General features: G+C 37.4%; 3 protein-coding genes across 3 annotated transcripts; 1 reads left to right on the top strand and 2 right to left on the bottom strand.

Moving 5' to 3' along the window:
• Positions 1-13,632: 13,632 nt before the first annotated feature.
• Positions 13,633-17,615, bottom strand: LOC139943920 (uncharacterized). Its single transcript, XM_071940812.1, has 5 exons — positions 17,037-17,615; positions 16,891-16,934; positions 16,667-16,735; positions 16,457-16,532; positions 13,633-16,317 (listed from the first exon to the last, which is right to left on the bottom strand). Exons 1-5 carry the CDS (start codon positions 17,103-17,105, stop codon positions 15,415-15,417), a joined length of 1,161 nt encoding a protein of 386 aa, XP_071796913.1. The 5' UTR covers positions 17,106-17,615; the 3' UTR covers positions 13,633-15,414.
• A 2,807-nt stretch (positions 17,616-20,422) lies between these two features.
• LOC139943919 (uncharacterized) lies at positions 20,423-22,974 on the top strand. The gene is made up of 2 exons (XM_071940810.1): positions 20,423-21,471; positions 22,385-22,974. The coding sequence occupies exons 1-2, from the start codon at positions 20,573-20,575 to the stop codon at positions 22,863-22,865; spliced, it is 1,380 nt and encodes a 459-aa protein (XP_071796911.1). The 5' UTR covers positions 20,423-20,572; the 3' UTR covers positions 22,866-22,974.
• Positions 22,975-43,172: 20,198 nt separating this feature from the next.
• Positions 43,173-71,648, bottom strand: LOC139944281 (poly(A)-specific ribonuclease PARN-like). The gene is made up of 19 exons (XM_071941266.1): positions 71,553-71,648; positions 70,194-70,339; positions 69,107-69,174; positions 67,241-67,322; positions 66,412-66,472; positions 65,634-65,811; positions 64,255-64,320; positions 63,813-63,851; positions 63,103-63,148; positions 61,362-61,442; positions 60,705-60,839; positions 59,351-59,437; positions 57,925-58,000; positions 56,947-57,127; positions 55,550-55,605; positions 54,225-54,386; positions 49,747-50,029; positions 47,667-47,791; positions 43,173-47,191 (listed from the first exon to the last, which is right to left on the bottom strand). Exons 1-19 carry the CDS (start codon positions 71,569-71,571, stop codon positions 47,139-47,141), a joined length of 1,944 nt encoding a protein of 647 aa, XP_071797367.1. The 5' UTR covers positions 71,572-71,648; the 3' UTR covers positions 43,173-47,138.
• Between the last annotated feature and the right edge of the window lie 441 nt (positions 71,649-72,089).

Here is a 72,089-nt window from a genome sequence, read left to right as displayed (position 1 = left end):
TAGAAGAGGAATACAACTGCCATGATTATAACCATTGTAAACAATGACTGCTGTCAGGCTATACAAAAGCTTTGATCAATTATAATGACATTGGAGTCTCAATGCATCAGGCGAGGCGTGAAAAGCTGTGAAATACTCCGGGTCTCCAAGCAGCAATTACCGGGAAGATACGTGATGAAAAACACGCTAAATATAGAAATGTTTCTCGGAGTTATACGAGCAGATTAGTTTTCAAGGCAAATGGATTATCAAGTCTGTTTTTATTATAATAAGATAAAATGGAATCAACATTGTCCGAAATGACCGGCGTTGAATTGACTGTCAAAAAGGAAATATTTGTATTCCAAAAAAGTGTCATCCCAGAAAATAACATAAGGAACACACAGTTTTCCTAAAACATTATAATGGTGAAATATTAAACTTAAAAAAAGATTGGGTTTATTTGAAGCAAATGATAGCAATTTGTCACATTTACTTAATTCATTGCTAAGGTTATGATGATGTGGCATTTACTCAGAAAGGGGCAGTACTTTCTCTTCCAATCTGATTACACCAAATGGTTTTTAAAAACGTCTTCATACGATTGAGTCCATTAGTTTACCGTGTAACCCCCCCCCCCCCCCCCCCCCCATGGGTTGCGGCTATATTTTTTATTTTATTTTTGGCAGCGTTGTTATTGTTTAAAACCATTATACACTTTCGGTACAGAAAAGAAGAACAAAAGTTCACAGATTTACAAATAACTTACAGTGTTTACAGAAGGTAATGGTGAAAGACTCCTCTAGAAATATTAGTCCATGAATGCTTTACTTTTTGAAAAAACTTTAAAACAATATCAATTCTCGATAGCGAGAATTACGGATTTATTTAAACACATGTCATGAAACGGCGAAACGTGCGGAAACAAGAGTGGGTTTTCCCGTTATTTTCTCCCGACTCCGATGACCGATTGAGCCTAAATGTTCACAGGTTTGTTATTTATATATAAGTTGTGATACACGAAGTGTGGTACTTGGACAATACTGTTTACCGAAAGTGTATAATGGCTTTAACTACAAAATGCTAAGTATGTAGTATACATGAACATAAAAAATGTTGCTATTTGTGTACATAATGATGTGGAGTATTCAATAGTTTTAATTTTCAAAGCTGATAAGGTAGTACATTTAGAAAAACATATGGAGGAAGACATTAGTGTCCCTTTAAATAATTGCCTTGCCGTCCTAACCAGCTCATGGTACAAGTTCCTGGGAGTGCAAGGTCGCTGAATTGCCTGAAAGTGATGTTGTGGTTTCCAAGTTTGACCTCATTGAGGCTTTAACATGATTTAGGTTTTCTGGTGAGCGAGATCAATTGTGGTGAGTAGGGTGGTTTAATTCGGATCATTCGAAAGTAATACTCCCATGTACCAGTCAGTGCATACACTAATCTATTGCAAGGTAGTCGTGTAAAAGGGAAAAGCTCTTAAAGGCACAGGACACTATTGGTAATTGTCAAAAAACCAATATTCTCACTTGGTGTATCCCAACATATTATGCGTAAAATTACAAATCTGTGACTCATTGGTCATCGAAGTAGGAAATGAATAATGACAGAAAAAAACACCTTTGTTTCACTTTGTGTGTTTTCGAATGCGTAGTAAAACGCTTCTGTGGGAAATTACTTCTTTCTCGAAAACTACGTCACTTCAGAGGGAGCCGTTTCTCACAATGTTTTATACTATCAACAGCTCTCCGTTGCTCGTTACCAAGAAAGTCGTTATGCGAACATTTATTTTTAGTAATTTACCAAATAGTGCCCAGTGCCTTTATTCCATACTGGAATGCATGTGGCATGTACAAGTGCGTCTGGCCTCTCAAGGAAGACCCCCCCCCCCCCCGATGGTTAAATCTGCAATTTGGCGGTTTTCCGAGAAACCGCACTACGTCCTCAACCGTCATTAAAGGAACACGTTGCCTTGGATCGGTCGAGTTGGTCTTTGAAAAGCGTTTGTAACCATTTTCTATAAAATGCATATGGGTAGAAAGATGTTGTAAAAGTAGAATACAATGATCCACACAAACATGCCTCGAAATTGCGTGGTTTTCCTTTTACCTCGTCGACTAACACGTCGGCCATTTATGGGGGTCAAAATTTTGACTCCCATAAATGGCCGACCATGTTAGTTCGCACAGTAGAAGGAAAACCACGCAATTTCGAGACAAACTTGTGTGGATCATTGTATTCTACTTTTAAAACATCTTTCCAACCATATGCATTTTATAAAAAACGGTTACAAACGCTTTTGTTTTGACCAACTCGTCCGATCCAAGGCAACGTTTCCTTTAACGTGTGAAATTTTCTCCAGTGCATGGAAAAACAAGCTATCACGTGTGAATCGTGAATTTAAACCCTCGTAAAAGTTTTAAGGCATTGGACACTATTGGTAGTTACTCAAAATAAATTCTAGCATTTAAACTTACTTGGTAAACAGCAACAGAGTGCTGTTGATAGTTTAAAACATTGTGAGAAACAGCTCCCTCTGAAGTATAGCGTTGTTTTTGTTTAAGAGGAAGCCTTTTTTGAGCATCTGTAAGTACACACATTCGTGCAACAAGGGTGTTTTTTTTTCTCTGTCATTATTCTCTGGCAACTTCGATGGCCAATTGAGTCAAAACTTTTACACATTTGTTATTTTATGCATATACTGTCATACACCAAGTAAGACTACTGATCTTTGACAGTACCAAAGGTGTCTATGCCTTTAAACCCTCGTAAAAGTGAAAACCGCAGGCATTGTTTATTGGATTTATGTATGTCTGTCTCTTGTTTGCGCTATAAAACAAAAAAAATCCACCCGTGTTATCATACAATTCATGCAAGCATGCCAGAGGAAATACATCCTATTTAAATTGTTAAATCTGTGTGTGAACGAAATAAACGAGAGATATAATGGTACATATCCTTCCTCTTGGAGGACATTGAGGTTACACGATTTAGTTTTTATTGTGTGGTATCATTGATCAGTCCAATTCCTTGGAAGGGATACAAGGTGAGGTGGCACATCATGATACCTACACCATATACCCGGGTAAACCCCTTCTCTTAACGGTAAAATGTACTGGGTTCGTTTTCGATCATTACACAACATACTGGACCGACGGTTTAACGTCCCATCCGAAGAACGACAAAAAAAACGACGCCAACGTTTCTCACACAAGTGTCAATACAAAGACTCAAACTAACACTCTGCATGCTGATGAAAATGAATAGAATGTGAGCTTCATAGAGACGTAGGACACAGATATGTGTGCTACATATTATGTACTCGCATATTTGTACTAGCCCCCCCCCCCCCCCCCACATCTCCCATCCACTCAGGTATCCAAAGTGTTATGCCATATTTGGAAGAAATGTTTTTTTTAGCTTGCTATTTATGAATGGAGGGATGAAGGGTCTACTTGATTTTGAAACTCCTTTCAAACACCATAGTCACTTCTATACAGGTTGGACATTGACGTATCGTCTTGTCAATAACTGCACAAACCGCCGCCATTGGGTTCTCGTATACGTATCTATAGAGCCATTCTAAGAATTGTACATTTTCAAGGAGCGACTTTAACATCATTGGTATAACAACATTCCAAGCCAATTCAATACGATTTATGCTGATTTTAAATTACAAACAATAATATCTGAAATTTCCTATCAAGTTTTTTGGTTAAATTGGTTTTTTTTTTAACTGAAATTCATTGCTTGAATATTTCGACTGCGGCCATAAAAATAAGCAACGACACAATTAATATGAAGGCCTTCAGAATACTAGTTTTTAGACTATGACATCACAGTCCATGCTTTTAGATTGGAATTAGTCAATCCTCAAGTCTCAATTAAACCCTACTATAAAAATGTTGGCTTTAATCACGCCAATCCGATCGTGCGTTTACAAATCACAGCAACTTCATCAACAATCCCGGAAGCACAATTTTCATCCAAGGAAAAACGTGTTAATTAGGCCCTGCTGACTCCCATGAAGAGGTCATCCAGTCTGGAAGGCCACTTTAAATAGTGTCCAGCAATTTCAGCTGTCTTAAAGGCACTGGATGGACACTATTGGTAATTACTCAAAATAATTGTTAATAATAACCAATTCTTATAAAGCGCATTTCACAATAACCGTATCAATGGACATAGGGCCAATAACATCCCTTTTTTAATGTTAGCATAAAAACGTACTTGGTAACGAGCAATGGTACGGAAGCGTATTGCCGCCACATGAATAATTTTTCTACTCTCTCTTATCATCTACATACACGATAACTTATCGTGTACGCACACTATAAATCCAAACTTATCGTATACATACACGATAAATCCAAACTTATCATTTGGATTTATTGTGTACATAGGCCTACATGATAATGTAAATTTTCCGTAATTCCTTTTTTCTACTTGGTTGTAAGACACTTATATGATGGACTTTAGCGTGTACGTACACAATAATTTATCGTGTACGTACATGATAATTTATCGTGTACGTACACGAACATTTATCGTGTACGTACATGATAATTGATTGTGTACGTACATGATAATTTATCGTGTACGTACACGAACATTTATAGTGTACATACATGATAATTTATCGTGTACGTACATGATAATTTATCGTGTATGTACACAATAAGTTTAGACTTATCGGGTACGTACACGATAATTTTGGATTTATCGTGTACATACATGATCAGTTATCGTGTACGTACATAATAATTGTGGATTTATCGTGTAAGTACATGATAAGTTATATAGAGAGAATTTATCATGTACATACACGATAAATTATCGTGTACGTACACGATAAGAGAGAATTTTTTTATTCATATGGCGGCAACACGCTTCCGTACAATGGAGAGCTGTTGATAACTTTGTGAGAAACAGCTCCCTCTGAAAAACGTAGATTTTGAGAAAGAGGTAATTTCTCACCAAAATAGTTAAAGGACTTCAGGCCTTAAGCCTTTTATTAGGCGTCTGGCCTAAACACAAATCAAGTGCCACAATGGGGTTTTTCTTTCATTATTCTCTTGCAACTTCGATGACCAATTGAGTCAAAATATTCACAGGTTTCTTATTATGCATATGTTGGAATACACCAAGAGGGAATAAAGATATTTGACAATTAAGTTTTTACCAAAGGTCTCCAGCCGTCGATTTCACCAAACTCTTTTTAACTTAGGATAAATCTTAGGACTTAGGATGAGTTCAGTTCCGAAACCATAGACGTTAGGACGCATTGGAACCTTACTCGAGATGGGTTTAATCCTAGCCTTTCGTAAAGTCGGCTACAGTGCCTTTAACTTTATAATTGGTCTATCCCCTTGAAATACACCTGACGCTAATTGAAGATAGCAGTTCCCCTTGGCTCACACCATAGCGCGGTGGGATCGTGCTTGTACGTGAATCATGCCATGGGCTGCCACGGGCTCACGGTCAAGTATGTTTTATTTCCAGGAACGGACGTCTTTGTGTTTGTCCCGCTGAGAGCTTGTGCAGACAGGGTAGCAATCAATAATAATACGGCTTAACAGTTTAAAGATAAACATGTGCAACTTTAAAGGTATTAAGCAAACTTGTAGCAGCCGAAAGGGTTTTTGTTATTCTACGAAAAAACACGCATGTTTTGAATGTCATGGGGTTTTAACCTGACCCGGGTCAGACTCAAGAGAATTTGGGTAAAGCCTGCCCTTGACTCGAATTCTTACCGGGGTGGGAGGGGGGGGGGTGGCAGTAAATTCTTAGGATACTTAGGTTGACAAAACTTACTTGAAATGAAGTCACATTTTGGGCTATTATTTATTTATTTTTATTTATTGTTTTATTTAAAAACATCCAAACTTGGCAGCCCAGAGGATGAGTTGCGTTTAAAATAACAGAGCATAAGAAAATTACAGACAAAAATAAAAAAATAAAAATAGTTATTTAAGTACAGATACAAAATACAAAGCGACAATGGTGTTATGATAATCTGCTCCAATAGCTGGTTCTATATCTCACACAGCTCTAAAGACTCACATGTTAAGTAGATGCATTGTCAGTATCGCCATTGCTGACATGTTGTGACATTACACTGTGCTTATCATTTAAGATTTGGTCAATATTTTAAAGTCAATATCTTAGCGAAATCGATGTGGTCATTTGTTGTGCAGGAGCTACACCTTTAAGCTTGGCTCACTCGATTTAATTAGAAGACCAATTTTGTTACTCTTCCCAAAATTCCCCATGAGGCAAATTACGTGGAACATTATTTCGGCAAATCACTGTAACAAAAACAAGAGGCTGACGGGGAACCAGTCATAATATAATGTAATGTTGGTTCAATCCAACGAAGAATACACGAATAAAAACATAACATTGCGAAATAGAGTAGCCTAGCAGAGTACAGTACAGATGCTGCACAAGGTACCGACCGTACCGTAATCATTTTCTAAAAATTGTGGAACCTCCCTATTTCAGCAATACATGAATACAACCTCAAAACAGGGATATAACTTTACTTTACCTGAGCTGTGAAACTCAGCGACTTTTACATTAACAAGTGTCACTGCCGGTGCAGGGGGGGGGGGGGGGGGCTCCCCCACTTGCTAAGCAAAATTATTTGCCCCATTAGAGTGTGTAGTTTTTCAATTAAAAAGCTTCAAAGGCATAATGTGTTTGTGTTTGTGAGTAAAACATGTCCTATTTCGGCCTCTTTTTACACTAATGTATCCCTGCATGTATTTGTTTTGCTCAAAATATTTCAATTAGGCTGTTCCAGGCATGGAATTACAATTCTTTGGGATGTGCCCTTTGAGAATGAATGCCAAATTGTTAAGGGCACCACGGCTATGGCACCAATGCCATCAATGTTAAAATAGAAAAGGCAGAAGGTAACGAGTTGTGACCCAAAATAAAGCCATAGTGTATGCCTTTTTCTATGTTAAAAATAAAACGTTACTATATGTTTATTAAACATGTATGTTACCGTTTTGGCTATGATTCTTCTGCCTGAAATCAACGTGGTGATCCATTTTAGTATGTCGAGTGAAGAAGCATTTGGTTCAACGGTGTTTGTATTGGGTTGCACGAATGATCCAAACACATAACGGAAACCCGATCAGACAAACACAGGGTCGTTTTTCGGAGAAATGTTTTTGAAAACACCATGGTACGAATCGATGAGTTACAGAACACTCACTTTCCTGCAACAGTGACGATAACTAATGTAAATTATTTTTGTAAATTATATTCGTGTTTTTTTGTAAAGCTAAATCTATTAAATAGCCTTTGTTTAAATCTTGCTTTTGTGATTATGCTACCTAATGGATAGTTCCATGTGGCTTTTTGTGGTAGAATCTGATGAATTTCGAATAAATAGAGTCGTACAAATCCACATCAAAATAAAACAAAATAAAAAATGGGCTTGATAGTTCTATAACTTGGTACGTTATTCCTGAAGTCATTGGTTCAAGTGCCACTGGCCAGTCTTTTTTTCTCTGTACCCTATAGAAAGTTAAATCTGACAGTAAATATGAGTGTGCCGTCTGAAATCCGACCTAGAAAATGCTAACCTGCGGAAACGCCCTGAGTACTTCAAGGCAAATCATATACCTATGTTTTTGAAATCATTTGATTGGAACGCATATAACTTAAAATATATTACATCATAAAACAGACCTGTGAAAATTTCATTTCGAAAAGGGTTAAGGTTGTTGAGATAATTGCCAAAAATCTGGAGCGGCAATGTCCACGCACGAACTTCAAATATCCGTGATTGGACTACACATTTTGAGAAATGTTTCTTAAATTGAAACTATTTGTAATATCTCTCAATCTAAAACCATCCCTTTAAAGCCATTGGACACTTTCGGATCAGAACAAAAATAAAAGTTCACAGATTTACAAATAACTTACAGGGTTTACAGAAGGTAATGGTGAAAGACTTCTCTTGAAATATTATTCCATGAAATGCTTTACTTTTTGAGAAAATATTAAAACAATATCAATTCTCGATATCGAGAATTACGGATTTATTTTAAACACATGTCATGACACGGCGAAACGTGCAGAAACAAGGATGGGTTTTCCCGTTATTTTCTCCCGACTCCGATGACCAATTGAGCCTAAACTTTCACAGTTTTGTTATTTTATATATAAGTGTTGATACACGAAGTATGGGCCTTGGACAATACTGTTTACCGAAAGTGTCCAATGGCTTTAAAAGGCATATTTAACTTAACAATACATAACCAGTTGTGCGTGCAAGCAACGCCCCCTCCCACCCTTGGTCAGAAACCTACCACATAAATCCATACAAACTTGTGGGCGTAAACCCCCTTCATCACAGCCACCCAGAAAACAACTCAATATTGTGACGTCGGCATACGTTGGTGGCGGTATACCACACCATGTACAGTCAGCCAACCCATTTGTTACCGCGGTAAAGCTCTTTAATTTCAAATTTATTGGGATAAAAAGTGTTATATTTCTTCATAATTTTAGTGCTTCGAAGTGAGATGTCTCTATGAAAGAAAAAACATTTGCATATCCAAAGCTGCTGTAATTTCGTAAAGTCATTTGTTGCCAGTGTCATTACCGAACGTGCCATTACACTTTTCAGAGCCAACACTCACCATAAGAGATTTACACACGGTTGTACCCGCTCGTTTACTATTTACTATTTATTTATAGTTTCTTCTTATTACACTTCAAGTTGCACCTGCGTTCATCTCCCAAAGCTAGTGGCTCGATTACAATAGTTTGGTCACGAGATGAGAAAGTACACGGTGTATATATTGTGTTCTGCAAAACAATTTGAACTATGAGGGCGGTACAACACATTAGCGACTGCCGAAATCGTCAAACTATTACCATCATGCTTACTATGCAAACAACAACAAACAATGTGTAACATTTTCTGGAGAAATATATTGCGTTACTAAAAAATAAATGCTCTCTAATTTTAATGTAAAAGAGTGAAAAACCACTCGTTTTGTCCGCCATAGAGTCAGTCTTGCAAAGAGTCACATGACGGACAAATCTTGTACGAGTGAAGCTTATTCCAATTTCATTCAAACAGAGTGACACAGATTGACTTTCACTCTCAAAAGCGTGAAACCGACACCACTCGGACAAGAGAGTGAAATGTTCAATCTTTATAGGGTATAGGCCGGTTGTATTGCCTTTGTCATGATAATGATGATACATTATTTGGGTTTTTACGTCATTGTCAAGAAAGTTGAACTCTATGAAAGAGAGGTAGTAATAGAACTCGGACTGGCTGCCATGCTATAAAACATACGGTTGAACTGTACACCAAATTTGCAAGAATGGGCAGACAAGACATTGTATCTTCGACTTAAATTAATGTATGTATCCAATTATTTGATAATATTAAATACACTTTTCTCTTTTCGGTCAGTTGATTACTAATTCTTTTACTATTTTGTGTGCATTAATGTGATTGATATTGATTAATTTAGTTTTAGTTGTTCATTTATGTAATCTTTATTTATTTTGTGGTCAATCATGTCTATACATTTTTTTTGGGGGGGGGGGGGTGGAGGTAGGCCCACTTTGAGTTAACCTCAATTTATAGAACGGCATATTATAACAACATAAAGCCAAGCTTCACACCGATTTGGTAAACTAAATTGGTTCGCTTTTTATTAGATTTAGACAAACGATAGGCGAATTTCTGTTTCCATTTATAATAAGTAAGCATTTTAATATAACACGACAATGTCGTTTTAGAACTACTATGTGACTTTATATACGTCAGCATTGTTTATCTGTTACATTATTATTATAAGTATGCATGTACATGAACATTTTACTTTAGCTTTCTATGTTGTATACATTTTGAAAGGGGAAGATGAATTTAACACTATACAGTTATTAAACATGACCACTTTCAAGACTTTAATGACGAGCACATGGAAAATGTGACTTGAAAAACCCCAAGATTCAATAACAACCAAATGAGAGACTGGAACGGTACAGTTAATGTATACTAATGACGTAACAACCGAAGCCAGAGTCAAAGCAAAAACCAGAGCAAAAACTGTAGCCAAAGCCAGGGCCAAAACCAAAGCCTAAATGAAGCCAGAACCGGAGCCAAAAAGCACCTAGGCAAAAACATGAGCTGCTACGAGAAGCGAGACCCGAAGCCTCAGTCAGAGCTGAGACTTGGTGCAAAAAAAGAGCCGAAGACGAGATCCGGAGCCACAGAAAGACCTGGGACCTAGAGCCGCAGCCAAAGCTGGAATCAATGCTGAGACCGGAGCCGCCGCCGGAGCAAGACCTAGAGCGGCAGCACAAGATGAGACCCAGTGCCTTAGTCAGACCCGAAACCCAGAGTCGCAGCCTGAGCTGAGACCTGAAGACATAGCCATAGCTGAGAACTATAGCTGCAGCCAGAGCCAAAGATAATACACAGAGCCGCAGCCAGAGCTGAGACCAGAAGCCGCAGCCACAGCTGAGACCAGAATCTGCAGCCAAAAATGAAACCCAGAGCTGCAACCAAAGCTGAGACCCAAAGCCACAGCCAGAGCTGAGACCAAGAACCACAAAAAAACCAGAGCCCCCAATAATACCGATACTTTGCCGAAAGATAATTATGACGTCAAAATCTACACGGATATGTTTACCATCAACTTCGTCAATTACTTGTGAAATTGAAAGCTCTCATTCATTTTATGATCTCAGATCAAATAAATATCAGTACAATAAATAAAATTGTGACAAATGGAATAAATAATCGTGTTCCTAAATTTATGTCAAAGTAGAACTTGACAAACGAATGCAAATCACTTCATACAGCTAAACGAATTATACAAAGCTCAAAATACCAAACAAAACGAGGAGTTTGGGTAAAACAACCGAATTTGAAACATAAGATTTAAAAAGTAAGATTTAAGTTGCGTAACCGGGCAAGCGCTCGGAGCATAGCAGCTTTCGATGTAAAACAGTTTGAGAAACATTTCACTTGAAAAGATGAAAAGTTGAATCTGAGAAGCATTACTGCAGTAACACTTCTCATATTCCCATTAGGGGTACAGGGAGAATGAACATTTAAAAAGGATGGCAGAAAGAAGTAATCAGAAATTTAAAAAACCATTTCCCTTCGATTTATATACCACTGAGCATCCATTTCATTTATTACTGTTAAGGTAGATAACAAAATTATTGTATTTTCTTTCCGATTGTTCATAATCGATAAACATCAAAATACTGCAACGGCAACTGGCATAAAGATGGATAGAAACTGTCAGTAAGCACTTTGAATAACATGCAAGATCGTGTATAAACTTTTGTTCCTTCTTTTTCTCAGACATCATGACTAAATTAAAAATTTGTTGCACACTTAGAAATCAGATGTAAAAGGCACTGGGCACGTTTCGTAATTGTCAAAGAACAGTATTCTCACTTGTTTCTCAACATATGCTTAGAATAACAATCATGTGAAAATGTTGGCTCAATCGAAGTTGCAAGAGACTAATGAATGAATAAACACCCTTGTTGCGCAAATTTGTGTGCTTTCAGATGCCCGAAAAATGCTTCAGGCCTGAAGTCTTAGTCTTTCTCAGATTTAAATATTTTTGTGAAAAATTATCTCTCTCTCAAAAACTAAATTACTTTAGAGGGAGCCGTTTCTATCAGTGTTTTATACTATCAACAGCTCTCCATCGCTCGTTACTGCAAGTAAGTTTGTAAGCAATGTAAATTTTTAGTAATTAAAAAATATGTTCAGTGCCTTAAAAAAAAACACAAGAAACCTAATCACTGCTGTCTCTTTTGTTTTTAAATAAATAATATTTTATAATATATCAGTCAGTCACTTCATAACAAATACATCCTTCATTGATTATTTTATAACCAGGTCATGTATATCGAAGTAAGGTTATTCTGCTCTGTTCTATAAAGTCATTAATTAAAATTTCTATAACAGCAATAACCAAAAGGGTGAAACCAAAATCAAAATTCACTTTTCCTTGAGAAATGATAGTTGAGTTTTGCCAAACAGTAACTTTAGAGACAATTCTTCATCAATAAACTCTTTTCGCAGAAACTTCAAAATATGCAAAGTCCATGTGGAAACCATGTTCAAACTAATGACATTGTGGCGTTCGGAATAATGCTCATCGTCTGCTCATTACTAGTATTATAGTTTCATTAAACGCAATCTCACTCGTAATGATCAAAAGGTCATTCAATGAAAAATTCGTATAATATTTGAAGATTATTTTTCTTTTCTTTTTTCTGTCTGAAACAAACACTGTGCTATTAAGACCACTCTTGCTCCATTTACCAGGAGCGCCGAACTATGCAAATTAAGCAGTTCTATGAACTCCATGAATTGCACTAATGACCCTAGAGTCCTGAGCAGAAATACTTGATTCGGTAAATGTCTAATTCCAGTAACTAATAACAAAATATGATAGAGAAGAAAGCGAAGATGGGTTTCAGACTTCATAATTTCAATAATAACCCATCTTTCCGAAAAATGTAAATACATAGGCACATCGATCACTTGTTAGATACGTGCGATATATAAGAGATCGGTATAATTATTATGTATATATAGACGATGTGACCTGCGACATCAGGGTTTGGGGTTGAACACTAAAACAATGTTTCAAACCTAAAAATAAAACTTAAAAATTCCCGACAAAGTTCTCAAATTACATCTATTTAAATACTGATTTTAACAGTAGAATATAAGTACTTGTAATGCCAAATGCATTAATTTACTTTATCATATCAATATCATATTTAAATCTTGGTTCAAAGAAGACGTTTTGAATATGAATGTTTAAAGCCATTATACACTTTCGGTAAACAGTATTGTCCAAGTCCCACACTTCGTGTATCACAACTTATATTTCAAATAACAATCCTGTGGAAATTTAGGCTCAATCGGACATCGGAGTCGGGAGAAAATAACGGGAAAACCCACTCCTGTTTTCGCGCGTTTCGCCGTGTCATGACATGTGTTTATAACAAATCCGTAATTCTCGTTAACGAGAATTTATATTGTTTTACCGTTTTCTCAAAAAGTAAAGCATTTCATGGACTAATATTTCAAGAGAAGTCTTTCACCATTACCTTCTGTAAACCCTGTAAATTATTTGTAAATCTGTGAACTTTTTTTTTTTCTGTACCGAAAGGGTCCAATGGCTTTAAGTGTTCAACAATCATTTTCAAGTTCAAAAATCAAATTCAATCAACAATACCTTCGGACCGGCTTTTAAAACGACAGTAAAAAAAGTCTTCTTCGACAATTGTCATGAAGGTGGGTGTTGATGGAGGGAACAAAATTGTACGAATTGTTACAAACATGTTGAACATCGTACACTGAACGTTCAAACACTGTACTGTTGAAACAAAAACTTTCAAACAATTTCAACCGACTTTACCTTATTACTATACGGTACCAAAAATGTTTTATAGCACGCAGGAAGATGACGTTTGAAAAATCTATTGTCATGCAAAATATAACACGAGGTTAATGGTCGGAGAATATATTATTATTCACGATGATAAATTCGGTGTACTGACAATAACACTTACTGCCTAACTGTTATCATTAGGCCCTATACTACAACAATAGTTGTGTTGAAATATTATTTTAAAGTTGTTGTACATTCCACGACAAATTGAGAGTTATATATTATCTAGATTCATCTACTCGCGACAAAAACAGTAATTTCATTCATACATTTTTAACAATATTCTCATTATAGATTTGGGACAGTTAGGACAAATTCTAGTCCGAGTTTTATAATTTCATAATTATATATCAACTGTAAATTGTTTTTAGTGACAATGAATGCAGTATGTGGTTATTTTAGTTGAATAATTTAAAATATAAATTGTTTCTTTTTTAGACACTCCCAAAGGTTCTCCGTGGGTGTATGGATTTAATTTTAACAATATTATTTTTTTTCACAACTGAAACTTTGGAAACTGCATGGTGGAATTACGATATAGTAAGAGTGACTCCAGAAGACGACCAGAGAATACTGATCGAAACGTCGAGTTGAAACCAACGGTTCTTCTTTAGAGATAATCTTTACATGGTGCTACCGGAAACCTTACTAATTTGAGACTTGATGCGGCAATATGTGTTGGTACTTAGAAGCCACGCGTCTCAAACAAGGACGGCCTTGTCCAAAATATCCCTTGGAAGTAGGAGACAAAGATAATAAAAACAGTCTACATTTCTGGAAGGCATGCGTGTTTCACGATTTAAGTTCGCGTTTTTGTTTTTTACTGTGTTTTCGACACAAATGTTAAAATAATTGTAACAATGCTTTACAAATCATGCATTTTAAAATAACCTAATACTTGCAATTGCAAATTAAAAAAACGAAAACACAACATAATTTCCCTGCGCTTTTAAATATTTTTCTAATAAGGCAAATCGTGCAAAAGCTGAAAAACTGTTTTGTTTAAACCCATTCTTTGAGTTGCATAGCAAAGCAACTAGGCTCCTTGTGTAAGTCATTTCCCGCCAAAATGTGATAAAACAATCGTTATAGTTGTAACGGTGTCATTACAACAGCGTTACACACGTGTGTTGTTGTATTGAGTCACAATTGTCACAGTGACATTTGTAACGGCATTGTTACAATACGGTGTTACAAATGTTGCTAGAGTTGCAACAGCAATGTTACCGCAGTATCCTTTGTTTTTGTAACAAGTTAAATTATAATTTGTAGTGTTACACCTTAAAAGCCACTGGACACTATGGGTAATTTTCAAAGACCAGTTTTCTCACCTGGGTGTACCCCCAACATATGCATATAGATTCGATTGGTCATCGAAGTTGCAAGAGAACTATATAACGAAAGAACAAATATCCAGTGCATTGCACAAACTATCAACAGCTCTGCATTTCTCGTTAGCAATTTAATATGTTTTTAAGCTAATGTTGAGTTATTATCAATATAGTGTACAGTGCCTTTAAACACTCTTAAAGGCACTGGACACTTTTGGTAATTGTCAAAGACCAGTCTTCTCAACATATGCATAAAATAACAAACCTGTGGAAATTTGAGCTCAATTGGTCGTCGAAGTTGCGAGATAATAATGAAATAAAAAACACCCTTGTCACACGAAGTTGTGTGCGTTTAGATGGTTGATTTCGAGACCTCAAATTCTAAATCTGAGGTCTCGAAATCAAATTCGCGGAAAATTACTTCTTTCTCGAAAACTACGTCTTTTCAGAGGGAGCCGTTTCTCACAATGTTTTATACCATCAACCTCTCCCCATTACTCGTCACCAAGTAAAGTTTTGTGATTATTAATAATTATTTTGAGTGATTACCAATAGTGTCCACTGCCTTTAAGGGTGTTATGTTCAACATGATATTAAATAACAGTTTGATTCATCTTGTTCTACAAACAACTATTTTTTTCCTCTTCGTTAATAAGACTTTCCTCTCTTACAGGCAACACCTCTTCTCTTTCCTCTTGTTTGCCTTCCTTGGTGGGCTCCTTGAAGAAACCCTTCATGGACGTGCACTCCCGGACAGTCACAGTGACGTCTTGCGATGTTACATCCGTCACCAAGACCTCAGATGCGGGAAGATGGGATGGTTTCCAAGGCGATCTCTTCAACGTCTGCTGCTGGTACTTTCTGATGTTGGGTAAAAGATCTTCTTTTTTAATGTGGACAACCACAGACTGTTGAGCCGAAGAAGTGCCCTGGGGAATTGTCACTGATGGGGGAGATGGTGATCGGGTACTAACATTTACCACATCCACATCATCAGAGGGTGAAGATGGTTCCTCTAATTTTGATGCTCTATCTTCGTCAAGAGAGGGTGTATCTGACTTGCTCGACGATTTCGCTTTCTTCTTCTTCTTGGGAGTTGGAGGAGCTGACGTGGTGACCGGTGACTTGACCTTGACCTTTGGTGAGGTCACCGTGGTGACAGCGGGGATTGTGAGCAAACCATCCCGTATTAGACCGGGGCTCTTTTTGCCTCCACCTCCCCCCACTTTTCGTAACGAGTCCGGTGTATCACTCTTCCGTCTCACCTTTGTCTTTTTCTCTTTTGCTAATTTGGTCTCTAGTAAACCTTGAGGTTTCTCACCCAAGCTCACTTTTGTATTGGAGTTCTCATCAGTTTCACTATGGACCATGCCGTCCTTGTTTCCAGTTGCTGCTGATTTGCAAGCACGCCTGTTATCAACGCGTTCCTCGGGTGACTCCCGTTTGAGCTGCTTGGCTTGGCGGGGCGGAGGCTCTCCCAATTCAAGTTCAGATTTTCGTTTTAAGACGGACACAGCTGCCGACTGTTGGAGGACAGAAAACCAATAGATTAACCTCTACAACCATAAAACCTACAACACTGAACACGACATCGCTTTTTCAAAAACATAGAAAATGTATGAAAATCGCGCGCTCAGATTTAAAAAAAAATCACTGGCTTACCTTTCTTCGTCCCCTTGGAGCGGGTTTTCGACCACGGAGGCCCGGTGTGGAAGCCCCGGCCGCGCCACCGCTCTGCCTGGAAGGTTGTAATACACAACGGACAAAAATACAGGAATTTAGTTAACTGGCTGATAAGACATGATCAACAACATACGCAATCAAAACTTAGTTATTGGTAGCATATGAAAATGGTGGAAAGAATGGAGTTACCTTTGGCTGATGAACATTTCGACAAGGCGTCGGTCTATAATATTGTCTTCGGGCTCCCAAGTATTGTACCTGGTGAAATAAAATGTAAAACAAAACAGTTTATTAAGGCATTCTGGTGTAATATATCTATCGAGAATCAATAATCAATTTCAAACATTATTTCATGGAGGAAGATTATTATACACTCGATTTAAAACGTGTAAACAGAGAAATTCAAAACTCACTTGTTCGACCAGCCTTTCCATTTTACAAGATATTCCGGCTTGCCCTGGTGCGAGTAGAAAGAGAAAATGATTAGACTACACCGAGAAAAGGGGTGTGTATTTTAAGTAGACATAATGGTTAAAAGAAAAATGTATCAAGACATTACCTTCCGTATTCGGCGTTCTTTAAGCTCTTCGGCAGCGTAAACCTGCTCTCCCAGGTCTTTCAACTCCATGGTTTTGTGTATGGTGTTGTGTTTCGGAGATAGACTGCGTACTCCCTTGACGCTGCTCTGCACGGTGGGGTTACGTTGAAACTCGCCCGGCCCCTCAGCCTTTAACTACTAGTTTCGTGGTCAGTTACAAAGGCCAGTAAAACCAATAGTACATATGGATTATCACAATTCATGATGGAATATATCCATTCAACCAAAACAAACACAGTTAGCTACGGCGTAATAGTCTTCAACAGTATTGTCTCTCATGCGCTGCATGAGGACGTAGGCTACATAGCACCATGTTTAGTACGAACCCGATGTATATGTACACATACATTCTTACTTATGACCCCTCTGATTTTACACACAGTGAGGGTTACTATACAGTGTGTTGCATCCATCCAACCAGCCAGGCCTATCTCCATGTTCGTCAGGCTACCCAACCTTCATACAGCCTACTAACACTTACTGATTACATCCCATAATAGACTACCGTCAATGACGTGAAACTTCAGCTCGAGCAATGGCGACCAGCTGCTGCAATAACTAGCCGTGTATGTACTGTATACTGTGATGTATGGCGGTGTATGAATAAAGACTTACGGAAGCCCGCACAGACCATTGTCTGTGTGGTGTTGTTCTTTTTTATTATCACTTGCTATAACTTGTACAACAATAGTTATGTTCACTACGCTGGATGTTATTTAAAGACTTGTTTGTCGGTGAAGAATAGGTGACGTTGAAACTTGAAACTATGCACGAGTGATGAATTTCAAGGGAAGATAGTCACTAATATGACCGTTTCAATAAACCTAACGGAGCCCACGGTCAGGTACTTATTTAGGGACCAGGAATATGATCCGTGCTTTAAAAAAATTTCCGAGTTTAGTAGCGTATTATTATAGTGGACCATTAATCGAAAATAGTCCGCAGCCATATACCCGACTTTTGCGATAGGTTGTTAATTCTTTTTGCCCACTGTAAGCCCCAACATTCGAGATGTAGTCGTTTCGGTATAAAATCATTTGTAAAGAAAAGGTAAAACTAATTTGTCCTTTTAAAGGTTATTTTAACAATGAGAACCGATTCATAAGTTTATTGAACATTGTCTCTATAGTATTTGAAATAGTTTCTAAGTCATGAATAGAAACTTGATTCGGAACGAACTTTTCCTTTTGAGTTTTGAAGTCATTTAAAATCTGAAATTTGAAGCTTTAGTTGAACAGGTAGGTCTGTATATAATAAAATAAAAGGTTGGTCCGTCAAAACATAAACGGTTGGAATTTTGTTTTCTAGCAAGGCAAAATTTAAGCCTCCGTCCTGTGGTGGGGGAGTGGGTTGTCATGTGTAGCTGAGAGCGTTGTCCTGCGAAGCTACGAGCGAGTGCATGTCAATAAGAAACAGACAAAAACATAAAAGTTAGGATTATCAAATTATTGTTCACTCACTGCAATTGTGTTTTATATAGTCCTAAAAGACCCGTCCGGCGATTCACGTTTCATGCTGTTTACACTTCATTCATTCATTTCATTCATTGGTGGACGTCCATTACAAATATTCCATGGCAGCCAAATGCTAAATATTGCGGGTATTTTTTTGACATCAAGTCAAAAGAAAATAAGGAAATCTAGTATAAAATGCAGACAAAAAGGTGCACAAGGCACACATTGAAGACAGACAATTTGAAAATGCTTTAAAAACAGTGAACGTACGCACATTACTAGCAATACAACATAATATGCAAATATTCTTTGAAAATGGCTGATGGACACAACTAGGATCCCGACTTTGGTCAAGTTACTAAGAACTACGGCTCATTACTGATTGGGCGAATTTTGGTGCACTACCATTATGAACTATAGGTCTAATTAAAGACCTGCTTGAACGAAAATGTCAAGTCGTGAACTTTGCTGAATTCCACTTAAAATGTTTTCTATGAATAAGGAAATCGAGTCATATGATTATAAATAGGTTTCAATTGTGTAAAAAAACAATCATTTTGTATGCCCTTGTCCAGAGCTTTTCTGCGAGATTTGCGAAAAGCCCCGTTACGTTATCACTCTCAAAACGTCATAAGTAGATAAAGCCGCTTTGTTGCAGCGTGGATGTTTAACAAAGCAAACTCCCACAAATGACGTCAGCGGTATTGTCCTTTGACGCCCGCTCTCAACGGCAGAAGTGTTTTTAGTTTTTCAAAAAACCTTTAGGTAGGGGCCTGATTTTTTAATCGATAATTACGAAAAGTTCAGAAGTGTACACATATCAAAATTACATTAAAATGGTGAACAAGTGCATTAAAAACAAGTAAAAATAAAATTTCTGTTGAAAACATTCCGCTCAGGTAGCTGTTTAAGTAATAGCTTTCTCAAATCAATACAAAAAAATTGTTATCATAAAACTAATAATTATCTCAATTTGCGGATAAACATCCAAAAATCGAACCGAACAATCTTAGTCGTACGCTATACATTTTTCAGAGATCAAAATGTTTCTTTTTATTTCGTCTTAAAATAATGGGCATTAGTATCAAAAAGTATTCTAATACGGGAAATGGCATACAACGCGTAACTTGGTTGAATTTAGCCGCGTGCGTAACGGTTACGTTTATACGGCATAGTACCGTGATCTTCGTATTGCGTTACGTTATTATTTTATTTACGTGACACAATTTCAAGTGACGTTATTCTAATGAACCTACATGTTCACACCGTCGTACACTGTAAAAATAGTGTTTAGAGTTACAAACACAATCCAATTTTTAAACATGTACCTGTCCACAAGGTTTGTATAGCACACACAAGAATTTTTTTTTTGGGGGGGGGAGGGGGATGGTGCAAAATTTATATTTTGTTGGAATTCCTGACACTGTTTTACAGTGGGATAAAGAAGTGTGCCCATATTGGAATTTGGTAGGCCTACTCTTAAATAAATTAATTTAAGTGTGTCATACAATCTTCACACGGTTAATAAATATAGTGCATCTGTTATTTATAATCGAGCAAAATGTTCTATGGGTATTGTATTGGCACGATCTAAATCAAGTGACATTTTTCTAACTATGTACGTATAGTGTTCACATGAATAGTGGAATAAAGAAGTAGGCCTATAGGCTTATATTGTTGGTACATTAAAATAGTTTTGTTGTTTCCATGAAATCTTCACACGGTGATTAACTACGAAGTGCCTATTACTGTATAGTCGTCACTCTAGATGGCAGAGCGTATTGATATAGCACTATTGTAATGACTGTTGCCACATCACGATTGTGTGCAACGTTGTAGGCATATTCAGCTTATAGCCGGATGACCTTTATTATGCACATGGCATTACTAGCCCTGCGTATTAACGTCCGCCTTATTATAATCACGTAGTCATACACACGGGTGTGTACTAACTACTGTTGTGTGTACAATGTATAGTCGTGGGTAGCATGACTCTAGTTAGTACGTGGAGCAATAGTACAACCACGACCATTACAGAAAAAGATGGCCGCACGTGTACCAGCTCGCAGCTTTACAAATGTTGATTCTGAAGAAAATAGTGTTGCACGAGGGAGTGGGGACATGCAGAAGCAACCGGGTTCTAGTCGTGAAATTCAAGGGGCGTCATCGACCAGCTATCAGAAACGTGAACGCTCCCAGAATTGGGATCATTCGGATAAATGCCTGCTGGTGAAACTCGTGCAGAAACGGCTTGCCGTCATCGAGAACAAGGCTGGGGACACCGTGTCCGTTCGCCAGCGCAAGCAGGCGTGGAAGGAGGTGTACAATGAGTTCTCGGTTAAAGTTGGGGGCGTTCCGCGAGAGCTGCAACGCATCCGCGAACAATGGAGGAGGATCAAGCACTGGGCAAGACAAGAGATGAACTACTACCACGAATCAGAGGAGCAGGATTTGAATAAAGGGGGTGCTACTCCTACGACCAGGAAACCCAACGAGCTCGCCAAACACATCTGCGAGCTCATGAGCGGTTTCGAACACACGTACGCCCCCGGTGGTAGTACCGGCTTTGACAATGAACTTCAAGAAGTGCCGGCTTCATACCGCACCGCTGACGGAGAACAACTTCACCCACAATTCATTCCGTATCCGCTCATGGACTCCTCGCGGCAAAGCGCTTCCGGTGCCCCACCCTCTAGTGTTTTATCTGATGATGACGCCATCCCAGTTACCTTGGAAACTGTTGTTGAAGTGAAACAGGAGCCAGTGAGCGTGGACCTGGTTGGTGATGAGGACCAGAGTGACTTTGAGTTAGTACCAGCAGCAGCGGGCACGTCAGGGGGAGGAGGGGGCGCCCTCATGGTTACGGCTGCTACAACGATGGGCTCGGCCTCCTTGTCGGCGACACAAATTCGTCGGAAACGCACCGGTGAAAATCTCCCGAGGTATCTGGCCTAGATTGATTGAAAGGGGTGTTTTTGTTAATCACTGGCGGGGGGGGGGGGGGGTGCTAGTTTGGATCGGGTCGTACTTTTTTTTGCACATGATAATTGCCATCCTCAAAGATGTTTGTTTGTTTAGGATTCCATTTTTTAATCGATTTAGAAAGAAAACGAAATTATCATTTGAAAAGCATTACGACGGTGGTCTTTTCGTAGAGCAGCAAACAAAAAATGCGATCAGATCCGTGTACCCCACATCGGGCCCGATGTGTGTTAAGTTTCCCAACAGGGTCAATTAACATAGGCTGAAGAAAGTTCAATCAAAAGAGGGCGCTATGCAGACGGTACTTCAACATAAATCGTTGTATTGGGGAAAGGGTACACCAGCATCTCAACCTAGGCAATTTAAATTGGCGCTCCAAAATATACCACAATAATATTGCAGTAAAGCATATAACCGTAATCAAGAGAAATAAACGGATATAGATTCAGAACCTTTCAAAATACACATTTAAAATGTTGCTTGGAGACTTGACAGTTCGGTAAGATCATGTTCTCTCCCAAAACAGACACTGGCGAATTAGAGCGGGTGGGGTGGGGTTTATATTTCCACCCCTTTTTGTTAAAGATTCCCCCAACCCCACCACCACCAGATATGATGGCGGCTCTGATCATAATTATGACAGTTGCGCCGCCGTTCGCCATTAACCAACACTCAAACACACACACACACCAGAAGATTGCTGTGTAAAATATATTTAAAACACTGCATGATGCCATCACTCACTTTTTCAAACAATAATTTATTGACTGCACTTGCCAAGAGTCCCATCGTATTGTGCCGTACAAAAAAGCTCAACCTACTTTTACTTTTCACGATTATTATTAATCATCATTTTCTTTTTTTTTTTTACAGCTGGACTAAGGACTTCCCAGGAATAATAGGCGAAGGGACAGCCCAACAACAACAACAGCAACGTCCCCACGATGATGACGACGACGTAGATGACAACGACTCGGACTTCCTGGATGAAGATGACTCCGATGATGACATCGGGTCGTTGTCCGACTGGGGACAGGACAACCCCGTGGGTCTCAACCACACCTATGACGGCGGCCGTTCGTCCACAACCACCCGGCATCGTCATCGAGGGACCAGGGAATCTGACGCCAAATTCGAGCGGCAGCGACTGGGGTTTGCTCGCCGGGAATTCAAAAGGCGGATGCAGATGATGGAGTCACAGCATGCCCGCAAGATGCAGATCTTGGAATTACGGAGGGAGACTGAACTGCTTAAGAAGAAGATTGTTTTCCGACAGTTGAAGCAGCACAGAGTAGCACCTCAGGCGAATACTTCTAACTCGTTTCATGGTAGACATGGAAACAGTCACAGATGAGGAAGGAACTGTGATGGGCTGTAATGACGTGGGATGATTTTTTATATACAACTATTTTCATGGATAAGTTAATCTGGACGTTTAGAATGTCATCTTTTATTCATGATGAGCCAGTTATGACATGGTGTAGGCGTTTTCGATATTGTTTTGCACAGTGACATTTTAAAGTGTGTTTTAACGGAATACTAGTGACGTGGGATTTTTATTTACAACCTTTTTCCAGAAAGAGTTAGCCTGGACGTTTAGAAATGTTATCTTTCATTCATGATGGGCCAGTCTGACACGGGGCCTTTTCACAAAGAGCTAAGATTGATCGTAACTGCGAATCAATCATAGTTGCTTAGTAAAGTGTGATGTCACAATACAAATCACCATGGTGATACTGACAATTTGTCTTTTATACAGTGGATTTTATTGCTTTTTTGAAATTGAGCTTAGATGTGGGAATTTTTTGGTATTACGGTTTGCACAGTGTTTCGGATGTATTTAGAATGTATTAAAAAAATTAACCTAGAAAGAAAAGGAAAAAAATTGGAAGTTAAAAGTGTCAATAATGGAACCGAGTACTCTAATGACGTGGAATGTTATACAACCCCTTCTAGGGATGGACGTTTACAGTATCATCTTTCATTCATGATGGTCCATGACATGATGTGGGAATTGTTGGTATGGTTTTTGCAGTGTTTCAGACGGTATAAAAACTATCAAATATAAACCACCGGGTAAACTGACCGGATAAAATATTGTTTAATGATTTGGGGTTGACAATTATAACAAATTGACTTGAGGGGGGATTTGAACCAACGACCTCCGGATTAACAGTTTTTTTTAAATTTCTATTTTGTCATTAATGTTTGTTCGGGGTGCCCAGTCAGAAGATAAAAACAGTAATATTTTCCTGCTCATCTCGCTAAGTTGAATTCCTGTGTTCTTTTTATGCCCCCCTTGTTTTAATGACAACCCAAATTTTGATATTGTCTGTAATTTTATTGTTTTATCTGTACATTTTGTAAATTCAATGTTTTTTTGCCTGTGGCAACTAATTTGAATGTTTTTAATAAACCATGAGTAATAATAATAAATAAAAGTCAACAAATCGAAAAACAAGGGAATAAATAAATCCAGAATAAAAAGAGTAACACTGGAGTTAAAAGTATGAGTGATGAAACTAATTACTTCAGAATTCGACTTGTACGTTTTTGTAAGCAGCATTATTACGAACCCCAATTTTTTTTCTGTATCACTTTTAGCTGGTCCATTCTCTTGCCTTCCGTCCTTTTTGTGGTAAATTCTGTTTATTTTCTGTATTGTTCGCACCCAACGTTCGCCACCTATTTGCCTCTGTCGTTTAAGTTTTAAAAAGATCATTGCATAGAGACAAAAGCGGTCGTTACGTCAACAGAAAGAGATGGAACGCGTGAATAAGATCATTAATGTTTATGCAAATAAATATAGAAATACATTTTTGCATTTAATGTCCGAACCGATTGCGTTGTTTGTTGATGTATTTCCCGTATTGTGTTTGTCTTTTTATATACACATTTGGAGTCTTAAATTCAAAGCAGTTTAGGTCAACTACATTAATCACAGGGCGCCATCCTGTGACATGACTTAAACGAACGAGAATGTCTATTAATTTGGGCTGAAAGACTCACACATTACAAACAGAAAAGTCGCCTAGTACGGTAGATAAAAGCCAAATAACAAAGCAAGTAGGCTAATTGGCACTGAAGTACATTTTGAGTTAAAGAAACTCAGACACAAATTTGCACTTTGCAAAGGATATTACCTTTTTGCACGAGTCCGCAACTAACGATGACCCAAAACATTTATTTCTTATTTTAATTCAATCCATGAATGAGGATAGTAATACTTTTGGCCTCATATTCAATAACAACAGCATAAGCACTTTTTAAAAATAACTTATGGTCAACGCAGTTTTCCAATTGCACTTCGCTCTAAAATCTCCCGGGTCAGAATTGACCCGGATCAATTCCCATAGAGCCTGACAAATATCAGGGTCAGTTTGACCCGGAAATGGGTCAGTTAGACCCGGAATCCTTGGCAAGATGACAACCAAATTAATGGGTTAGACTGTCGTAGAATCCGAGTTGGGATTTTCAAACATTTAACCATTTTCTGGGTCAGTCTGCCTGTAAATGGGTCAGGCCCATGGGACTTGGAATCTCGGTCAAATCTGACTCGGGAGAGTTTAGAGTGTACTCGTACAATGCAATCATGCTGTAATCGTGAATTAATTTAACGTCAGTAGTGTGGTTTCGAATCCTACCCGAGTAACATGCCTGTGATATTTTTTTCACAGGACTCGGGAAAGCCCTGAGTATAGTGCTAACATCGGTGTAATTATTCTTTATCCCCGATGCAAATGTTATGTAGTGGTTTTTGCTGTACTACCGTTTTTAGGTTTACATATAGACATATAGGCCAATACATAAAAAAGAAATTAGGCCTTCCTCCCGGTCACAGCTGTTCTGTTCATTTATTTGATTTAATGTCACTGGAAATTATAATTTAAAATACTTGGTAGCGTTACTAACGAGAAATGGAGAGCTGTTGAAGTATCAAACATAGTGAGTGTTTTTTTCGGTCACTGTTCTCTTGACTCTTCGATGACCAATTGAGTCCAAATGTTCACAGATTTGTTCTTGTATGCATGATGGGATAGACGAGCTGAGAAAACTGGCATTTGGTTGGCAACAGGTCCAGTTCCTTTAGCAGATTGATAATTAATCATGCAATATTCTAAAGAAGGCCTCATAACCTGGAATAATTATTGAGTATTTGCACTGTATACGGTTGTTATTATGTTCCTATGTATGTGAACCCTTTTTACCATTCAGTTCAAAGACCTATTTGCATTGCTCCAGTTACGCGTGATCCGACCATCCGACACTCTCGCCAAAAGCCAACCCGATAGGGTGCTTCTCCGCATTTGGCGGCTAGTTTGAAACGGGTTTTCCGATTGGTCGATCGTGGTTTGACGTCACTAATTATTACTCAGAAGGGGAATCCCCTGTAAGTTCCCACCGAGCTAGGGTCACGTTCGAGGTCAGCGTGACGTCAGGTTTCCATTCAACGTTTTATACAATCCATCTATACTATTTTCTACATTACGTTGGGGAAAACCATTAAATGCTGTGTGCTCTTTACTGCGTCGCATCCACTGTAAAATTGGCGCTCTGTTTGGCTCAAGTGGACAAAATTTGGGGAAATTTTCAGAAGACATGAAGATCAAAACGTACATGTAGGCTTTCTGCCCCAACAGTGTGAACGTGGAGTGTGAACAGCGATAGCCAGGTAGCCTGGAGATCCCCACCCGCATTTTGTTGAAACACTTTCTGCACAGTGGTTATTAAGGTGTGTGGTTTGATGAATGTCGATGTATGGGGTGTTAAACGGCCACCGCCCCAAAACGCCATTTTTGTTGACTAGTTTCTTTTGTTTGTCTCCGTGGAGTTGAACCAGAACGACGGTAAGGTCAGCATTTATCAGAATTCATTTTTTCATTTCGTATTTTCGTTTTGTTTCGTGTTTTATTTTTTACCTTTAGGCTAAACGCACTGGACATAGTATTTGTAATCACTCAAAATAATTATTAACACAAAAACTAACATGGTAACGGGCATTGTTGGTAGTAAAAAACAATGTGAGAAACGGCTCCCTCTGAAATACTGTAGGTTTGTCATTTCTGTTGGCATTATTTAAAACAAAAAAAGACTTCAGGCTTACAGCCCCTCATTTTACATGTGAAAGCACACAAGTTTGTACAACGAAGATGTTTTTTCGTTCATTATGCTTGTGTTGGAATATTTGACAATTAATACCCAAAGTGTCCAGTGTCTTTAACGACAGGTTTCGTCATACTGAACAGTTAATTTATGACTATCATCTAGTTTCTAATAAACACAAATCCAGAACTACCTTTCAAAATCAAACTAGAACTACACAGTGTCACATTTCAAAGAAAACACCAAAGATGTTTCATGATAATTGTCGCATTTTTTTGTGCGCAGTGCACGCGGCTTTGCAATCGAATTTGGACAATGATTATACTGCATCCTCATTTACTATTCTATTGTCTGAGACATCATTTTTTCAGACGGACTATTTTTCTCTAAATAATTAAAAAGCATTAACCTTTTCGCTACATTTCACCCCCCCCCCCATTTTATAAAAACTATTAATCATCCACTATCAGACTGTAATATTTGCCTTACGAGATAAACGAGTGGTTACAGATTGTATAATGGTTGCGACAGTGGTTCATAGTTAAGTGAAAATATGCATGTATTTTCCAATTGCTTTATGTCAGTGAATGATCTGCAGTGTGTTTACCCCCCCCCCCCACCGTCCCATACTTGTTGCCATCAACACCTGACATTGATAACAATAATCCTATTTTATCCATTCCCCTTTTATTTATTCAGGCACAGCCCTATTCTTCTTCTTTGTCTACCTTTTAATAAATTGAACTGATTATATAAACCATAAATAACGTGAATGAATAATGCACAATTTTATAAATATTTTGTGTTGTTGTTTGTGGTGTTGTTTTTTATTAGTTTTTGTTTTCCAAAAGTAACCCCCACCTAAAAAACATTCCACTAAAAAAAAAAACAGGTGCAGCTCGTAGCATTCAATATTAATTTATGCTAATTGCTTTGTACTTTTATTGGACAAAGTATTCAGACTCAAGTTTTTGTAAACTTTATGCTGATACTGAGGCACAATTATCAAGAAATAACACTTATCTCCGAAAGTTTTAGCTGAATACAGCAACACAACTGTTGCTGTAGCAGCGAGTACCAACCGCATCTCTGCATGGCCGCAACATTTGCGAACGAACACCACGGAAATTTGAATTTTTAGTCGACCCATAATTAATCTGAAAAACGACTCTGCGTGAATTGTTTCTAAGATTTAAAAGCTTTTGCGTAGGTGAAAAAATATCCGAACAATAATACTTTGAACTGACTCCTTCGTAGGAGATATTAGTTTAACCTTGACCAACAACTGAATTGCTTCCTACTAAGTTGTTATGACCATTAACTTGTTTTAGTATTTACGAAGCTATACTGAACAAAATTAGTAGTCACACAAATTATTCTTTCTTGATCTGTATGGGAATGTTGCACCAATGGCTTACAAAACATGTTCTGTTCATGTTTGCTGTTCTGTCGTTTAGCCTTCGCAAAAGACTCTGCTAGTCGAGATGGCAGGCCATTAACTATTTATTTGCATAAGTTAAAAATGTTACCAGATCATTGGAATTTTGACGATGAGTAGATTGAGTTCGTTCTTTCTTCTTTTAAATAAACACACCATCCTAATTTAGACTCAATTGGTCATCGAAGTTGCAAAGAATAACAAAGAATAATGAAAGAAACATCGCATTATGTGCAACAAGTGCGATTTTTCAGATGCTTAATAAAAGGATTCAGGCCTGAAGTATTTTTATTTGAGTGAGAAATTATACTTCTTTCTAAAAAAACTAAGTTAATTCAGAGGGATCCGTTTCTCACAATAATTATCGACAGTTCTCCATTGCTCGGTACCAAGTATTTGTTTAAACGCTTAACAATTGGTTTGAGTAATTACCAATTGTGTCCGGTGCCTTTTATAAGCTAATTGGTTTTACTCATCATCTGACGTCCCTTTGTCGTCATAACGACGTCAGTTGAAAATCCCTTAAAAACAAATTATTTTCAAAAGAGTACATACACAAAAATGGTTTCGTGGCGACATGGTACTAATTGAATAAATTATGATACGTGTATCCCTGCAATGGAGATCATTATTTTTTGCTATTGAAAATCTAATGTAAATCAAGTTGGTTATATAAGCAGACATAATTGATGAGTGGGTTTTCCATCATTTATTTTCCTTCTTTGAGCTGAGGATAAATTTCAAAACTAAATCGCTCAAAGATAAAAACAAATTTAATTTAATTCATAGGGGACGTGGCACCATTAAAAAATAATTATGATACGTGTCCTTGTAATGGAGATCATTATTTGTACCAAAGAAAATCTAATTTGTATCAAGTTGATGTTCTATAGGCAGATATATTTGATGAGTGGGCTTTTTATCATTTATTTGTCAACTTTTAGCTGATGTTTCATTTCCAAATGAAACGGATCTAAGGTTACAAAGATGCACAAATTAAAATAATTATAATACGCATGTCCCTGTAATATAATAGAGATCATTTTGTAATTTTGAAAATCCAATTTATATCAAGTTGATGATATAAGCAGAACGTTGATGAGCGGGCTTCTTATGATTTGTTTTCTTCTTTTGGCTGAGGTTTCATTTCGAAATGAAACCATGCACTTATAGAAAAAGTAGCATTATTTTGAAGAGACTGTTCATGATAAAATTCATTCAAATAATAATCCTGGCCTATACATTGATAGCATTACTATAAAGAGAGGTTTGCGGTAACACTCTGTGAACATTTCTTTTGAGTAGTGTTGATTCTGAACAGAAACGGTGGTTAAAGGAACACGTTGCCTTGGATCGGTTGAGTTGGTCTTTGAAAAGCGCCCTAACCGATTGTTATAAAATCGATATGGTTAGAAAGATATTGTAAAAGTAGAATACAATGATCTACACAAATATGCCTCGAAATTGCGTGGTTTTCGTTTTACCTCGTCGACAAACACGGTCAGCCATTTATGGGAGTCAAAACTTTGACTCCCATAAATGGCCGACCGTGTTAGTTCGCGACGTAATATGAAAACCGTGCAATTTTGAGTGATACTTGTGTGGATCATTATATTTTACTTTTAAAACATCTTTCTAAACCATATGCATTTCATAACAAACGGTTTCAAACGCTTTTCATAGACCAACTCGTCCGATCCAAGGCAACGTGTTCCTTTAAGTAACGTCCGGTTCTTTTCAGAGCCACCACTACCCCAACAAAAATATTCACATGTGTTACCGCAAACCTGTCCTAGTTGTACTTCTACCATGCAAAGTTTCAAACTATACTGATATCATTACTGTGTATAGCGGGTCTTGGGTTAAAAACTCAAAATGGCTGCGGGTTTGCAAAAAAATATATGTATATATTTCCTCGACATGGAATCATTAAAGCATTTTGCAGAAAGCCCTTTATATGTTCTACTCATTGATACAACCAGACTGGTGTTTTTAACATAGAATTTACTTGCATCGGTTGCAGTTGATTATGGTTTACTTATAGCTATTGCTAAATTCAACAGCCATGGTCTAAACTCTGTAGGCCTACATGTAGTTTTTGTCAGGCTTTTAAATTAATGGTTATTGCATAAATAGAAATAAATTAGCGGCTTAATGGAATTGAGAGCTTACAAACCCTAAACATGAATCTAACAAACCCGTACAAATTGGGGTTCAATCCGTTGCACAAATTTGTCCTGAATTTGGTTGTAACAGCCAAAATTCAGTTGTTGCTATTTGTTGTTGTTAGGATTTTAGATACAAATTTTCTCGAAAATGACTCCATTTTAGAGAGAAATAATTCACAGCAAAAGTGGTTCATAGTATGAACTTCAAAATCAGTAAGCTTTCAGACTAAAATTGAAAAAAAATATATTTCCTTACCTATTCTGTATATTTTACCTTTAAAGCAACATAAATGTTACCAGTTTTATTTTAACAATTGTGGTTGTAACAGCCAGAAATTACTGTTGCTGCTTGTTGATTTTAGATACAAAATTTTTCGACAATAACTCCATTTTATAGAGAATTGTTTCATGGCAAATATGGTTCTTTATATAGTATGAACTTCAAAATCAGTAGGCCTAAGCTTTCTTTTTAAAGAACAAAATTATTACCAGTTATATTTTCACAATTTGTTTTTTAACAAAATAGTAAATATTTTTTTATTTTTTTTATTTTAAATCTTTAGACATACACAATAGTTGCAAGTTGTACAGGGGCTGTCAAGGCTAAAACAAAAGTATAAAACTGTCATCAAAAGATGTGTAAAACCAGACCCCTGCCAACGATAAAAATATAATTATACAATATAAAAAGGTGATTGCATTGAAACATTTAAGAATCACACAATAGAAATCATTAAAACACAACAAAATCAGACTATTGAAAACAAAAAACTACACCCACAACAAAACACCGCAGCGATAAGAGGAAGGGACAACAATTGAAAATAATAAAAAACATAGAATAAATACTAAAAAATACCCCCAAATCCAGGCCATTAGCTTCGCTGATCGTAAATTGTTGATATCAATATACTTGATTTACGATGTGCCTTGACAAAAAAGCCACCTGGAAGTCTCCGGTTCATGGGGCGCAACGGTGCGTTATCCCCGACCAGCATGCAGTTCCGGTACGGTCCCAGATACCGGAAACCTCGTACCCATCGCGTTCATTTCACTCACCAAAAGCTCAGGGGATCGCTCTTCAATCATGTTATTTTGTCTGATCTAATTGAAATTTGTGTCCTTTGATAAATGCCATACCTGAGAGTTATAATTTTTTTTAAATATAATTTGTTTAGACAAATTAGTACATGTGACAGACACAATACTATTCGTTTTGTTTCAAGTTACTCTGCTCAGAAAAGACGCCCGAAGCACTGTATATAATCGATGGTAAAGTTTAAACACACAATTTTAACCACAATCGGATTTATTTTTAATTTGAACATTAGTTCTCACAATATTGGTAACCATTGTTTAGCTTCCAATAACATACAGACTTGTGTCCGTCCTTGACCTTTTTGCTTTTTGTGAATCTCTTGTGGAATTGTGATTTCACGTTGTATTAACAAATATTTTTTTTCCCTCGACGTTATAAATTGGATGAAATCGCAAAGTGTTTAGTATTTTATATAAGGTGTTCTTATTAAAGCACTTGTAACTTCACATTTATGTATATAAAGTAATTTACTTGATCTAATCTATAGTATACAGTGTTACGGTTTCAATGAGAGTAACTTGCGCTCCCTTGCGTGGAGGTTGGTTTATTTTAGGCCTAGACGTTTGGCCTGCGCACGCCCGGATGATCACACGATCACGTGGTCATATTTTTTCCATATTCGCTGTCCTTCCTCATGTTTGAGCACATGGTGTGGATTCAAGCATCCGCTAACTTCTGGTGAAGAGAACTTTCCTCTTTAAGTCTTATTACCCTCAGATATAGACATATCTCTCTTTGTATGAATACGGTTACAAAGCCCACATCAGGAAATATTGGTAAGTTGGTTCATTTAATGCAAAAATATAGGCTGATGATGAGCAGGTTGTTTATTGATCAGGGTTGGCTGCATGATTTGTATCGATACATAAAATCAGCTCATATTTCTTTAATCATCGTTTTCTTTTGACGAAAACTCGGGAGGAAATGTTAAAAATTGGTCTAATTATTGACCAAGGGTCTGTTTCCATATGTTTTCCTAAAAAAAGGGAAAAGAACAAAAATTGTAAACCGCGAACATGATTAGCCAAAACCTGGTTTAGCGACATCTTTACACAGACGGGGTTGCACGAGCAAACCGCCCACACCACGGTGCGTCTAAACACCATCCGTGGTTCGACAAGACTAGTACCGGGTATTTTTACACATTTCCCGGTAGACTGTGGCAGCACGCATGCATTGCAGGTCTCATTTCACACTGTCCTCGTGCATGCATAAAAATAAATGGTTTACGATGCGATATTTTTAAATGTGTCTTTTGTGTCAAACCAAAGGAATGAAAACATTTACCGATGATGATAGATCATGATGGATATGTCTATTTTTGCACATTATTGTGGCTGCAGTAGTTATTTCATGGAAAGTGCATGCATTTGTGAATGTCGGTAAGTCAAGATGGATCCTGTGTAACGGTAGCCCTGGCCCTTTATCGAACAATGGCATTATGATTTACATAATATCAGCAGGGGGATTTTTATTTCGATCAGTCAAAATAAACCATATAAACCCAATAAATGGACGTGAAATACAAATCCTCAATGAAACATGTTTTTTACTATATCATCAACAAATTTAATTTGTCACAGTTTGAGGGAATGAGTGTTTGATTGCGAACTAGTCTCACAGTGTTCAGTAACAACAAAATAATGGTGCCTCCTTGTTTGTAACCTGTTTGAAAAAAAAATTGGTCGAGTCTCTGGGATATAAACGAATCGCTTTAATAAAACAAATAAAGTGTTTTATTGGAAGGGAATCAGTTTGAGGGAATGAGTGTTTGATTGCGAACTAGTCTCACAGTGTTCAGTAACAACAAAATAATTGTGCCTTCTTGTTTGTAACCTGTTTAAAAAAAACAATTGGTCGAGTCTCTGGGCTATAAACGAATCGCTTTAATAAAACAAATAAAGTGTTTTATTGGAAGGGAATCAGTTTGAGGGAATGAGTGTTTGATTGCGAACTAGTCTCACAGTGTTCAGTAACAACAAAATAATGGTGCCTCCTTGTTTGTAACCTGTTTAAAAAAAACAATTGGTCGAGTCTCTGGGCTATAAACGAATCGCTTTAATAAAACAAATAAAGTGTTTTATTGGAAGGGAATCAGTTTGAGGGAATGAGTGTTTGATTGCGAACTAGTCTCACAGTGTTCAGTAACAACAAAATAATTTAGCCTCCTTGTTTGTAACCTGTTTAAAAAAAACAATTGGTCGAGTCTCTGGGATATAAACGAATTGCTTTAATAAAACAAATAAAGTGTTTTATTGTAAGGGAATCAGTTTGAGGGAATGAGTGTTTGATTGCGAACTAGTCTCACAGTGTTCAGTAACAACAAAATAATTTAGCCTCCTTGTTTGTAACCTGTTTAAAAAAAACACTTGGTCGAGTCTCTGGGATATAAACGAATCGCTTTAATAAAACAAATAAAGAGTTTTATTGGAAGGGAATCAGATACAACATTTAAACATGGACACGCGGCATAATCATGTGAATCCAAAATGTTGGGGGAACCAACACAAATGTCTAAGAACAATGTTTGCACTTTTTGCATACTGTGTCACCAAATAATGAAATAACAAACCTTTAAAAATATAGGATCAATCGCTGATTGGAGTCAAGGGAAAGAATTAATGTTAAAATCTATTAGGCCTAACTTTTGTTTACTAATATATTTTAAAACATCAAGTTTTGTATGGCGAAATTAAAACTAACTGTTTTGATAATTTCTCAAAAATTATCAAAACTAACTATTTTTATAATTTCTCAAAAACTGAGAAGTTCTGAGAAGTTCAGGCTAGAACTATTTCAAGAAACTTCCATTGTGACCGTATAGTTTATGTAAAAATGTTTGCAATCTTACCAGTGTTATGCATACTGATCATCACCCATATTAGTAATTTTTTTTTTTTTTTTTTTTTTTTTTTTTTGATAACATCGGTTCATCACACAGTGGCTGGAATCAATTTACTTCAACCAAAACCAATATTGTATAATCCCTCTACACTGGATTTGGTCAGGATAATGACCCAATTATAATCGCAAAACAAAGAGTGTGTTTTGAATTTCACAAACCGGTATGAGTAACCACAATTATACTCAATTTCATACAGCTGCTTTGCCCTGATTACTTTTTCGTGTCTGCCCCCCCCTAAAAAAAAATAAAAAATAATAAAAAATCAATTCTTTGTGCACTATAGAGGAAGTAATAATTGCTGTTTGTCTTTTGTTTTTACTCCTTGACAGAGTAAGATATACAACATTTGTTTTGTATTGGGTTTTTTTTATTGTCAATGTTGTATTCATTATTTATTAATTTAAAATCTTTAGACATACACAATAGTTACAAATTGTACAGGGGCTGTCAAGGTTAAAACAAAAGTATAAAAACTAACATCAAAAGATGTGTAAAACCAGACCCCTTCCAACGATAAAAATGTAGAGTTCGGTTTGGGGCAACTGTCAGTATCTTGGCTTGCACTAAAATATTATTGTGTCAGTTCGGTGTTTCATGTTTTTTTAATTTAATGTAGTGTGATGTGCTATAATAATTTTTCATCTGAATTTGTGTATACTCATTACTCATTGTTTTATTTTCTATATGTTGTATACATTGACATGATGTCATTTGTTGGCAGGGTCATCTGGGAGGGCACATCACTTTGATAACGTTTTTTTTTTTACCTTGGCCTTACCCTGAAGAACACTTACAATATTTGTAATACATATTTTAGGGTTTTATTAATTTTGTTATTAGTAGTAACATTGATTGTTGTTGCTTATGTGTTTGGCCTGCTAAACAATTGTCTTTTATTGTGTGTGACCGGTACTTTGTTTTAACAAAGTACCGGTCACACAATATCCAGCCCGGTATAATGACTTAGAACTTGTTTGCACTGAGCAATCTATATTCTGTGCGAAGAAAAGTTGTGTCATGACCACATCTTTAAGACACCACCAAGTGTCACAATACGTAGATGTTCAGTGCCTGCTGCGTATCTAAGAATTAAAATATTTCTTTTGGCCAATTCATTTTAAGGATCAAAAATAGACACAAGCAATCTTGGGAAAGTTATTTGGTCAAACCATACGGCGCAAACAATACCAGAAACTGTTAAAAAAAAACACTAAAAGCAGTGTTTACAGGTACTATGCTGACACGTTTGTTTATTGTCAAAGACCAGTATTCTCAATTGGTGTATTCCAAACCTGTGGAAATTTTGGCTCAACTAGACATCACATTCGTAAGAGAAAAATGAAAACAAAATCCTTATTGCACAACTTTGTGCACAAAGGCTTCAGCTGAAGTTTTGTTTATTATTTGAGTGAGAAATTACCTCTTTCTCAAAAACTAGGTTACTTAAGAGGAATCTGTTTCTCACTATGTGTTACACTATTCAGCTCTCCATTGCTCGTTACCAAGCTTTGACGCTAACGGTTATTTTGAGTAATTACCAATAGTGTCCACTGCCTTAAAGGGCTTTTCGTTCCTGGGAAGGGTTATTAAGGTAAACTGATCAATCCGGCTTTTTAAGAAAACTGTATTTTCAGTTTCTAACCAACTAAGAGAAACAGAAAAAAAAAAATCTATCTTTGGACTCTTCCTAAGAAATGTTTGTACGCAGCATGGAGTCCCTTGAGCAGAATTTTCTAAAACGGTTCATCCAAGAACATAGGTCCAAAAGACGTCAACATTTAAAGGCACTGGACACTATTGGTAATTGTCAAGGACCAGTATTCTCACTTGGTGTATCCCAACATATGCATAAAATAACATACCTGTGATCATTTTAACCCAGTTGGTAGTCGAAGTTGCAAACGAAATAATGAACAAGAAAAAGACCACCCTTGTGGCACAAGTTCGCGCAGATTCCCGAGAAATGGCTTAAGTCTTTAAATATTTGAGTGAGAATCAACTCCACAAAAACTACGTTACTTTAGAAGGAGCTATTTCTCAAAATGTTTATCAACAGCTCTCCATTGCTTGTTATACCAAGTAAGTTTTTATGCTTACAATTATTTTGAGTAATTACCAATAGTGCATTTAAGAATGAATGTCGATAAAAGAACATACTCCTATCTGTATTATTTTTCCCCGCCGCTTAATTTTACATGTGACCCCATTTACTAAAAAAGTTGGAGAGGAATTTAGTTTACACCTGCCTATAAAAGTTTTGTCACAGTATCATACGTGTAGGCCTATCAATCTCACACAAAAATATTTCAATCCGAGATGATCATCCGAATCACCATTGCCCATTGACTATTTCTATTAAAGCCAGTAGACCATTTCGGTAAACAGTGTTGTCCAAGGCCCACACTTTGTGTACCACAACTTCTATATCAAATAACAAATCTGTGAAAATTTAGGCTCAATCGGTCATCGGAGTCGGGAAAAAACAACGGAAAAACCCACTCTTGTTTCCGCGCGATTCGCCGTGTCACGACATGTGTTTAAAATAAATCCGTAATTCTCGTTAACGAGAATTCATATTGTTTTGCTGTTTTCTCAAAAAGTAAAGCATTTCATGAAATAATATTTCAGGAGAAGTCTTTCACCATTGCCTTTTGTAAACCCTGTAAGTTATTTGTAAATCTGTGAACTTTTATATTTTTTTCTGAACCGAAAGGGTCCAATGGCTTTAATCACAATCAAAAAGTTGTTAAAGGCAGTGGACACTATTGGTAATTACTCAAAATAATTACTAGCATAAAGACGTACTTGGTAACGAGTAATGGGGAGAGGTTGACGGTATTACGCAGTGTGAGAAACGGCTCCCTCTGATTCCTCTGAAGTGGAGTAGTTTTCAAGAAAGAAGTAATTTTCCACGAATTTGATTTCGATACCTCAGATTTAGAACTTGAGGTCTCGAAATCAAGCATCTGAAAGCGCACAACTCCGTGTGACAATGGTGTTTTTTCTTTCATTATTATCTCGCAACTTCGGCGACCGATTCACATGTTTGTTATTATGTGCATACATTGAGATACACCAAGTGAGAAGACTGGTCTTTGACAATTACCAATAGTGTCCACTGCCTTTAATGAACGTGTACAATATGATTCAAGTATTAAGTTTGTGATAAAACCAGACTACATGTAAATATATTTGTACATGCTAAAACCTCCCAAGTCAGCATTGACTTATTCGAGGTCCCCCGTGGGGCTTGACCCAGTACTGAGTCAGTATAACCAGGAATCTTGTGTCAAAATGACCAACAATGGGTCAACTGACAAAGATATGATATATTTTGCCACCGTCACATTACTTTGAAGTGAAATGTTTCTCAACAAGCTATATACTATCGGAAGCTGATGTAGGCTTCTAACTCCGGAGTGGGTGTCCACGCTGGGAGAATAATCCACCCAGGAATACACAATTTCAGAAGGTTACAGCGGTAACAGGCTCCTTGTATAAACTTTTGTAGGGGGTGTAAAAAGTGGTATCTTTTCCCATAGCCGTTAAAGTGAAGTGTTTATTAAATGTAATCTATATCCACAGCTGCAGCTGTGTTTTTTACCGAATATGCCCAAGTTTTTAGAGCGATGACCAAACGTATTACAGACCCTTTAAAGACAGTGGACACTATTGGTAATTGTCAAAGACTAGTCTTCACAGTTGGTGTATCTCAAAATGTGCATAAAATAACAAACCTGTGAAAAATTTAGCTCAATCGGTCGTCCAATTTGCGAGATATTAATGAAAGAAAAAACACCCTTGTCACATGAAATTGTGTGCTTTCTGATGCTTGATTTCGAGACCTCAAATTCTAAATCTTAGGTCTCGAAATTAAATTCGTGGAAAATTACTTCTTTCTCGAAAACTACGTCACTTCAGAGGGAGCCGCTTCTCACAATGTTTTATACCATCAACCTCTCCCCATTTCTCGTCACCCAGAAAGGTTTTATGCTAAAAATTATTTTGAGTAATTACCAATAGTGTCCACTGCCTTTAAACTGCACGGCTACTGTACCCATACATATTATCAATCCAGGATACCAGGCCTGGCGCGGGCGGGAACGAGAACCAATCAACAAATCCCGGTTATTTCCCGTCATGTAATGAGACATATAACATTTCGCGGAATGATTATATTTTGGGAACTGGCCAGTAGCCAACAAGAATTGGGGACTTTCCGCGTTAATGTTGAACATTGTATGTTTGGGGTGAACAGACCGAATGGCTCGTTCGTTGTCACGATTGACAGTGGTGAATTTAGTGTTGAGGTTGCGAGTTCATCTTCAGTTCCTGCACTATATCAATCAGTGGGACTCTGGTACGTACCTATATCATCAACTGTTTTGAGAACCGAAAATGGGACTGTTCCCGATGTTTTAGCATTAGGCCAATGGACTTCTATAAGCTTCGCAGGAGGGCTAGCTTTTGAACAACGCGTTTTGTTTTTTTGTGCATATTGTGTTGCACCACTGTGTTACTTAATAAACACACGGAGAATAAGGTAAGATTAAATTAGTTGCATTTCACATTAGTGGCCTAGTTGGTATGACACTGCTGTGGAGTTACGTCGTGGGTTCAAATCCCACCCGAGATAGACTTGGTTTTTTTTCCACATAACACTGCCATGTAATACTGTGCTAACTGCAAAGTATGCGGTGCTAACACACATCGGTGTATATGGGTGAAACCACTATTTCCTCTTTGTTGCACAGAAGCTACCCCCCCCCCCTCCCATACTCTATATTTGGAGGTTCAACACACTCAAAAAGGAATACACAATGGAAAAGAGTACCATCATGCTCCTACTACCAATCACCAAATGTCTGATTTAAGTCATAAAGAAAAGATAACACCAACGTGTGAAGTCTTGTTAAAGGCATTTAAAGTAACAAGAGAATTCAAAATGAACCAAGAAACACCCTGGTGGCACAAATATATGTGCTTTCACATGTGTGTTAATAAAAGGCTTCAGCTGAAGTCTTTTGTTACAGTTATTTGAGTGAGAAATTGCTACTTCTCAAAAACTACATTACTTCAGAGGGAGCTGTTTCTCCCAACGTTTGATACTATCAACAGCTCTCATTGCTTGTTACCAAGTACATATTATTGCTAACAATTACTTAGAGTAATTACCAATAGTGTCCAGTGCCTTTGACTATTGTGGCCTGAACTTTATACCGTCCAATCAGAATGTCTTTATTTTAGACCAATGAAAAAATACAATGAAATAATGGAGGGAAAAATACCATTGTGCTGTTCCACGTGAACGTGGCTTTGGGATTACGTCACTTTCAGTTTCGCTGTACACGTGTAGGAACGAATGTGGCGTCATGTATTGTGATGATAAGCCGCTCGTGATTTGTCAAGACCGGAGCGGACATGCGCAACTTTCTCAGATGCAACTTGTTCTCGGAAAATGTTTATTATTAATTATAGAGTCAATAACTCTTTTTGTTTTCGTTTTGAGGCGGCTCTTTCGTTGACAATTTTTTTTAAAGCTTATTAGTAAGTTTAGTTGATTTTAAAACACCATATATGAATAAGGTTAGTACACAATAAAATAATGAAAACTGAAGAATGTACGTGATGCTCGAATTTGCAAAAATTCTGGGGAATGTGTAAAAAGATTTTTTTTTCACAAGGGTTACAAGCGCGAAACGCACATGTCATGAACTTACATCCTACAAAAGGTGGACGAAACAGTTGCAAGCTAAAACTTTTGTCTCAAGCCTTTGTGATTTTGGCCAATGGGTTATTTTCTCGGTAATTGTTTTAAATCATGATCAAAACAATTACTTTAGATTTTCTTACTACGTAATATAATGTTATCCCAGTCTAGAAAGGTAGGACTACAAAAGGAACATATCTTTTGCGCTTTGACGCCCATTACGAAAAAACAACAGATTCCTGCATTGAGTTACAAACTGGTCACAAACACTTGGGATTATTACCTTTTTTCTAGTAACATTTATCAATTATTCATGCTTTTAAAGTCCAATACCATTTTATAGCTCCTTATGCAGAGAGGAAAGTGATAATGTTCCCCCGGTACGCCCTGGTACATGATATTATACCGGATGTTGACGGATAGCGGATACCACCTTCATGCAGTGTGTGGTGTTATTACATGTGGGCTATGCTTGGTTTTTTCCCGACGATAGAAATTATTTTGGGTATTTTTTAAGTATCGGCTGCGGTGATTAAAGCGATTGTTTCAATTGTGGTTTGATGTTAAAGGATCAGATATAAACACTTTTGACACAACAGAGTCTATTTAGCCCTTCTAGCCTCGGACTCAAATCGAAGTTGCAAGAGAAAATAAAGAAACACGTCCTTGTTGCACAACTTTATGTGCCTTCAGATGCATAGTAAAAGGTTTCATGTCTAAAGTCTTTTATTATTTGAGTGAGAAATTACTACTTTCTCAAAACCTACGTTACTTCAGAGGGAGCCGTTTCTCACAATGTTTTAAAATATTTACAACTCTCCATTGCTCACTGCAAAAACTGGGGTGTTAACGTGAATATTTTTGTAACTAGTGCCAATATATTATGTGACGGAACCGAGAGGGTGTTAATTTCAACAACGATATAGTAAACAGGTTCATATTTAACTGTATTTTTTAGATCTGGTTATTTTTCAAATTTACAGCTTAAAATTGTGATTATGGTCTGTAAATTGCTCTCGAAACAGGATTTTAAAGCAACAAAATTTTTGTTTTACCATTTTTTCCTCCAAATCGTGAAAAATATGCTGTAGATTTTACGACTCAATCTAATTTTGCTATGCTAACTTTTTTCAAAATGGATAAATCACACGTATTTGTTGCATTATATCACACTCGTTGTCGTGTTTTAGTTTCTAGGGATACAACAATCTATCCCTTCCTCTTTTGCGGTTGGTTTTGAGCAGCAAAGGACAAACAAATCTATCCCATCCATTTTTCAGCTTGGTTTAAGCACCAAAGGATAAACAAAACTATCCCCTCCTCTTTTTGGCTAAGTTTGTGCTCCTGATACTGAGTTTGTTCTCCCAAAAATATTTTATAGAGAAAAACAGCATAAATTAAACACTTTGAAAACATCTTCAAGAAAATTTGCTATATATTACCGAAAAAGGCAAAAAATAAAAAATCATAGTTAATTGTGAAGCTGTTAGTATTTGATTTGCGGCAACACCATGGGGACATGTTGGTGGCGTCAAAAATAGGCCTAAATATACCAGGGAGAATCAATTTAACACCCAAGTTTTTGCAGTGTCAGTTTTATGCTAACACTTATTTTGAGTAATTACCAAAATTGTCCAGTGCCTTTAAACAAAATCTGTATTTTTAATATACAACTTAATGTTTCATCCCGCTATAGTTACAGAAGGACAATGCACTGCGAGGAACGAGCACGTGGTTATATCCAACGTCATGGAGGGCGCCATACTTCGGCCTAATAAGCACATTATTTGAGTCTGGCTCGGGTCGAGGGTTGTTCTGTGCCAGTATGTTGAATTACAGAATGGAATCATACTGGCCAGCACAATCCCAGACCCTGGTTATCAGAGTATATCGCCACCACCAATGTGGAAAGGGCCAACAGGGAGGGGTGCTTAAGACATCATTTATCTCAAGACTCACATAATGAGAACTGAAGAAACATAAAATTATCGAGGTGCTTGTTGATTTATTTAAGTGTAAAAAATAAATAAATGTTTTACTCCCAAAGATGGCCGACCGTGTTAGTTCGCAAAGTAAAAGCAAAAACCACGCAATTTCGAGGCAAATTTGTGTGGATCATTTTTTTCTACTTTTAAAACATCTTTCTAACCATAATTTGCATTTTATAACAAACGGTTACAAACGCTTTTTATAGACAAGCTCGTCCGATCCAAGGCAACGTGTTCCTTTAAGGATTGTCTTTAATGATAGTTGTGAGACGACTTCTTTAATTAACTGCAATTTCTTTGTTTGTTTTGTTTTTACTGCGAACAAGAAACGGCATTGCTCATGAGATCGGTATCTTTAATAGGGGTTATAGTCCAGTGAACTATACCCCACATATTTTGGAACGGGGATCGAAGATCACCCTTCAGTGCTGACAGACTGTAAAACAATAGTGTCACATTTACTGATGTGTTTGTTATGTGAAATTTACTTTTCCACGAATATGAGAGACATCTCTCCATAGCATTAAGACATAAACAAGAAGGCATACGGTAAATTAAGGGATCGATTCCATCGGCTGGGTGCCAGGTTGGCCCAAAATGACATCTTGCAGTTATGTTATCAATCATTGATACCGAGTATTTAATTTTTGTGTAACATAACATACATTCGGTCAATTTCACAACAGAATAGGAAGAAATAACACCACTCTCGCATCCAAACTTGTATAAAGGCTAGTACTATTGTATTGCGCATCAGAACTAATTTTTTGGAAACTTGCACATAATAAAGTTAATATATTTTGAAACTCAAGATGGCAGCCATCTGTAACACTTCAGTTGTACCCTTTACTGGTTAATTTATTATGGTAAACGTAATTTTAGCCACAGATTTCAGGGTTACGACACTCACAGCCAAAGTTGTAGTAAAAATGCAACTTAAATGGCGGTCATTTTAAACCAAGATGGCCGCCATCTCTCACACTTTAACTGTTGCCAACATGCATTTTCTTGTTCCTACGGTTCTAAAAAGGGTCCGTCAATCAACCTGCTCGACTAGCCGTCGATCGTCCTGGTATGTTAGTGGAGTTGGGATTTTATCGGGCTCATTACGCTGGGTCTGAACTGTCACGTAATGCCCTGTGAAATCCCAAACTTGCCCTAACACAAATCTACATGAGAAAATGTCAACCCATCGGTTCTGTTCAGAACAAACACTGCTGCAAAGAGATTTGCGGAAACCTCACAAAACAAATCTACAAAATTACAAAAGGGGCTGCCATGGTAGCAACATACGTGTACCAAGAGATCAAATTTGCAAATTTAACAAACAATTGTTATTTTATTTTATTTTTATAAATCAGACAAAACAGGTTTGGAGACTTATCACAGGATTCATATATTTAGGTGTTCAAACAATGATCACAAAGACCTCTTTTTAATGTCTTGTTGTTAACTTACAAGAGAACTGTTTTCACTCAAGTTTGAAACCTATACCTTTACTACAGGGTTAGTCAAATTAATCCACTCTGTAGATTCTCTGTATACAACAAATATGTTGGTCATCAACAATACTCTATTTATAATAGAGTGTCTTTGATACGGTTATTCGGAGTTATTAAGTTGTGAAATCCATAACTTGCCCTAACATAAATCTACTGAACTCTAAAGGGGCTGATAGCAAAACACAAGTACCGGTAAATCAAATCGACAACTAGCAAACACAAATGTTTTTACAAATCAGTCAGGTTTAGAAACTAATAAGTACAGGGTTTCAGTGCTCAAGCAATATGTGCACAAACACCTCTGTTTTAATGGTTTATTGTTAACTTAAAAGAGAACAGCTTTTAAGCAATTGCCAACTCAAGTTTTACACCTATACCTTTGGTATAGTATAAGTCAAATTGTTCCACTTTTATTGTAGATTCTCTGTATATAACAAGCAGTTGATCATCACTGGTTCTCTATTTAATAGATGTCACTTTTCGCAACTGAAGGCATGTATGATTCTTTCGGATAAAAAACTAATCTGATGAAACAATTTTAATCTCGATGTTTAAGCTATTTATACCATTTGTAAACGTGATACAAGCATCAATTCTCCCGATGAATATTTCCAACTGAAGTACAACCACGTGCGCGGAACACGTTTCCTTAATTGGATATGCAAAATATGAATAACCACAAAAAGAAAACCGTTATCCAATGTTTTCACACAAAGTGACCACCAAGTTTTAAAGGCATTGGACACCCTTGGTATTTGTCAAAGACCAGTGTTCCCACTTGTATCCCAACATATGCCTAAATTAACAAATCTGTAAAACTTTTGACACAATCGGTTATGATGCTTCAAGAGAAACAGTTAATTATTGTATTGTCCAAACAAGGTAAAACAAATGAATAATAAATAATAAATAAAAGAAGGATGCTCATTGACCAATCATTTGCACTGCGCGTACAAGTCAATGCGCGTCCAATAAGTTCCGTTGTTGGTTTAAATCCAATATGGCGCCTGATGACGTCAATGCATCAGATAGTTTTGCTCTCCCCAAAAAGTCCATGAATGCATTAAGGTAATTTGTACGCAATTCAGATTTGTGATTTAATCTCACCGTAAGCCACATTTTCCAACCCTTTAAGCCGGCTCAAATGATGACAGTGTTAACTGACGGGTTCATAATTCTTGACGTAAGCACTATCGTATCAATAACATATCGATTATATCGAGACACTATATCGTTACTTCGCTCGTTTAAACGAACACCGAAATACTGAACTTGTTTATAACATAAATCTACGTTAAACGGCGCTCATCTGTGTGTACTTTAACCCCTTTTAAACTGTACAGGGTAATTTGGTAATACAAAATATAAAACATGTTAAACAATATTCTGTGTTTCACACATTCCCGTTAAAAACAGTGTCTCGGGAAAGTCATTATTTACACTATACAGCAGTATTTTGTTTCGTTTTAACTGTATGGAACAAGGCCTGCAGTGGTAACATTTTGGCAAAAAGTTAGTAGTCACCAACACACATCATATCGTGCACTAACGACAGGCATGATATTTGTTTCTTAGAAAAAGTAGGGAACATTTTCCGAGTATAAAGACTGACCTACGTGTATACATACTATAGGCTTTAATAGACATTTCAGGCTATGAAATCACAATTTTTCTGATTTTTCCAAGGCCAACAAATCGGAAATCAGACCAAAGTAGGAAAAATATCTTGGACAAAGACTCCTATAATGACCAACGGGAATGACTGTAGTGTTGATGACGTCAACTGAATTGAGTCAATGTATACAGAAGGCCTGGATACGTGTCCTAGTTTGTTACGAACTTTACGGACAGTATTACAGGATTGGTTATGTAAGGAAGGCTAGGAGTCTAAGAGAGCCATTCGATTATATAGGCTAATTTAAACCACTACAAATCCTCCAGAGAAATAACCTCATCGAGAAAAAAAAGTATTACAAAAAATAAGCAATCATTCATTACTTTTGTAACAGCACTCGATATAAGCCTTTTAAACGTGGGCGACTTTCCCGACTTAACGCAACCCATTTTCCTAAAATTCTTCTAGCCCGTTTAAAAATCGATTTTGACCCTAGGCCTAATCTTCTTTGAATAAGTCTGTCTTTTTTATGCAAGTCATAACTACTTCTCAAACTTTTCGAAATGTCAAGCGCTCGATAATATATTAAAAAAGTCGATGAAGAATGGAAACAGGTATTGCATTGGTCAAGCGAGCAGATTTAAAATTTTAAAGTCTAATTTTGATGACCACGGGCAAATTTTCACTTTTTGTGAAGGATGTTTGATTATCCTATTTTTTGTGATTTAAATATCTTAAATTCTTTTAACAGCAATGTTTTGAATGTTTTTAAATAAACCATAAACCATAAACCAAGATTCTGAAACCGATGCTAAATGCCACAACCCCCTTCTCATGGCTATTATCTCTCTGTTACATCTACACATGGGGACGACACGAAAGGCTTTCACAAAAATCTGAATTTATGCACTCTCTGGTGTTTACTGCTAGTAAATTCTAGGAAACATGTAGGTTTCAATAATTTATTGTCTTTTCCAATAATTGGGTTTTACCACACACCACTATGTACAGTGTGGATCAAGCACTGTATACTAATGCTTTCCCATGTCCTTCAGACATGCACACTGCTCGGGCAGGATTCGAACCCACTGCTAGTAAATTCTAGGAAACGTGGTTGCTTTCAATAATATTGCCTTTTCCAATAATTGGGTTTTACCACACACCACTATGCACAGTGTGGATCAAGCACTGTACACTAATGCTTTCCCAAGTCCTTCAGACATGCACACTGCTCGGGGCGGGATTGGAACCCAAGGCCCCGCATTATCCAACAACAACCACTACTAGACTGATGAGCATTCTGGTGACTAGAGGCCCTCTTTTTAATCACTTTGTTATACTATAAATTTGTAACTATTCTGATTCAATTTTAGATCATAACTTTATGATCCATTGGTTAGGATTTAGTTACAGGCATGATTTATTTGTTCCTAGGAAATATTAAAGTAGAACAGTTTTTAAAGGCTGACCAACATGTAATCTGTATTTGGAGAAAAACGCAACATGTATTGTTTGCCAACACTATAAAAAAAAATCTGAACTTCTCATTCGTGTATTTTAGACACCCATTAGTTATTTGTTGTTTCTTCTAAAAAGACAAAGATGATGGTCATAAAAAAGCTTCATTCAAATTTCCAGGACCAAATTATAACTGGGTTTTTTAAAATTATAAATCGTTGCTCTCTTCTACTTCACCATTTAATTTCGAGCAGTAGAGAACTTCACTATGACACCAGGGGTGGATTTCAAAAAAAAGAGTTAAGACTAATCTCATCTAGAGTTAGGACAAGTTACTCGTCCTAACTAAGGACTAGCTTAAATCCTGAAGAGTCCTAGGACTAGTCCTAAGTTAGGACTATTTTAGTGACGCTGGTTCGAATCGCGCTAGGGGCACTATGTTGATTGGGTTTCTGTCCCTACTTGACTGCGTAAGTTTTCCCTGAAATAATTTGTTTACCAGTGTTCAATACACGTCCTTGCTATTATTTGGCTTTGATGCAATGTATGTCTAGTATTATATTGAGGAACTTGAAGAAAATGTGTGATTGTTTTTTAGTCTGACTTGCAGAATGGTTGCCTTCTGAAGTGACTAAAATAGACTACCAACTTGTTGGCTCCTCGAATAACTTCTGTCCATCTTTCATTTCAGTTCCTGCAAATACATGTGAGAAAGGGAATTTCTTGTTAAATAGGAATCAATTGGTTGGTTCAATGCTATAAGTTTGTAAATCCATATTCATAATACGTGTTAAATTAAAATTGTCGCAAAATTTGAACTCAAGCTTTGTTGCTTCTATTTAGCAGAGTGTGGGTTCGAATCCCGGTTGTGACACTTGTGTCCCTGAGCAAGACACTTCACTATAATTGCTTTTTTCCACCCAGGGGTAAATTGCTACCTGTGAGGGCAGAGATGGTTCTTTTGATTTAGCCGAGTAGCACATATTAATGTTGCACAGGCTGTATACTCCCCAGGGAGCTGAGATGGTTTAAGGAATGAATAAAGGCCAGTGACCAGGCGGAAATAATGTTAAAAGTGCTTTCAGACACTGTTCGGGTGTGAAAAGCGCTTTATAAAAACTGGTGTTTATTATTCTTAGCTATAGCTACTGCAGCTCTGTATTTCATACCTGCTGAGTCTTTGTCAGCTTCTAGAGATTTGATTGTCTGTTGGTCGGCTTCTTTGACTGGCTGTGGACTGATGCTTGACACTTCTACAGGAGAGACACTCCTACGTGAAACAAACACTGGAGCGCTGCAGGTGGGTAAAAGGAAGGTACAAATGGTAATCAATCTTAAAATGATTGGCATTCAAAAACTTTTCTTTAGACGTACAGCAGCCTGATTCATGTGGTTGCTTAAAAATACATAAAGTTTTAAAACCAAAAATTTGAATTTCAGAAGCGTTACTGCAGTTTCAGACTGTGTATTTCTATTTGGGATTATTCTTCCTGCATGGACATTTTGCTATGAATTTTCAACGATATCCCAAAAATGCGGCAGCCTTTTGAAATGAAAATTTCACAGGTAAGTTTTATTGTATAGGCCAACATCTACATATACTGTATAAAGGATTAATACAAAGTTTATTTATAAAGGATTAATACAAAGTTTCATTAAACTTTAAAGCCATTATACTCTTTCGGAACAGAAAAAAAAATAAAAGTTCACAGATTTACTAACAACTTACAGGGTTTACAGAAGGTAATGGTGAAAGACTTCTCTTGAAATATTATTCAATGAAATGCTTTACTTTTTGGGAAAAAATTAAAACAATTATCAATTCTCGATAACGAGAACTACGGATTTATTTTAAACACATGTTTAAAAAGGTTTGTTATTTTATATATAAGTTGTGATACACGAAGTATGGCCTTTGGACAATACTGTTTACCGAAAGTGTCCAATGGCTTTAAATTTTAATGTTTGGGTGACCAAGTCAAATAATAATTAAAAATTTCAATTAATGTACATCAACAGTTGTAAATTGAATAAAAACACTTAGTCAATAACATTTTCATTTTAACAATCAACAAACAACATGAAATCATTCATAAAATGAATATTTATTCTAGGAATAACAAAAACATGAGTATCTATGGAATGATTAACACATTTAAAAACAACAATGCAAGAAAAAAATATATATATATTATAGTATTTCTTGTTGCAAGAACTCTTCTAAAATCAAAACCTTTAAACATTTTTGTGGTTTCACCTTTGGCGCCAAAGAAAGGTTCAACACAAGATCAACCCGGAAATAATTCCACTGTGCACAAAGAAGTAGAGGGGAGTTATCATATTTAAAGGCACTGGAAACCTTTAGTAATCGTCAAAGACCAGTATTTGCACTTGGTGTATCACAACATATGCATACAATATGAACAAACCTGTGAAAATTTTAGCTCAATTGGTCATCAAAGTTGCGAGAGAATAATGGAAGAAAAAACACCCTTGTCGCACAAGTTGTGTGCTTTCAGATGCTTGAATTCGAGACCTCAGCTGAGGTCTCGAGTTCAATTCAAATATTTTAATGGGAAATTACTTCTTTCTCAAAAACTACTTTACTTCATCAAAGGGAGCCGTTTCTCACAATGTTTTATACAATCAACAGCTCTTCATTGCTCGTTATCAAGTTAGTTTTTATGCTAACAATTATTTTTAGTAATTACCAATAGTGTCCATTCCGTGTATAACAATGCTGTGATGGAGCATTATGCATATTGCATGTCCCAATGAACTTTACAAACAAGAAGAACTATTTAATTAGTCCATGTGAAATCGACTGATATAGATTTTGCGGAGAGCGCTTCAGAGTTTTAGCGGCCTGGATAATTTGAGGTTGGGATGTAAGGACAGTGTGGGCACCTGATCCATGAGAAAAGAGAAGGAAATTGAATTGGAGGATGGGGATTGGATTCAGACATGGGGAGGGGTTTGTGAGATGGGGAGATGTTTGGACGTGGAGTGGGGGAAGGGAATGGGAGATGGTGGAGGGATTGTTTCTATATCACTTTATCACACCAAAGGACATCTCAGTTTTTCCACACGGTACGCAGAGCTAAGTTTGAAATGTAGGACCAATTATGTAAGACCAATTATACATTAAAAGCTACCACAACATTCCTTGTTTTAAACAATTAATGTGCAAGTATAATAAACTGTTTATGAGACAACATGGAGCTCCAAGAGACTCCCAAATAAACTCACTTTGGATCCATGGACTTTTGTTTCTTTGCTGCAGCTGCTGTGAGTTCAGCGACCTCAGGGTCATGACCTCTGACCTCTGATGAGTCGTGTGTTCGCTTTAACCCCCGCGGTGTTCGAAACGGGGCTGCCTCGCTGGGTGTGACTACTCCAGTATCGCTCGTGCTTGGCTGTGCAACTACATGTACCATCGGTGATGGCTCAGGTGTTGCATTGTGCAGTGATCTTCGGTAGTCTTTGTAGGTTTGCACTCTGTGCTCAGGACCTTGTTCAATGTTTTTCATAACTGGTGGAAAAAAAAAAACCAATAATACCATTACTTTACTTGTAAGAGCTCTAATTTCTACACTTGACCGCAGGTCCAAGACCAGCAGTTTTAGTGTCGGCCAGTAAACTTTTGACCATACCTATGTTTTACAATTAAATAACAATACCTCAGTGTTTAATATCTTAGATATTGAAACAAGCTGTCTGTTTAATAATAATAATAATAATTCTTGGGTTTTTTCTGTACAATAATCTGAAAACATGGAGAAATGTTACTGCTCCCAGATTCAAAATTTTGGGGATAAAAACTGATTTATTCAAATATTGGTATTACATTTAATATTGGTATATAAGCAAACAAAATGACCAGCAGCAGGAGGTGAAAGGGTTAAAGTACATCTAATAATATCGACAACCAATATATTAAAAGGCAATATAGTGTAAAAAGTACAAATATTATTTTTACATAACCACTCGACTTCCAAGTGAAATCTTACTCAAAATGCTTTTTACTATCGAAAGCAGCTGCAGACTTCTAACCAAAGATTCTTATTACCATTTATTTTGAAAATGATTACAAAAATGAAAACATTCCATTTAACAAATGCCTTCTACAATACAAGATGAACTATATGCCTACTTGGCAAGACGCCAAGTAAGAAAAAATGCCAGTTATGCAAATTAGCAGGTGCAGGCCACTTGGCTTTACATATGACAATGGGATTGGGAACAGACAGGGGAATCCCAACTGCCATGTTTGTTCAGCGGTGACTTGTGTATGTAAACATAAATTGCACAAATAGTCCGCGGAGAAGGTACAGTACAAATTGTTTGGTTACTATCAGAAAATGTGCAACTTTCAGCACGTAAACGAATCGAGACAATGTGTTGAGAACAAGGCCCAACATAGAGACTGTAAGGACAAAAACTTTTTAAACACAGAAAAGTATTGCTTATCTGAAACAGGTTACCAGCCAAAATAATGGTAAGTTTACCATGATGTGCCTGGTACCCCACTCAACTATGCTTAGCAAAGAAATTTGTCAAGCAATATGTTATGCTTGAAACAGCTTTATAAAACTGGGCCCAGGGATAGTAGCTTGATTAATGAATGAAATCCATGGCAAATTCATTGACACTCAAAAAACACTTTACTTTATACACATAAAGTTCAGGGTTCTCTCCTCAGGTTTTTGTTAATGCTGTGGGGCCTTCTGGACCAAGTTAGTTGATGTTTGGTTTAAACATGCCAAGTTGAAACAAGTTTTCTACTTGCAGTCTATCTTGTATTCATAAAAACCTTTGAGACAGTTTTGCTATTCCTATTGGTAAAAAGCGCGTCACGTGGGGGGTGTTTAAACCTTTGATATTGACCAGTAAAAGTGTTGGAACATGGGCGTGACATGCGAGCTTGCACCTGTGCTTATAAGACAGTTTCTTCATTCCTTTGGTCGAGAGCAACGGTTGGGACAGTTGTGTCACATCGCGCAATACGCGCGGCGCGCACAGCAATCTCTTTATAAGGAGTTGTTTACCCAAGCGCCTTACCGTTTCGTAGCTGGAGGGGTGTCGTGTTGAAAGAAATCATTGAACAATTATAATTTTTGCATTTATTTAACTTTTTGACCAAAAAGTGTGGATTTTTTTTACCGAAAAGGTATTAATGAAAGGGAATCAAAGTGTGTTGAATAGGTTTTCAACTAGTGGTTTAAACCTGCCAAGGCCTGGTTCTTGATAATTTACCTCGACTTCATCTCGGTAAAATTATCAAGAACCAGGCCTCGGCGGGTTTAAACCACTAGTTGAAAACCTCTTCACCACACATTGATTCCCTTATTTAAAACCCCTGCTGTACAACTAGAAGAATTGTGTGTGGGTTTTTTGTGAAGGAAACCTTTAAAATGTAAGTGTAGTTTGACACAGGTTAGGTCTGTGTTCTCAGTTTTTAAACTACATGTATGTAGATAGTAGTATAAAGTGACCAGAAAAAACAGCGTAACTATTAGTTCAGTAATTAATTCAGCACAAATTAGGTTTTCACAAGGGGTGTTTCCCCACAAAAACACATATTAAAGTTTGCATGAAACCATTAATTATCGATAGACAACAGTCAAGTACACTATGTTTGTGCACATGTATAGAATCACCAGATCGTTATCTTGTGCTCGACTCCAAAGAGTTTCCAGGAAAAAAAAAAAAAGGGATTCAGAAGGGGAATTTTTGGATTATTGTTTAATCAGCTTTCAATAGAGGAATAGAAAAGGACCGAATTAGATAACTATTGTGAATTGTATTTAACCTAATATCTTGATACTTGGTGCAAAGTCTGTACTGCTGTCAATGGTCATCCTGAGAAATACCTATGATCTTATTTCAATTTCCGGATGATAAAGTGAATTAAAATAAAAAAATTAACAAGGAATGGGTATAATAGAATGTTCTTCAGTAACCCATGTGCACATCTCTTTTGAATTAGATGCACTGCCTTCGATTTCACCAAACTCTTCCTAACTTAGGATTAATCTTAGGACTTAGGACGAGTTCAATCCGTATCCGAAGACGTTGGGACGAATTGAACCCATCTTAACTTGAGATAGGATTAATCCTAGCGTTCTGAGAAATCGACTGCAGGACACCTTTGATAATTGTCAAACACCAGTATTCACACTAGGTGTATCTCAAAATGCAAAATTGACAAACCTGTGAAAATTTGGATTCAATTGCTTATCAAAGTTGCACAAAAATAATGAAAGAAAAAAACCTTGTGGCAAAAGTTAGTGTGCTTTCAGATGCCCAATAAAAGCCTCCAGGCCTGAGTGTTTTAATATTTGAGTGAGAAATTACCTCTTTCTCAAAAACTTGCTATCAACAGCTCTCCATTGCTTGTTACCAAGTAAGATGTTATACTAACAATTATTCTGAGTAGTTACCAATAGTGTCCAGTGCCTTTAAGTTGAATTTAAATGAAGGTGAACTTCATTTATGTACATTTCTAAGAAAACTACAAGGATTAAAATTCACTTACAAAAGTAATGAGGTACCATCTTTAAAATGAATGTGTTGAAGGGAAGGTGCTATTTTTTTATCACTCTTAAAACTACTGGTTAGAAGCCTATAGTGAGCTTCTAGTAATATAGGCCCTAAAGCATTTTGAGAAACATTTCTATTCAAGTAATGTGATTATGTAAAAAGATTTCGGTTTTCATGCACATCAAGTTTAATCTGAGAAATGTTACTGCAGCAATGTTTATGAGATTGTATTCCTTTTGCAGATTATTCCTTCTGCGTGGACATAAGCTGGGAAGGGGAGAATTGGCGATGGGCAAACTGGGAAGGGGCAAAATAGGAAAGGGGGAAGCTGGGAAGGAGAGAACTGGCAGTGGGAAAACTGGGGAAGGAAAAGCTGGGAAGGGGAGAATTGGCAATGGGCAACTGGGAAGGGGCAAATAGGGAGAGGGGAAGCTGGGAATGGGAGAACTGGCAGTGGGCAAACTGGGGAAGGAAAAGCTGGGAAGGGGAGAATTGGCAATGGGCAACTGGGAAGGGAAAAGCTGGGAAGGGGAGAATTGGCAATGGGCAACTGGGAAGGGGCAAATAGGGAGAGGGGAAGCTGGGAATGGGAGAACTGGCAGTGGGCAAACTGGGAAGGGGCAAGTACATGTAGGGAAAAGGCAAACTGGGAAGGAGAACTTAAAGCTGCGAAGGGGAGAATTGGCAATGGGCAAACTGGGAATGAGCGAATAGAAGGGAGAAGCTGGGAAGGGAGAATTGAGAATGGGCAAACTGGGAAGGGAATAGATGGGAATTGGAGAACTGGCAATGGGCAAACTGGGAAGGGGCAAATAGGGAAGGGGAAAACTGGGATGGGGAACTTAAAGCTGCCAAGGGGAGAATTGGCAATGGGCAAACTGGGAATGAGCGAATAGAAGGGAGAAGCTGGAAAGGGAGAATTGAGAATGGGCACTGGGAAGGGAAAAGCTGGGAAGGGGAAAATTGGCAATGGGCAAACTGGGAAGGGGCAAATAAGGAAGGGGAAAACTGGGAACCGGGAAAACCAGGAAGGGGCATTTTTGTCATAAGGGGGGAGGGGTGGGTGCCGTTCTTGCCCCCCTGAAGCATGATCACTGTCAGTATTTATTATTGCAGACAGGGGTGAGGACAAAGATGTAAACAGCATGATAGTAAGTTTGATTGTGGCTGGTCTTCCTACTCACCCAGTTTGGATTCATCCCTGTTGTTCAGAGACACAAAAGCTGATGAGTTGTCAATCCAGTTGATAAACACAGTGCTGAACGGTGCAAAGAGATTCTGAATGTCATGCGTACGCCATTCTGATGGGAATGTTATGTGGAAAACGTGGTCTCTTGATGGAGTCACTGAGAAAGCAAACACCAAGACATTGTATCAATCAAAGCAAATGTAACTTCAACATGCACAATTCTTTTTTTCCAGGATGTATTTGTCATGTGCAAAAGAAAGTTTTTTTCATACCATTATTGTTAACTTTTTATTGTATTGTTATCACAGCCCCGCAAAAGAAAGATCCCAACTTCGTGCAACAAGGTTGATTTTTTCTTTCAATAATTTCTCGCAACTTCGACGATCAATTGAGCTCAAACTTTCACAGGTTTGTTATCTTATTTATATGTTGAGATACACCAAGTGGGAAGACTTGTCTTTGACAATTACCAAACGTGTCCAGTGTCTTTAAAGCGTAATTTAACAATAACGTATCTATGCGCTTTGCATTAGTAGTGCCCTGGTCAATGGGCCAATAGTAATCTTTCTCAGCTTCTAAGGGAGTATACAGTCCGAGCTGCCGTGGCACTCGGAAGGCTTTGCATACAAAATATCAACCTCTACCCTTGCAGGTACCCATTTATACCCCTGGGTGAAGAGAAGCAATTATAGTAAAGTATCTTGCTCAAGGAAACATGTGTCATGACCGGGATTCGAACCCACACTCAGATGACTTAACAACCAAAACTTGAATTTGATGCTCTAAATCGCTCGACCATGACATCCTATGTTCACATGCTGTAGGCTTTAAAGCCATTGGACACATTCGGTTAACAGTATTGTCCAAAGGCCCACACTTCGTGTATCACAACTGATTTCAAAAATAACAAACCTGTGAAAATTTAGGCTCAATCGGTCATCGGAGTCGGAGAAAATAACGGGGAAAACCCACCCTTGTTTCGGCACGTTTCGCCGTGTCATGACATGTGTTTAAAATAAATCCGTAATTCTCAACAACAAGAATTGATAATTGTTTTAATGTTTTCTCGAAAAGTAAAGCATTTAATTGAATAATATTTCAAGAGAAGTCTTTCACCATTACCTTCTGTAAACCCTGTAAGTTATTTGTAAATCTGTGAACTTTTTATTTTTTTTTCTGTGCCGAAGGTGGCTAATGGATTTAATAGACTTGTCAGGCTATTTAATCTGATTTTTCTCAAGGGCAAATAAATCGAAAGTCAGACTAAATTAGAAAGAATATCCTGCCAATTATATTTAAAACACAAACTGTTGTACTTACAGTCAGGGCCAGTTAGGTTGATATATGGGAGATCCTGAACTCGGAACAAACTCATTCTAGGTAGAAAATGAAAAAGAAAACAGATCATGGTGGTGATTAGATCGTAGTTTTTTCCTAATCAGTACCCAAATTCATAGAGCTGCTTAAAAACACTGGACACCTTTGGTAATTGTCAAAGACCATTCCTCTCACTTGTTGTAACTTAACATATGCATAAAACAACAATCCTGCAAATTTGAACTCAATTGGCCATCGAAGTTGTGAAATAATAATGGAAGAAAAAATCATCTTTGTCGCACAAGTTGTGTGCTTTCAGCTGAGGCCCCGAAATCAATTCAATAATTTCAGTGAGAAATCTTTTCTTTCTCCAAAAATGTTACTTCAGAGGGAGCCATTTCTTACAATGTTTAATACTATCAACAGCTCTCCCTTACTCATTACCAAGGAAGTTTTCATGCAAACAATTAGTTTGAGTAATTAACAATACTGTCCAGCGCCTTTAAGCAGAAAAACAAATTGGGACCAGTCTAAAATTGTACTCGTGACAGAGTCATTCTCTGGAAACCAACTCATGGACACAGGGGACAAGGAAGATCAAAAATGTCTTACATCGGGGTGCTGCAAAAGGACACCGGTGTAGAATCAACAGACAAACTTGCCAAGTTCTTTACGCAAGGCATAATTTCTTGGAAAAGCCATACACAAGCCCGCCTGTGGGCGACCCAGTGAGTGATTGGGTGAATGACATCCGGCTGGTAACATGTATTCTGGTAAGCACAATTTTGTTGTGCTTAGCTACTAGCTTTATGAAATTGAAAACAACTTTTATTTTTGTTGTACGCCCCAAAACAACTCCTGGTAATGGGCTACAAGGTGAGGTTTGCGGTAGCACCATGACTATATCTCTTTTGAGTAGTGTTGGTTCTGAGAAGAATCAGTGGTTGACAACTCAATGTTTCAATCGGTATGCTGCGGTTCATCTTCAGGAGAATCCTGATCTATGTTGCTAGATGCTTCTAAAGTACTGCCTTGGAGATTAACTGGGGGTTGGGTTTGGCTCGATGGTTCATCTCCAAAGCAGTACTTCTAGCAACAGAGTCCAGCATTCTCCTGAAGTCGATCAGAGCATACTGATCGAAATGTTGAGTTGTCAACCACCCATTCTTCACAGAACCAACACTACTCAAAAGAGATTTACACATGGTGTTACATGTACCACAAACCTCACCTAATGTAAAAGGAGTAGGTCTCATAATTCAAAGAAAAATACTGTATTAAAGCGCCTTGAGCATCACTGATTGACGGATACGCGTGCTATATAAGAAGCCACTAATATTATTATTTACTATACTCAATTTTAACTAATAACCAATAACTAATTATTAAATCCTACTCACTTGTTATGAAACGGCTCGATAAGGTTACAAGTTGGCGTCACTCTACCCCTGGGTGGGTCCAGGAACGTACCCAGGTAGTTAGCCATAGTAGCAAAGCACGTTCCTGTGATGAACGCATCGTATCCAGCTTCATGTGATTTATCAGTCTCCGAGCTGTAGGTAGGATAGCCAGGTGCGGTAACTGACAAACACGAGAACAACAATTTAATACATGTTTAATTGCATCGGAAATAAAGAATATTCATTTTTGGTTTGACCAATATATACATGAAGATGGGTTGCAATACGCATCATTGACTGCCATCTTTGATGTATTGTACTTGTGAAAGTGCACAAGAGACGCACGCAGCGTGTACACGCATGCTCTTTTCACGTGTAAAATACACAAAAAATGGTGATCAATGATGCAAATTGCAACCCATCTATACATGTACACTGATGTGTGTTGTCTCGGGCAAGCTCGGTAGTATAGTAGGTAAGACACTGCTCTAGAATTGCAAAGGTCGTGGGTTCGAATCCCACCAAAGTACACATTGGTGTCTAACTGTTGTTTCGGATATAGGAATGTCCAATAATTTTTTTATTGTTTGTTTTTTTTCAAAAGACATTATACGAAAACAGTTCAGATTGATGGCAGAATTTTTATAGAAATGTATTTCTCTGATATCGGAACAACCAATAATGACAAAAAATATTATGAAAAGTTCTCTGTTTGACAATCATCAATTGGATTAATATGCTGAAATTACTTAGAGGATCTGAGAATGAATTTATGAATAACAGAAGTAAACGACTGTAATTCGACATTGATGCCAAATGACACTACTGACTTGGGAGATGCAAATTACAAACATGTTTATGGAATCACAGGCAATAATGGTAAAAGATGCAAAATTACACAAACAATTGAGCTTTCAAAAGAGTTTTGAATCTGGTAAATGTTATTCAGTATTAAGAAAGTGAAGGGTTTGTTCTTACCACATTCAGGTTGGGTGAATGGTGCACATTTAAGGGTTTTCTCAAGCTCACACAGGCCGGTAAATGGAATTTGATCCTACAAATACAATTTTAAAACAAACAATAAGTAACTCCTAAGGATATGCAGAGTATTCTAATCGCAAAAATCAAAACAACATTGGCTCTTTTCAGAGCTAACACTCATCCCAGAAGAGATACATGTACACATAGTTGTTTTGCTAATTATAATTAGTTCAATATTACCAGGCCAAACAAAGCTTCAAACATCACTTAACGCGTAACCACAAATTACTGGGAAACACCTCTCATTCTATAAATTGTATAGACCTTTCTTTTGCAACGTCACAGCCCGAGTTTTTGCCAACCCAGATTGGAAAACTATGGAAAGCCGTAAGTGCAAATTAAGAAAAGATCGCTATTTTTGGTAACAATGTAACCAAATTTGTTGATTTTGTTAAAAACAAAACAATTAATTATGAGAGGTATTTTATTTAATTGAAAGTTTGCAGAAAATGCTGAATTCGGTTAAAACATCTGTTTTTAAGAATTAGTGTTTTACTAACATTCGGCCGACCATGCCAACCAAGGCGGTTTGTTTATCAACAAAAGAAAGGTCTATACTCAAACTTCATTGGTAAACAACAATCAATTCAATCAAATTTAACAGACCTGGAATTTCATATTCAACTGGGCAATTACCTAGAAACTTTTGAAGGGGCACCAAGGCCAAGACCGGGGGCAACAGAGGTCTGTAGCCTTTGTGTAAGTACAGGCCTGATGTGCGTTCAATCCATTTTGGTAAATTTGAATTGCATACATAAAGCCTATGTGTACAGATTCATTAACATCAACTACACGTGGACATTTAATTAAAAACAGGTGACATATGGCAACATGTAAAACAAAAAGAAAAAGGTGAATGAAGCAAAGTAATTAATACTTTCCCTAGGATAGACAAAAGGTAAAACACAACCTTGTTCCCTTGGGGTGATCAGGTGATAAGATCTCGCCAAGCCATTAACCTACATGTATGGATACGAGGATGCACCACACGTACGGAGCTCAGACGAACAGAGAAGTTGTTACAGAGTTTCCTACTTTATGATGCCTTTTAACCAAAATGGCATTTATGAATGGGAATAAAAGAGTAGTGACTCGTTCTTAAACTACCATTTAAGACCTGGTTGATACCCTTATATTCCCTTATTTAAACATTTATCTGCACTTAAATTTTTCTACACATTCAAATCAAACAGGTATTGTTAAATTTACAAAAACAATTTAGTCAGAATTCTTAGACCCTGCCTTAAATTTTTCCAGAACAAAGTACCCCAAGAGGCAGCGTGTTTTCTGAATAACAGTAATAGATTGAATTTGATGTGGAAATACTGAAAATACAGAAATTACAGACTCAACGTTCACCTACCTTAAATGGTTGGGTTCCAGCCATGACCTTGGTGTCAAGAAGTTTAGGAAAGACACAAGAGACCAGCTCCTTGAATTCACTTAATGTCTGAGAAAAGAATTCAAACACATAATAATATGGAAAGAAAAACCTTTGGATAGTTAAAAAAATTGTGTTTATTATTTCGATAAAAAAAGGAAAAAAATCAATCTGAGAAAGTTACAGAGAAAGGCAGGACAAAAATCCTTTACAAGCTTTGAACATTTGTGAATTACAGACCGGCACAGTTGCCATAGGAATGTAAAGAAACCACAGCACTCCTAAACATACTTTGTAACAGACAATTGATAGCAGCAATAACACAATCAAAGGGAGTTAAGTTTGTACTACACTTTCTCTATCCAAGGTATGTAAAATCAACTTCAATAAGGAACAAAAGTACTTGGTGCTGTGGGATAAAAAGACATTGTTTTCATTGGTAATGAGCTTGTAAATTCACATAGTCCTCAGATATACAAGAATTTTACAAGCAAAATGCTGCTGATCTTTCAAGCCTTGGGCTCCATTTCACAAAGAGCCAAGATAGATCTTAATACTGCAACTCAATCTTAAAAACAATATAAGTTATCACACAAGCGCGAGTGGAATACGGAAAAATATAGCGCGTCTGCGTCCCATATCTTAGAGGCCAATTATTGTTATTTTACAGCCCGAGCTGCCTTGGCGATTTCATACACAATATCAACCTCTACCCTCGGTGGTACCCAGTTTTCCCCCTAGGTGAACAGAATCAATTATATTTAAGTATCTTGCTCAAGGACCAAGTGTCACGACAGGGATTCTAACCCATACTCCGGTGACTTACATGTAGCACCAGAACTTGGATTCGAAGCTCTTAAAGGCAGTGGATACTATTGGTAATTACTCAAAATAATTATTAGCATAAAACCTTACTTGGTAACCAGGTAATGGGGAGAGGAACTTGGTAGTATAAAAAAATTGTGATAAATGGCTCCCTCTGAGGTAACATAGTTTATGAGAAAGAAGTAATTTTCCACGAATTTGATTGATCGGATTTAGAACTTGAGGTCTCGAAATCAAGCATCTGAAAGCACACAACTCCGTGTGACAAGGGTGTTTTTTCTTTCATTATTATCTCGCAACTTCGATGACCAATTGAGCTCTAAGATATTTGCACAGGTTTGATATTTTATGCATATGTTGAGATACAGCAAGTGGGAAGACTGTTCTTTGACAATAACCAATAGTGTCCAGTGTCTTTAATCGCAAATGAAAGTGTGATGTCCCAATACAACATTAAGTTGGTAATAATGAGAAGAAAGACTGCTTAAGAGAATTGGCAAATAGTTGTTACCTCTGGCAGTTGACAGCTGAACTGATGTAAGACGTGCATGACATCTAACATGATGTTATGACCAATCACCGGTTTACCAGTGCTGCTGATGAGGTCAATGACCTTTGAAAAGCCTGCTGCATCTTCCACGTCATCCTGAGGTCAAGGGTCAAAGAATAAACACAAATTATTACGTTGGTCACAAAACATTAAGGCCCAATTCATGGCTCTGCTTCAGAAACAAAAAATCAGCGCTTACGTAGGCAGGGAATTCCACACTTACGTCAAGCGTATTTCATGGTTAGCAAGGAATTTTTTACTAGACATTCTTTACTTACACAACTAGCGCAAAAGTTGGCGCCTACACAATAAGCAGATAGTGGTGATCGTAAGCGAAGGGTTCAGCTAGAAGCAGAGCCATGAAATTGGGCCCAGGTATGATTTTAAGTCACAAAACTGCATTATGTGTAAACATTGATCACAGAAAAAAGGAACAAGCAGACAGCACAAATCATCACAGACAAGTAAAGGTTTGCAGAGGGCTAGTCAAAAACAGTGTACATTACATCGTATTGTGTACGGTAACCCATCTCTGCAAAATCAGTCTTTGCTGAGCATATTTCTGTGATGAACAAATTTAAAAATGCACACCCTTTGAAGTTAAAAAATGAATCTTACCAAATCTGACTCTAACTTTTTCTTCAACATGTTTTTCTTGTCTTCGTCTGTTGCCTTGGCAACTTCGATGTATCGGTCGCCCTATCGATAAATGAAACTTGGTAAATTGTAAAGAGCATGAGTGATTCACGAAAATGCTAAGTACATTTTTTTAGGGGCAAGACTATTTTTATTTAGCAAAGGACAATTTCATTGTAAAATCTTAAAGTCTATGGGAATCTATTGTAGGGGCACCAAGGCCAAGACAAGGGCAACAGAGGGCATGGAGTCCGTGTAATTCTAGGCCTGGTAATTAATAGTAATTCTAGGCCTGGTAGAATAACAACACAAATAGTTGTATCAGAAACATGAATGAATGAATGAATTAACATGAAGGTAACAAAATAAGCCTGAGTAGTGATGGGAGACGTTTCTAGGACCAATCGTCCCCCAACCCCGTTGTAAACTAAAATTATTCGTTATATTTAATTTATTTATTTTTTTCATGAACAAAAACCCTCACAGGCATTGGTAAAGCTCGAGTCAACTACTACCCTTACTCTACAGCTACATTTAATCTACCCCTTGCAATGTCTGGAGACATTCAATTCAATTCAGTTCAATAATGCGTTCATTCCATACTCTTGTTGGAGAAAAAGAACAATTTTTGAGAATTAAACAGAACATAGAAATGTCACAAAGCGCATAAAATTGTACAAAAACAAGACACTGAAGTCAATCCTGGTCCTGTTAAGGACCCCTGTAGATGAAACATTATCAATATGCATTCAGATAATACAATATATTTAATAGATTTTGGTTGTAAATAACAGTTATCACAATAGAAAATATGGTCAACAATGATATCAATATTGAAGACAATTGAATTTTAACTGAAATTCCTCATCCCAAAATATCAACACATATAAATATCAATGCATTCAAAATACAATATCAGCACAATATCAATACATTCAGAATTCAAAATTCAAGTGTTAGCACATTAAAGTATCACTATCAATGCATTCAAAATACAATACACAAAATATCAGCACATATATCAGCACATACATCATTACAATCAAAATTCAAAATTCAAAAGTGTCAGCACATTAAAGTATCAATGCATTCAAAGTTCAATATGCAAAAATATCAATTCAACACATTCAAAAATATCAATATATTTGAAATTCAATATACACAAATATAAACACATTCAAAATATCAGTATCACATACAAAAATATCAATACAGTCCATACTATACAGTAAATTGTATATATTGACTGGAATGAAATATATTAGTAAGGGCGAATGGAGATATATGTACTCCAGCCCTTATCAATAAACAAAATAACACATGAGTGGGGAGGGGGCAGATTGGCAAAATAAATACCACATGAAAGAGATTTGTGTACTCATTCAAACGATATACATTTTTGCTGGGGTATGCTTTTTTGCAAAGTAGTAAATAATGACAGTTCAATAAATTGTAATGCCAATCAAATAAGCATAAGAAGCGTTTATGTATTGCGAGTTTGGTTTACACAATTATCGTGGTCAAATGATAGGGCCTTGTCACAAGAGGCAACTTACAGGCAACCAGTTCCAGGCAATTTTTAAGAAGAAAGGGCATTCACACTTGAATATTCACATATTATTCATGGGTTTAAAGTTACTCATTCTCTAGCAAAGTGGTCCTGTAGCATGCACTACAGTTGGTTGCTGCAAAATTTGCCTCGTGTGACAAGGACCTAGCCTACCTTGTTTTCACCGGCTTTGGTAGTCAACATTAAACCAGATGCATGCCTATAAATACAACCAAAAAAAAACAGCAACAATAATGTAACATCAATATTCACAGCGTCACTAAATTGCAGGGATCGAATTAATTTTGGGTTGGACAAAAACAATCAGATGTCCTGATTTTATACACAAAAAAATTTCTTGCTGTAGGTGTTTTAGTTTTTAAGATTTTCATAATTTTGAAAAGATTGCATAGTAGTAACCCAATGTTTATTTATCAACAATGGAAAGATCAGAGCCCAAATTCATGGCTCTGCTTTAACCATAAGCAAAGAATCGGCGCTAAAGGAAGCAGGGAATTCCGTGCTTACGTCAAGCATATTTAACTGGTTAGCAGGAAATTTGTGCTTGTGCGTGTAGATACATTGTACTCCAAATTACTAGGAATTCTTCGCTTACAAAGCTAGCAATTCGGCGGTAAGCAGAGCCATGAAATTGGGCCCCGAAACCTGTTCTTTCCAATCATTGTAAACTTGGCTATTGAACAATGAACTAGGACAAAGGTACTGCTTTATAATAAACACCAGTTGTGTTTTTGTGCTTGTTTGGGTGCTTTTATGATTTTCAAAAGGCAGACAAAAAAAATTCTGAATTCAGATAAAATTTCTCATCCCTGGTTTATGGAATGTGTATGTAGGGTGAATTTAATGTGCTGTTACGAACTCACCTTGCCTTCACTGACTGGAATGTTAACTTCCTCTGGAATCTGAATGTAAGCAGACAATACAAATCAAATTGAACTAAAAAATACAAACAAGTTTATTCATGACCTCCAAAATCCTCTCAAGTGTCCCCATCAATTAGTAATCAGTAAAAGTCATCTCTTTTCATCAGATTTTAACATCCAGAGATTCAAGTTTCTGTGGTGTTGAGAAGCGGTTGGCACCCACTATACTGTCACTGTTTTCTTGATGAAAAAAACATGACAGCTTCATGATGTTTGCTTAGCAAGTAGAAACTTTATTTAGCTGACTTTTAGTATATCTTTCTTGATAATTTGGCATAATACGTTGTAAATCAGCATTGCGTTGAAAACAAAATTCCCTCAAAGAACTCTGCTTTGCCCTGTCACTAACGAAATTCAAGGCCAGCATGTAATGTAAACTCACCCTGTGCATGGCTCTAGTTTCAAAGTTGCCTCCTCAGAGTTATTTACAAAGTCATCAACTTTCTTACTGTAAAAGAATTCACATAAAATAACAGTTATCTTCAAAACACCAAGCTTTTCTTTTTAGTCAATTAGGAGTGAATGTATGTAAAGAACTAAACTTATCAAAGCTAAATTCCATGAAGCCGTCAAGCAGAAAACACTAATTAGCAAATTTCTTTGCTTAGCAAAAGATGAGTACTTAGCAACAATGTGCACTTTATTGGATTTCTGTTTTAAAGCAAGATTTGTGCTTACAGGCTTTATGAAATCGGCCCTGCTTTACTGTGTGGATTACAAAGTAGGCCTACATGTAAGTGCCTTATTTCTGAGCTAGCTGTAGTAACATGAAGAACGCACCCGCTAATAAATATGTCAACTGTGGATTTTCCTGTTTTGGTAAGCACCATTTCTTGTTGTTACAGTAAACAGAGACATGAAAGTGGTCCTAGGTTTTGGACACTTTTGTCTTGCTGTTAAAGATATTACACAGTGAGTTATTATTATTCAACTGAAAAACACAAGACTGTTATGACTTGTCAGGTCACGAGTTTGCTGGCCAAAGGCTAAAATCGCTAAGCCTTGGGCCTGCGGTTCAGTGTCAAATTGGAGCCCTGTTCATCTGTTCAATTCAAGTCAACATTTATTTCATTTCATACTGCTCTCCTCAAGATAATGTATACAAAATAATACAAAGATAAGCAAAATAATGAGCACAGAGGAGGGAGAGAAAATAGTTAGTCCATGTAAACCAAAATAGAGCATGAGGCTGTCATATTAAGCCAAGGCTTGTAGAAGAAAGCCTAGACAGACAAACTACAAACAAGGAGATAAATCAAACAGGTAGCAAGAAAACATTTAATAGATGGAAATTATCATCAGGGATAAAGAATTTTACCCAACTACACTGATGTGCGTTAGCACTGTAACCCCCCCCCCCATGTATTCTCAGTACCTACCCCAGCTCTGTGAACAAAATCACAGGTATATTGCAAAGGTCATGGGTTCGAATTCCACCCGAATAATATGCCTTACTGTAGTGCTAACACACATCGTTGTATTAAATGGGTTAAACCAACATTAAGAAAATCCTTGCCAAAAACAGGCTGGGTTGCTTTGAGAGAGATATGTCTTAAAGACACTGGACACATATGCACAAAATAACAAACCATTGAAAATTTGAACTCAATTGGTTGTCGAGAGAATAACGGAAGAAAAAACGCCCTTGTCGCACGAAATCAAATTTTGAGGTCTCAAAATCATTCAAATATTTTATTGAGAACATAACTTCTTTCTCAAGACCGAGAGAAATATGTAATAATCTATTGTTGTCTTTCTCACCAGACAGCGTCAATAAAGTCTTTCTGCTCAGCAGGGATCTCAACGGGCTTCTTTGCCATTGGAGATATGAATCCTGGGCTCTGCTCCGAATTCATGGCTTGTTGCTCAAAGACGACGTGCTTCTCACGGACGTGTTCTTTCATGGATTCCTTCTCGGCGTGAGTAAGATAAGGAATTCCTAGAATGATAAATAAAGACAATAAGACATCAAAACAAACGCAGCCTTCAAAATAACCCAATGCACCCAAAGCAAATGCATCATGCCCTTGTGCGCGTGCATACTCTACGTTACTAGACATTCTGTGTATCCGCGCTTGCACGGAAGCGAAAAATGGTAATAGTAAGCGCAGAATTTGGCGTTAAACAGAGCCATGAAATCGGTCCACCAGGCTGAAAATCCAATCCGCATGCATGGTCCAGTCTGAGGGTGTGATTTGAACCAGGGTCCACAGAGATGAAAGGCAAAGAAGGAAACCACTCAGCCAAACTAACCCCCCTGCACATTTGTGCTTGTTGTCAAAAAAGATTGCTCTACATCTATAACCATGCAGAGAAGAAGCTTGTACATTGTATATTGCCAAATGCCAAAATACCCAGACAATTTAATCTTCTTAAATCTGAAGGGCGGAGAATTTGTTGACAATTTTTTTGTAGAGGTACTGGTCACTTATTCATTCTTACCACTCACTGTTTGGTATTTAATACAATTTTGAATTTTTTGTTTTTTCAGTCACAGTCCCAGTGTGTAACAAAATAAACAATACGTAAGATAACTTACCATCTCTAAAAACTTTGTTGAAATCAAAGTTGAAAGACGTCAGGAAGTCAATGCTTGAGCTCTTTAAAGAAAAAGTAGATGGAAAAGAGAATAATAGAACAGACGATTTCCAGTGTTTGGAATTTGTTGAGCACTAGAATGATAAATAGGTCAGCCCTCTGAGAAAAACACTTTAAAACTACTCTATTCAAAATAAAAGTATTTGGGATTGAGCGAAGAAAAAATTGCTAGAGCGGGATTTGAACCAATAACCTCTAAATTAACCTGCAGGTGCATTTACCAACTGAACTATCTAGAACTATGTTGGCGGCCTGCCTGTTTTGTCAATAGCTTTTTTTGGAGGGTGCCAGTCAGAAGCCAAAATAAAAGGAACAACATGCCCCTTCAAACTGGCTTGTAATTTGGTGGGGGTGTTAGATTCGTATCCATTACTCTGGCAATATCACCCTGGATGCCCAATATTTTTGACCGCGTGAGTGCGCTCTCAATCACTTCCGGGGTATATTTATTCATACCCAAAACAATTATCAAAGAATGGATTGCATAACCATCACAGACATCTAATCCATCACGGACAACCCACCTCTAAAGCAACTTAAAACTACGGCACAACAAAAGGGACAGATTGCCTATTAAAACTGTGCAGGACGAATTGTGTATACCCCCAGAAGTAATAACAATACTATTGAGAACGCCTTCACGTGATCAAAAAGACGACGCATTTGTTCACTTTTGCCATAATTATTGCTGTCTGACTTAGTATCACTTTTAATGAAATTGGAAACTCCTTCATCGACCCTCATCACACTTCACAAGTGTTTCATCATACCTGGCATAGAAACCTGTGATCTGGCTTTTTATTGCTCACCGGGTGCGGGAACACGTAAAAGTTGAATGGATGAACAACATACCTACGGATTAAATAAGAAATGAAAAATTAATAAATGATAAAATGAAAAAAATATTATCCAATTACATCTAGGTAATCAAGTATAGTCTTCAGATACAACTTCAGATGCTAAAACAGATCTTAAAGAAGGGAAAACAATGATTAAATCATCTCAACAAATATGGCGAACAATTTCACTGTTTATCTTTTCAAGAAAACAATGTCTTCTATTCTACACACTAAATTATTTCTTTTGAAAAGTGGTTTTGGAGTACATTGTACATGTTCTGCAATTCTAAAATGACAACATTTATTAAAATTCAATGCAATTGAGCAATTTCAAATGACTCCAATACGACAATTATTGTGCCATTTCTGGGAGTCAATTGTCTGTAAAGGCAAGGTCCAACTGCAGCGATAACGAAAACGATAACGATCAAGATGAAAGAAAACGCATTCTATTGGTCGAATTGCTCCACGCATAATACGCACACGCTCATTCAACTATGGAATTTGTTTTCTTTGCGTGTTATCGTTATCGTTATCGCTGCAGTGGGACCGGGCCTTTAGTGTTACACGATGAGTGCAGATTTTAAGTGACTTGTTGGTTTCATGGCCAAGTGGTTGAGAGCATCAAATTCAAGTTCTAGTGGTTAAGTCAACGAAGTGTGTCGCATCCCGGTCATGACACTTGTGTCCTAGAGCAAAATACTTTACTATAATTTCTTCTCTTCACCCAGGGGCATAAATGGGTACCTGCGAGGGTAGAGGTTGATATTGTGTGTGAAAAAGCCACTGGAGAGCCACAGCAGCCCGGGGCTGTACTACACAGGGAGCTGAGACTGACCCAATTACTAGCACTAATGTAAAGCGCATTGATTTGGTAAATGTAAAATGTACTAATCACTTGTAACTATTAGTCACTCCATACAAGGGAAATCATCCACTGAAGTTGCGCGCATCGAGTTTTGTTCGATGGGAGGTCGACATAATGCTAACTGCACTTTCAGATCACAGGTCTGGGCATTGGCTGCAAGAATGCAGCAGCGTGGAAACATTCCTGATGTCTAATACAGATGAGCCCACTTGGGTTAAAACTGACTTGTTGTTATTCAACAAGTTTCAGCATTATTTCAACCAAAAGTTCCAGTTGATCACAAATGCAACAAAAAACGAGGACGATGTAAGATTCAAAGAGCTTCAGAACGAGTTAGAGGCACAAAAACTGACAAAACAAGGAAACATATTTATTGTAGCACATTTTTCTTTCTGCGGACAGTTGGAAAAAACTCAAAGTAGCGATCCTACAGAAAGATGATAAGCAGAAAGCTATCAACCAAGAAATGGAAGATTTGTTCACACTCACAAAGCAAACAATTCAAATCACAAACACAAGCAAATCCGGTTGGATAACCATCCAACATCTCGAGCAAGGTGAGAAAACCAGCCTTTCCTCAGAAGACAGAAAGAGGGTTGCAGCAGCAGAGGAGGCATCCAAGAAAGAAATAGAGCTCAGAAAGAAGCAGAAATGAGCAGCAACAGACCATAGACACCAAGATGGCTACAAGACAATTTATGCAAACCATGATCTTTTTCGAGTCAATGTTCAAGCGGTCAAGGCAGCCGCTACCCATGCTTTGAATATTACATACTTAGGGAATCAAATTGATGTCGGGCGATAGAGTAAAACTATTGTTCATGCGTATAAGCAAGCGAAGGAGCATGAAGTTTACATTCTCTCATTGTCACTTGTATATTGAGTACTATTTTTTCTTCTCCAAATATTCAAGAATATGAGGGAATTACCTTGATTTTTGCTTCTCATACTTGAAGACACACATACCAAACTGCATCAGCAAGAAATCCATTGAGCCCTAGATATTGTTGAGGAGCAAGAAAGCACAAAGACAGAATAATTATAACAGTAATAATAGTGCTCAAACAATGTGTCCTCACGTAGTGACGCTCGAGGCTCTTTAATGTTCAATGTTTTCCTGCACGGTACTGTGGAGCTGATGAGTACATATCAGACCATTTCCTTAACATACATGTAAAGCACCATGCAGTGGTTTACAAGGTGATGTGGTGCAATGTGCAGCCAATCAAACCAGGAACACCAGGACAAACCCCTGAAGTGCACCCTTGGTCTATTTTAGGTGCATTACCCAACACATCGTTGGATTAATTGCTTATAATAATATCAAAGTCTTATATAGCGCACGTATCTACCAAACAAGGTACTCAAGGCGCTGAGTATATACAAACTTTCAGAAAAATAGGTTATTGCAGTGATGAATTCTGAGACCCAATTATTTAGCACCTTATAAGGGTTTACAAGGTGCTACGGCGCATTAAGCAGCCACAACCAGGAACACCGGGGCGAACCCCTTCTCTTTTCGATAAGTGCACTGGGTTCTTTTACATGCGTTACACAACACATGGGACCAACGGCTTTACGTCCCATCCGAAGGACGAAGCAATGGTTAAGTGTCTTGCTCAAGGACACAGTGTCACAGCTGGGGATTCGAACCCACACTCTGCTGATCAGAAACACCAGAGTTTGAATTCGGTGCTCTTAACCGCTCGGCCACGACACTTCCACACTGCTTTACATCCAATCTGAAGGATGCAGCAAAAAGTGTCGTACTTTTAAAAGGACACTGTAAGTGTCACGACCGGGACTCAAACGAACCCACTCTGCTAAACAAAACTGATGCAAAGGAACATACAACAAATTATTTAGGGCCATTTTATCTTCAAACTGTACATTTTTGGAGCAGTATGTATTAAGCACGCAGTGGAAAAACAGACGGTGCCTGGAGCCGGTCAAAGCCCAAGGCCGAGGTTTAAGAAAGGGCCCTGGCTGGATGAGAAGAACCCTTTTAGGACTTACCTTTCTGAGTTTGTCATATCTCTCTTCAGGTGTATCATAAGGAGAGGGTCTGACTTCATGATGCAATCCTGTGAACTCCCCATCAATGGCAATAAACGAAGCACCGTTAAGAATGCTAGGAAGTTTCTTCAATACCTCCTTGAAATCTGTGGATAAATATATAGTAATAATAATAATAATCGTTTTTTTATATAGTGCTTTACACACCCGAACATGCCGAAGTGCATTATTACTACTGGTCACTGGGCCATTTAAATTATTCCTTAAACCACGTCAGCACCCCGGGGAGTACTTCACCGTGAATTTATAGAAGTACCCAGGAAGTATACAGCCTGTGTGCAACAATGCACTTAGGCTACTAATAAGGAAAATCAGACACAAGAACCACTCTGCCATCGCAGGTACCTATATTTACCCCTGGGACTCTGGTTGGAGAGAAGCAATTATGCTCAGGGACACAAGTGTCATGACCGGGCCTAGAACACACACTCTGCTGAACAGAAACACCAGAGCTTGAGTTCAGTGCCCGATCCGCTCGACCACACCACACTTACTGTTTTAGTTGCTCAGGGTGACACTATTTAAAGGATACTATTTTTAAATAATATGTATGGCCTATCACCTGACACTTGAATTTATAGAAAAAGACCCTTGCCTTAGGTGCTACAAAAGTGTAGTAGAAAAGGAAGGATTTAAATTAATAATTTCTTAACATCATGAACAGAGCAGCTTCATTTTTTTTTTTTTTTTTTTCACCACAATTTTTATTTTAAATGTTCCCTGCTAGGAATTGGATGAACAAAATCCCAGGACCCAATAATAAAACCGTTTGCAGTGGGGAAAATGCTTGTTGTAGAAGTACAAAGATCTTTTTGTATATAATCCGATTTAGGAATTCAAACTTTAGAAAGCCCTGCCCGCCCCCATCTCACTCCAGCCACTGTCGGAAATACCCTCTTTTTGGCTTTACCCAATGACAAAGAACTGAAAATATGGAATTGATTTACATACGAAACAATTTTTTTTCCGATTGTTGACATGATTAAATAACTATTAATAAATAACTCATTGAGCCTTAAAAGTGTTATTCGTACATAAGTGTTTCTTATTTACAATACGTCTGTGTCCGTATCACTGTTTTGTTGTTTGATTGAGTCAGCAAAGCACGTGCGTGCATGGACTAGGAAAGCAAATATTGTCAACTTCGATTGAAATGACGAATGAAATGGATTTTCCCTTCCGTGACATGTTTGATTTTCGCGCCAGCAACGTTAGCTGCCAGGGCAGAGTTGCAGTACGTTTGACGTGAATATATAAGTCCACACAAAGTGACGATTGTGATTTTGAACAAGAACTTACTCTTTTTAGTTACTTCCATTGCTGCAGGGCAAGAGTTGACGCCTTCAAATTGTATGGGGAGAGATGTTTCTTCTGCATGCAGTAGCCTCGACTTGATGTTTACTACTCGTTAAATTAATAAACATGAACTGCACGTTTTGTACTCAATATGTACACAGCGGAAGCCTACGGTGGCCTGTTGGTGCCATGTTGATAAAAGGCAGTGGGCACTATTGGTAATTGTCAAAGACTAGCCTTCACAGTTGGTGTTTCTCAACATATGCATAAAATAACAAACCTGTGAACATTTGAGCTCAATTGGTCATCGAACTTGCGAGATAAGAATGAAAGAAAAAACACCCTTGTCACACGAAGTTGTGTGCGTTTAGATGGTTGATTTCGAGACCTCAAGTTCTAAACTTGAGGTCTCGAAATCAAATTCGTGGAAAATTACTTCTTTCTCAAAAACTATGGCACTTCAGAGGGAGCCGTTTCTCACAATGTGTTATGCCATCAGCCTTTCCCCATTACTCGTCACCAAGAAATGTTTTATGCTAA

This window comes from Asterias amurensis, chromosome 11, assembly GCF_032118995.1.
Source record: "Asterias amurensis chromosome 11, ASM3211899v1".
Classification (NCBI taxonomy): domain Eukaryota; kingdom Metazoa; phylum Echinodermata; class Asteroidea; order Forcipulatida; family Asteriidae; genus Asterias; species Asterias amurensis.
Note: the sequence above shows the minus strand (reverse complement) of the source record. Positions and strands in the feature narration are given on the sequence as shown.

Coding starts and splice junctions, on each gene's coding strand:
- LOC139943920 (XM_071940812.1), bottom strand. CDS start 17,105: ATGGAGTTGAAAGACCTGGGAGAGCAGGTTTACGCTGCCGAAGAGCTT. Junction 16,935..17,036: donor AAGAACGCCGAATACGGAAG/GTAATGTCTTGA, acceptor TACTCGCACCAG/GGCAAGCCGGAATATCTTGT. Junction 16,533..16,666: donor GAAATGTTCATCAGCCAAAG/GTAACTCCATTC, acceptor ACAACCTTCCAG/GCAGAGCGGTGGCGCGGCCG.
- LOC139943919 (XM_071940810.1), top strand. CDS start 20,573: ATGGCCGCACGTGTACCAGCTCGCAGCTTTACAAATGTTGATTCTGAA. Junction 21,472..22,384: donor ACCGGTGAAAATCTCCCGAG/GTATCTGGCCTA, acceptor TTTTTTTTACAG/CTGGACTAAGGACTTCCCAG.
- LOC139944281 (XM_071941266.1), bottom strand. Junction 67,323..69,106: donor TATGAGAAGCAAAAATCAAG/GTAATTCCCTCA, acceptor TTTAATCCGTAG/GTATGTTGTTCATCCATTCA. Junction 65,812..66,411: donor CAACAAAGTTTTTAGAGATG/GTAAGTTATCTT, acceptor TTATCATTCTAG/GAATTCCTTATCTTACTCAC.